We start from the raw sequence: 71,136 nt of genomic DNA, 5'->3' as shown, positions 1-71,136 counted from the left end.
AGCACAAAAGGATGACAGCTGTTTCATGTCTAGGCCATTCTCTTGAATAGAGGAGAGAATAAAGTTCATGATCTGTGCCGAGGTCTCGCCTGGCATCAATCACAGGTCAAGAAGACGCACTCGCACTCCAACTTTGGTGTTGAAGAATCTGATGACTAGAGGAAACTAATTAGACTAATTTTAGAATATTATGCAACACCGGATACCAGAGGAAAACGATTGAAGTTCTGTAATTGTTGAAAATAAGACAAAATAAGGACGCAGGTCGAAAATAAGGACATTTCTTAGAAATAAGGACATTTAAGTTTTCTAAGACCTGGCCCTTCAAAATAAGGACAAATCTTAGAAATAAGGACGGTATGGCAACCCTGCCTATAGAAATATATTCATGTAGTAGAGCGTCTCATACGAACTCGCCACACGACTAATCCATCCCGAGTAGAAATAATTGCTCAGATAAAGTAAAGTTCCATCTGGCTGCAACCTGTGTTTAGGATGCATGGCAAATGTCCTGTGGAGATGTGTTAATATCAAGAGTACCGTAGTAGAGCGCTGTCTCGCACCTCATCTCCACACACGCATTAACAAAACAACATATTTTTCTGTTCAATATAACATTTTGTGTGAAAAGCATTGCCTTACCTGCCAAGCTGATACAATCTGCAGACTTTACTAGGAATAGCACCTAAATGAACGGGCGCCACAGTGCTCCGCAGCTAAATATCTAGACGCCACAGTGAGCGCGCCTATCTGACCGGCGCCTAACTGTCTGCGCCTACAAGACGTGGACCCTCCCTGATCACCTACTGAAGTTTACATTACTGTTGACTGCTTTTGATTGTTTACGTTCTTGTTGAATGGTCGATAAATGTTTTATCCTTATTGACTTTTTATGATTGCTTTAGCGCTCGAATTTTTGCTATATGCTGAAAATGGCAAAATTTGGTTTATGTCGGTATCTCAGAAACGTGATGTGATAGAGAAAATCTGACTTCATATTTGAAATCAGCCCCCCAAATTCAGCTAAGAACACAGTTCTGTATCAAAAAAATTTTTTTTTTGTTGACCAGTGAATTATGCAACGTAAGTGTGAATCGCACAGAAAGGAAACATTTTAAATAGAATCACCGCAATGGTGATTTAACATCACCCGCAATTGCTCCAGTTCGGTCGAAATTACATGAAATCCAGATCGCTAAGAATTTTGTTTCGGTTATTGCGTGTGTACAGACTGCGTGCTTGGTGGACGAAAAAACATAAATTATCGTTTCGAACGCAATGAAACGCCAAGCGAATGTAAGGTCTGACATCATTTATACATTGTGGAGTGGTTCGAAGGACGCAGTCTGTATGACGTCATACCCAGTGTTGGGCGCGATAACTCATTTTTCAGCTAAGCGATAACGATAATCGATAAACGCAAAATGCCTAAAGCGATAACGATAAATCAAAAAAAAGTTAAGCGATAACGATAAATTATCGCCGATAATGTCCGATAACAATAAATTTTTTTTTTTCTTGATTAGCGCTGCCCCATCCCATGCAGCACAAACTGTTTTCATCAACATGCCGAAAAATCAAACATAATATACTGTAAAGGGACAAAACTTTTTGTAAGTTATGCATAAATAGAATCGCAATAGCGGCAGTGGGTATCGAATCTTCAACCTCTTGATCCAGAATCAAACCACTGAGGTAACCGCTGTGCTTATAATTATACTTTTAAATACCAGTTGGATGCTTTTATCAATTGAATTACACTGCCGCTTACGTGCAGTAGGCAAAATAATTAAATCAAATGAAAATACCATAAAAAATTCCAAACTTTGTATTTTGCTTTCTGCTTAAAGGGCTGTTTACAGCAATGTCAGCAATAATTGAAAAAATTCCCAAAAACGCAAAATGCTTGAAAATTTATCAGTAATCGCGTTATTGGTAGTAAAAATGTGCATACTGTGAAATCCATCAAGCTTGTCAAATTAGTCGTGTTTGTTTAAGAACAATAACATAATTATCGTAATTTACTGATAATTTTTTTTTGTTTTCTTTGTGAACACCATCATTAAAGCAATGGCAGAACGCTGAGTTGTTGAGATAAGAATTACAATGTAGGCACTGTAATAGTGGAAATAAAAATATTTGATTGAGGTAGACTATGTCGCATAGGTAGGCTACAGTAAATGAGAAAGGTTATACTGTATTTAGCATAATTTTACCACGCAACTCGATCCGCCTATTGTCATGCAAAAACTACTCATCATCATCATCGGCCATGCCTGAATAAGGCGTCGGCTACCGTGAGTCTCCACAACGATCGATTGTCCATACTTCTAATTAGGTTTTCAAAATTTTGGTTTGTCCATGTTGAAAGATTTTTGAAGATTTCTAAACGTGGACGTCCCCGGTGCCTCTGACCAGGAAATCGCCCCATCATTACCGAGTGTTCAATTCCGCGTTTGCGGTAGACATGCCCGATAAATGTCATTTGCCTTTTTTTGATAGTTGTGATGAGGACGCCAGGGGTGCACCCAGAGCGTCTCCACACTTCTTCGTTAGTGATTTTATCCATCCAGTTAATTCCCATCATTCTAAGAATTAACCAAATTTCAGCACTGCTGATCTTCTTCTCTATCTTCGGGCATACAGTCCAGGATTCACAGCCATATAGCAGAACTGACCAAATGTACACATGTAAAATTCTTATTCTAGTGTTTAGAGAGATTGAATTAGATTTCAGTATTTTGTCCATTTTGATGAAAGCTTGTTTGGATTGTGCAATTCTTGATTTTACGTCGCTCCAGCATCGACCATTCGAAGTGACCATAGAACCCAGATAGTTGAAACTATTTACTTGTGAGACTGTTGTATTTTGTATGCAAAAAATGCAAAAAGTAAAAAATGCAAAAAGTACTACAAGATGCAAAAAATGTGATGTCGGTCTGCATGTTAAATGCTTCAAGCAATATCATATTCCGCAATGACTTGTTTCAGTGATGTTGTGTTACTTTGCTAATTTTCATCTTCATATTTTTTGAACTTTCATTTCAATAAAATGCTCGATGACAATAATGACATGAACAAGACATTTCCCATTTATCACTTTGAGCGATAAGTAAAAAGTAATAATGCTTAAGCATTACGCACAAGAAACTTGTGAAATTTGATAACGGATTTGTCTAGCGTCTTATATATAGGACAACTTTTTTCTCAAAAAGTACAAACACAATTAGGAAAAAAATAATTGTGATATGTTTTTTAGGTCATAATTATGCAACATTTAAATTTTCCGAAAATTTTTTTTAAGTACTTTCACTTTCGGCACAAATATGGGTTAACTTTTTAAGTTAAATGGCACTTACGCATTCGGTTATTATTTTTGGATTAAAGTTATATCGCCAAGCTAGAAAAAAATCGATCTTACAGTCTATAACCGATCTTGTGTTGTTATTGTGTGTGAATTTTGTCTTTTAATCTGAGTTTGTGACGTAACCGCACGTCTCAAGGCAAGTTCTTGCAATTCTAGTTAATCTACTCATCTAAAGATTTAATGCGCTTAAAACAGTAAGTTTCATGTTTTGACGAGAGAGATATTTTTTGACAAAAGAGATTATTTTTTTTACGACAATTACTAAAAACTAACACTTCCAATGAAAAAAGAAAACACAAGAATAAAATAGTTGATCGTGAGATGGCGCGAAAGACCATGTTTTTGATGTAAAAGCGGCCTCGCATTGCGACACTTTCACAAACCACTTGCCAATTTCTTTCACTTCGCTTCAAAAGAAGTTGTTCCGCCTTGCCCTTTGCGCTTACATTTTAATTGTATAATTCACTCGCGACTGCCCATTGCAGCAAAACAACAAGAGACTTGTTGCATGCATTTCATTGCATTGCAATTTGTAACTGTAAAAATTATGGTGTTGTCAAGGCCGTTGCTGCAGGGGGGCATGCCCCATTGCCCCCTCCCCTGATAACGACCTGTGCACACACACTTCAGGCACTGAAGAAGAACTGATTTTAATTTTAGTTTCATTAACTATGTGGCTAGTAAAAATATTACTTTTCATGATCTTTCCACTTGTGTGTTGATCCAAAATAAAATTTATCGGCGATTAATTATCGGCGATAATCAAATATTGCCTTTGGCGATAACGATAAACGATAACTGAAAAAATAATTGAGCGAAAAGCGATAAAAATTTATCGCCGATGAATTATCGCCGATAATGCCCATCACTGGTCATACCCAAGTGACATAAGAAAGTAATGACTTCTTTCCCGATTGACATAAGTTTTGGTTACTTATTTTGTTTTATGATAAGTTAGCATGGTTAGCAGGCATCGCAAGTATCGTGAAACCGAATCTTTAACGCATGTTCCTATGGATCTTTTTGTTGAAATTTTAAGAAAAAATTGCACTTTTGTTTGACGGCCAAAAGAGTATGTGACTTCCCCCTGTGTTGCTCATAGATTAGATGTTTGTACGATTAATTGCGAAAAGTCAGACGTTCACTTTAAGTCTATTAGTACCCTGCCAAATTTTTAAAATTGTTTTCAAGATTTTATTTCGAATTTGCTCATGGAAGTGAGAAATTTATTAGGACCTGTTTAACTACTGTTACAAGATTTTGTTGTGTAACTGGTGACATTGGTTTTCTGATATATTTATAAGTTATTGATGAAAAAATCATCAATAACTATGAGCTTCAACAATAACTATAAGCATTAACAATATAACATAATGAGCAATAACAATAACTATGAGCTTCAGCAAAAATCAGGAATAACTATGAGCAATGCTAGAGCTTTGATAGGAGCTAGAGATTGAACTTTGTTTCAATAGAACTGCAAGTACTACACCTGAACAGCGCAGCTTTAACACTAGACATAAGAAATAACCACAACTGGCGCCATTTGAACCAGGTTATTGAAGATTTGAGCAACCTTACGGCATATCTTTGCTTCACAAAAATATCGACATGTTGGTAGCTGGGTTTTTTTTTTCGCTGAGACTTTTCAGTCATTTGTCCGAAATGACTTGAAAAAAATTCGATCATTTTTTCTGATGAAAATATTTCTTTTCTAGTAGATGATACAAACCAAAATTTGCAATTCCTGACTAACTACAACATTAATTTTCGCTGAGAAACGTTATTTTTTTCTGACAATTTGACCGAATTGACTACATATTTTTTCGGACATTTTGACCGAATTGACTATATTTTTTTCGGACATTTTGCTAAAACATCGGTCAATGACCGAAAAAAAAACCCAGGTTGGTAGAGATATGTTAGAGTGAAAGTTGAAAACGATTTGAACTACCTGAGCAACTCCTTCATCCCAACCTTTGATAACTTGACCAACGCCCAGCTTAAATCTGAATGGCTTTCCTCTATCACGTGACGAATCAAACTTTTTCCCATCAGTGAGGGTACCTAATTGAAGCAGAGAAACTATCTTGATGTACAGACTGAAATGCAGATACACGTACAATCGTACATAAACAATTGCGTTGCAGGCTTCTAAGCCCTTTAGCTTTCAGCGACCAACCATGACCTATCAGAGTTTTTTGGTGGCCAAATTCACGTGCCTGTCAGTCAAAATAACTAATCGGTTAAAATTGGTGTTTTTAAAAATCCATTAATTAATGCCATGTTTTTACGGTTCACCAAGGTAAGAAAAAAGCAAACAGGCCCTGAAAGATACTGTATTTGCAGTTGTATTTAAATATTCTGCTTCGCAAATAGGTGCAGAACTAGCCTTCGAGTTTTTTTTATAGATCGATGGTCAGCATTTTTGCGAAACTTTTTTTAGCAATATTTCTAGTCGGCATGTGAAAAGCTTTGAAAAAAAGTTGCAAATTCGTGTCAAAAGATATGAGTTTCAAATTCAAACGGGAGCGGTGAAAAAGCTCCAAATACCAACTGTTGAAGCCGGCGACCAAACATGGCCTACTGGGCGGTAGTTTCGAAGGTCATTTGACGACATCTCGGCAGCCATGGCCATCGGGAGCTGGGTGCACTACTATTTAGAACCGGATTTATAGCATCCGTAAAAAATGCGACATATACCACTAACTTTCATCCAAGCTACAACAAACTATACATTGCCGGAAAGATCATGGGATCAAGCTGTCCAAAAGCATTACTATTTTTTAACTTGGTCAAAGTATTAAATAGTTGCAGCCTTTTAAATTTGATTAAAAATGTACTGACTATCTACACAAAAATCCTTAAAACTAACCAAGAGATGGAGAGAATGGTATCAACTTCATTGAGGTTAATTAACCTTCTTTAAGAGATCCCATGGAAAAACTATATCATACATAAATTATCATATATATACCTCATTAAGAAAAAGCATAGAGCGTAGGCTACTACATCTAGCTTTGTAATAACATTCATACCAGGCATACCTGTATAATGAACAGTAACAGTTTGTCCTCTCTTTGGGCTTTCACCTAAATTAAAAAGAACTTGAAATTAAAACTAATGACACAATTTGGATACCGGCAAAATGATTACACAATCGGAATGAACATTAATTTAGCACTTCAAGTTTCTCAGTTTTTATAAAGAATCAGTTTTTGTTTTTTAGGCCATTTCATAAGTGTTACTTTGATAATTATGGTACTGTTTCAAATTTTTCTCTGTGAGCTTATTCCTTTTAGGGCAGCTGCAGTAATTGTCAAAGTACAAACTCTCTAGGGTACATGCCAGGCTGTTTGGTGGGCACGCCCAAGATCACCATGTCGCCATCATTTTTTTAAAAAGTTGCCCAAATAATTAACACCTGCTCTGGACATCATCACTGTTCAGCTCTACTACTTCAATTTGTTCTCATTTTTATCGAAAGTCATAACTTTAGTCATCCATCGCAACGTTGTCAACCATTAACTTTCAGCTTGTGTCTTGCCCATGTTTCCAATCCTGTCTCACACAAATAAAGAAGACTGATAGTTAAACCACTAATTGCCAATAAATTTTGCTTTTTCTCGTGTTGTACTTGTCAAGTCTATCGTTGGATTATGCTGTCGACACAAGATACCTGCCGGTAGAAGGAACTACAGACCCGGACTACAGAGCACAAAAAATGTTAGTTGACCCAAGTACATCCATTAGAGTGAAGGACAAGAAAGGGCTTAAAGTAGAACCTTGATGACCTACGTACTCAAACATGTAAGTGTCTCTGATGGTTAACAAATGCTGCGACAGCTGTTTTTATGTCTTTGAGATGGTAACAACATACTTTTCTGGAAAGTTCTAAACTACTAGGAATAACCTATTAAAACTTTGTCAGTCCAAGGATGCAGATTCAAAACCAACCAACCGACCAAGGATAGAGCTTTCAAATCATTTTATCCCCAAGTTACTTGTCGCACAAATTCACTTACCATTTGAATCAGTTATAATTTCTATATCCACACCCATTTTTCAAATTGGCTTCTTGAAATTTGTAGTTAAACTAAAAACAGAGCTTTTGCGTTATTAAGACAAAAAAGCAGTTTTGTTATAACTATGGGCCATATTACCAAAAAAGCTATTTAGGCTACTCCTTTCCATGAAGATGAATCAGGACAAGTTATAATCATTTTGACAATAACTCTGACATTGCTTATTGTAATTATTTACCAGTAATTTATTACTATATACAGTTAATTATTTAGAGATGTAGTATTAGGTTATTTTCTGATGAGGACATAGGAGTTTGCTTCAAACATGACCTTTGTCGAATTTAACGTATTAGCCTACTGTATTACAGTAGGCCTATAGTAAAAATTGAATGTGACTGTTCACCAGGTATTTAGTTAAATAACATGCTATACGGTACGTTCTTCTGGTGCAAACCAAGCTAAAGTATCACAAGATGTACATATTTCAGCTTAGTTTGTACCAGAAAGATGAATATCATGTTATTTAACTGTGCTATTGTGTTGTGAATTACGGTATGCTATTCAATACTGTACAAAATTATTCTTTTTAATCCAACTAAGTTGTTGTCTGTCAATAGTATTCCAAAATTACTTCTCTACCAAAGCTATACGTTTCTAGTTGTGGTACCAAAAATCAGGTTCTCACTGTCTGTCGAAAGTTGTGGCAGCACAAACCCCACCCAACTAAACTAACTCTGCAAGTTTGATAATTATGGTAAACCATCACACATGACCATAGAGATAGAATTAAGAAGAAATTATAATTTCTCGTTTCTGAAACGCACACTTTTTTTTCCTTCAAGCCATGCTTCTCTTCCTTTTTATTTTATGGTCACGATTTATCGTTTGCTTTGCTGATCGGAGCGGGTCCCACGAATTACCCATAAGCCCCATAAGTACCCATAAGTACCCATAAGCACCATAAGTCGCGTCGAATTACCCATAAGTCGCGTCGAATTACCCATAAGCCCCATAAGTCGCGTCGAATTACCCATAAGCCCCATAAGTAGCGTCGAATTACCCATAAGCCCCATAAGTCGCGTCGAATTACCCATAAGCCCCATAAGTCGCGTCGAATTACCCATAAGCCCCATAAGTCGCGTCGAATTGCCCATAAGCCCCGTAAGTCGCGTCGAATTACCCATAAGCCCCATAAGTCGCGTCGAATTACCCATAGGCACCATAAGTAGCATTGAATTACATAGAAGTAACGTCGAATTACCCATAAGCCTGTATAGTGTAGTCTATAGCCGTCTAGAAGCCTAGTAGTCGGCTGCATAGCCGAGTGGTGAGGAGCACTGGCTGGACGTTCCAAAATATAGTTCGACACCGCTCAGAGCAGGACACTTGAAGGCATGCCTAAAGGTGGACACGAAGATTGGCTTCGTTGCCTTCCCGTCCGCTTATGTGTAATCTGCAGTTTGCTGCAGCAGATGGAGTGTTTTGTCCGATAAAACACCTTAACATTGGACAATTTTCCCTATGAACCAGGTGACTGCAGCATAGCAATCGTTCTCGCACTCAGCTGGAGACTTAATTCTTGCTTTGAACTTGATAATAAAGAAAAAAAAGAATAATGGCAAGGGTGGGAATCAAACCCGTGTCACCAAATTCAATAGCCTTTGCCTTAACCACTCAGCCACGCAAGAGCTCGTGAAATCTTCGCTTAATTTGTTTATATGGGTAATGTTTCGAGAACGCTCACAATATTATCAGTTTAATTTGTTTTTATTTCTGACCATCACAACGAAAAAACAATACACGACAAACTTAGCACAGATCTATAAAAGGTAGAAGCGACAAAACGCGGACGTTATAACGTGCACAATACCAAAGCCTGCAGACTACATATACGCTGACATGAGGCGTAAGTAATTCCACGTTGCTTATGGGTAATTCGACGCGACTTATGGGTAGGGTTGCCAGATGCTCACTATTTTAGTGAACAAATCACTATTTTAAGAAAATGTTCACTGTAAACTATTTTGCTAATAGTGATAGTGAACATGTTCACTATTTTGACAATTAATTTTTGTCTACAATTCTGTCAATATATTTTAGCCAATAGCCATGGATTAACCAGTGACTGTACACTTCTGCTGCTTAGAAAGTAAAAGCACATGAGTCTGGTGCTTTGAGGAAAAACCCCTAATATGCTACCCCAGTGTAATTTCGCCAAAGCCAGGCTTGGCCAGCACGAAGTCCAACAGTGGAGTGTACACTGTACAGCCTAGGTAGCTGACAAACTGAAAGCCACTAGCCTGAGCAACTAACAGCCTAGAAGTTTGGCCGTTTAACTGTTTGTTTATAGAGTGTGTAGGCCAGCTACTCAATCATGTGTGATATGGCTAATAAGTTAAGAATTAAGATCATCGCTGGAAAAGTGGACTAACTTCTTTCAGAAAGAAACTGTACCTAAATTGTTAAAATTTGTCCAGTAAACAATGTCTATCCCTGTATTTAATGCCAATGTTGAGAGAATTTTCAGTGTTATGGGTAACATATGGACAGATGAGCGCAGTGGCGTAGCCAAGGGGGAGTGTTTTGGGGGTTACTACCCCCCCCCTTTGTCACGCGTGTGACATATTGAGAATGATGCTTTCAGTCTCTATGCCTCAAAACAAAGTTTGCCTAATTTTAAACAAAACTGCATTAAAAGAGCGAGTTTTGCCAATACCAAACATTTAAATATCTCAGCTGGGAATTAGCAACAAGAAAACATAGAGACATAGCTCTATTACCGAAAAATGCCCAAGAAATAATGATCTTATCCTTTTGCTATGCCACCAGACAGCACCATTTTACAGGAATATTTATACCCACAATTTGGTTGAAAATGCTCTCAGAATGCACCAAATTCAAAGTCATTTTTCAAAATTTTCTGGGGGAGGCCCCCCAGACCCCTCGCCATTGGGTGTCGCCTTTGGCGAAGACGCCGTCGGGCCTCGCCCGCCGGCCGTCAACCCCTCCCTCTTTCACAATTCCTGGCTACGCCACTGCTTTGAGAACATTGAGGATGCGGTCACGCGCTTTCAAAATGTTCACTATTTTGAGGAAAAATATCTGGCAACCCTACTTATGGGGCATTTGGGTAATTCGACGCGACTTATGGAGCTTATGGGTAATTCGACTCGGGTCGAATTACCCATAAGTCGCGTCGAATTACCCATAAGCAACGTGGAATTACTTACGCTTTCATGTCAGCGTATATGTAATCTGCAAGTCGCTGTTGCGACTTGCGATCGTGTAACTTGTTTGTTTGTTTGTCTTAAACTGATTGTCCTGCTTTGGTATTATGCACGTTATAACGTCCGCGTTTTGTCGCTTCTACCATTTATAGACCTATGAACCAGGTGACTGCAGCATAGCAATCGTTCTCGCACTCAGCTAGAGACTTAATTCTTGCTTTGAACTTGATAATTAAAGAAAAAAAAGAATAATGGCAAGGGTGGGAATCAAACCCGTGTCACCAAATTCAATAGCCTTTGCCTTAACCACTCAGCCACGCAAGAGCTCATGAAACCTTCGCTTAATTTGTTTATATGTGTAATGTTTCGAGAACGTTCACAATATTATCAGTTTAGTTTGTTTTTATTTCTGACCATCACAACGAAAAAACTATATACGACAAACTTAGCAGAGGTCTATAAAAGGTAGAAGCGACAAAACGCGGACGTTATAACGTGCATGATACCAAAGCAGGACAATCAGTTTAAGTGACACGATCGCAAGTCGCAACAGCGACTTGCAGATTGCATATACGCTGACATGAAGGCGTAAGTAATTCCACGTTGCTTATGGGTAATTCGACGCGACTTATGGGTAATTCGACGCGAGTCGAATTACCCATAAGCCCCATAAGTCGTGTCGAATTACCCATAAGCAACGTGGAATTACTTACGCCTCATGTCAGCGTATATGTAATCTGCAGGCTTTGGTATTGTGCACGTTATAACGTCCGCGTTTTGTCGCTTCTACCTTTTATAGATCTGTGCTAAGTTTGTCGTGTATTGTTTTTCGTTGTGATGGTCAGAAATAAAAACAAATTAAACTGATAATATTGTGAGCGTTCTCGAAACATTACACATATAAACAAATTAAGCGAAGATTTCACGAGCTCTTGCGTGGCTGAGTGGTTAAGGCAAAGGCTATTGAATTTGGTGACACGGGTTTGATTCCCACCCTTGCCATTATTCTTTTTTTTCTTTAATTATCAAGTTTAAAGCAAGAATTAAGTCTTTGGCTGAGTGCGAGAACGATTGCTATGCTGCAGTCACCTGGTTCATAGGGAAAATTGTCCAATGTTAAGGTATTTTATCGGACAAAACACTCCATCTGCTGCAGCAAACTGCAGATTACACATAAGCGGACGGGAAGGCAACGAAGCCAATCTTTGTGTCCACCTTTAGGCATGCCTTCAAGTGTCCTGCTCTTGAGCGGTGTAGAACTATATTTTGGAACGCCCAGCCAGTGCTCCTCACCACTCGGCTATGCAACCGACTACTAGGCTTCTAGACGGCTATAGACTACACTCTACACTATAGGCTACAGGCTTATGGGTAATTTGACGTTACTTCTAGGTAATTCAATGCTACTTATGGTGCCTATGGGTAATTCGACGCGACTTATGGGGCTTATGGGTAATTCGACACGACTTACGGGGCTTATGGGTAATTCGACGCGACTTATGGGGCTTATGGGTAATTCGACGCGACTTATGGGGCGTATGGGTAATTCGACGCGACTTATGGGTACTTATGGGTAATTCGACGCGACTTATGGGTACTTATGGGTAATTCGACGCGACTTATGGGGCTTATGGGTACTTATGGTGCTTATGGGTACTTATGGGTAATTCGTGGGACCGATCGGAGCTGCCAGATGATCAATATAATTTGTCAAACAATATTTCAGTTCAGTTGTTTTTATTTCTGACCATCACAGCAAAAACAATACACGTCAACACAGCCAAATATGACATTCACTCAAGTTTACCGTATTTTGGCATAGGTTTTAATTTTTTCAATACGAAAGCCGTAACTTATATCAAAATCTATGGCAAATTAAGATTTATTTAAAAAATATTTTTGAATTAAAAAAACTGCTTCAAAAGAGTTGAGTTAGTTGTCACGAAGCGTAAATCTTATAGCGCATATATATTAAGCGTATATATTATTATCACACCGGCATGGCAAGCTGTTTGTGTAAATAGAGCGTCTTTAAATGTCGCAAAGCTTGAAAAGGGTTTCTGCAATTGATAATTAATTAATAAGGTTCTCAAAGTCTGCATAAAATAGATAGGTTAAAAAACCGTCTCTGCTTAAACAGAGTAGCTATTTATGTGTTTAATAAATGTTGACCTACCTAATTTTTAGTGCTGTTTGTTTAAATAAGTCTAGGCTATCTATTTTATTCAGATAATGAAAACCTCATGGGCTATCACTCGCAGTAACTTTTCTCAAGCATTGCGGAGTCTGCAGACGTTGAATCAATGCAAAAAGCGATTGATTTGCTGCCTAGGTTATTAGATTCTAATGTTGTGCATGCATGTGTCTGTTGTGGTATCTAGATTGCTATTTTATTCGTATTCTTTGTGGGTTTTTTTGCCTGCCTTGCTATGAGCTAAACCCATGAAGATGTGTTCCCCTTACGACCATCAGCACTGTTGATAACAAACCATAGCCGATCTTCATAGCAAATGTTTATTTATACTGTACAATTCTTGAAAATATCAGCCAAAGCTATTTATTATGGGCTGTTGTTTTTTGTTTGTAACATTTTCTTTTATTTTCCTTTCTATCTTAAATTTTTCTGAAGTTGTTGCGACCGTGCCAAATTCTTCAACTAATAACTTACTTCGGTCACAAGCACGTTTTGTCACTTCTACCCTTTTCTCGACCTTTGCTATGTTGACGTGTACCGGTATTGTTTTTGTTGTGATGGTCACAAATAAAAACAACTCAACTGTTATGTCAAACTGAATAAAAAGTCAAAACAACTTTCTCTCTCATGTAGCCTAATTCACTGCTTTAATTTCAAAAACACCAACTTAGTTCAAAACATTGGTGTTTTGCAATGCTAGTCGCTGTTGCCCCAAAAGGGACTCATTAACGTGTTTCGGGGGTGGCTGAGATGGTGCTCACACGGCACTGCCTGTCGTAATTTCTGCAAAATCAAACGTCTGAAAGTAGTCTACCCAACTGCTTCACTAAAAAGTGCAAACAAGCGATTTTCTGAGGTAAATTTACTTGTACAAACAAACCATAAACTGGGCAGCTTGCTGGAAACACACGCAAAATACATCACTTTGCAATCGCTGAAATTGGCGTGGTCTACCTGTTCGAAGTCGAGATAGCCTACTGCAGAGTCGCACTTGGGTATTTTTGGTTCGATGGTAAGCTGACGTCATAATTAAAAAAAAAAAAAAACGTTAAAATTGAACTTATTTTACATTCAACAGCTTTTGATTTGCCTATTCTTAGAGGCATAGCCGCACGAGACCAAACCATTTTGGGGGGGCAGAACGTAAATTTGCCCAAATGTGCACGCTTTTACAGAAATTGCCCAAATATAATGTATGCGGTGCATGATAACAGTGAAAAACTGACATAACAAGATCACCAGCAGTGGCGTAGCCAGGAATTTTGAAAGGGGGGGGGGGTTTGATGACGTGTTTCGCTTATGGCGACATCCATTGGCGGGGGGTCTCCCCCATAAAATTTTGAAAAATTACTTTGAATTTGGTGCATTCTGAGAATATTTTCAACAAAAATGTGGGTATGAATATTCCTGTAAAATGGTGCTGTCCGGTGGCATAGCAAAAGGATAAGATCATGTTTTCTTCGGCATTTTTCGGAAATAAAGCTACAAGTCTCTATGTTTTCTTGTTGCTAATTCCTGGCTGAGATATTTGAATGTTTGGGGGAAGGTGGGGTTAGTTGAGTCAGTGGGTTGGTTGAGTCACCATTGTTTTCTGACTAACCAAGCATGACTTCGTGAAGATTAATTGCTTGAAATAATAAGCATTATGGGTAACTGCGTCCATCTTGTTTTAGCAGCTGTGTAAGTTATACAGGTTATACAGTCATCAAAATGCCATTTTTTGGACTAAAAAGTAAATATTTTCAGCTCAAAGTTGATTAGGATGCTGAAGCTATGATAGGCGTAAGCGAAGATAGCGTCGAAGTTTCATATAGTTTATAGCTATCTTATGCACAGTGCATTTATGTAAAACTGATAAAGTTTTACGTATAGATAATACTTTCAATAATTGTCACGAGGAAGGATTGGGGTTGGTTGAGTCAATAGCTGCGGGACTAGTTGAGGCAGTGACTCAACTAACCCTACCTCAAGTTGCAGGCTGCTGAAATCTTACTTCTGAATTTTATTGCTAAACGCGCATTATTAATTCAGTTACTTGGACAAAATGAGCTATTATTTGATTATTACTTTTCTGTTTAGCTTTAAAATATTTTCAAATTAAGTCTTAAAAATTATAAAAAAAACTGGTCGTGGACAATGGCTTATGGAGACTTTTGAAGCTGGTTTGAAGTTAGTGCAAGATGGTATGTCGTTAAGAAAGGCAGCAGAAAGAGTTGGTGTGGACAAAGAAACGTTTCGTAGATGTTTGAAGAAGATAAATGAAACTGGAGCTGATGCTTCTAAAGTAAAGATGGGATGCTCAAACCACAAACAAGGCATGAAACAAGTTGGGTCTATTGTTTTTAGGGATAGAGGAGATTTGGTGACTGTGATCGGCACCATCAATACTCTTGGAATTGCTCGATTCGTTATTGTTGCACTTGATGCAACTCGTGCTGTCCTATGGTGGAAGTAGTAGTTCTACATGTTGCTAATGCAACAGTTGGGCACATTTGGCGTGCACCGACACCAGTGCTGTTTTTACATGTCCACTTGTGATTAATTTAGGGGTAGGGAACTTACGGCCGGCGGGCCAAATGTGGTTCGCAAAGCAATATAATGTGGCCTGTGGGAGCATAAAAAGTATTAGATTTCATGTCACTTTCGATAATACGTGTGAAATTTGGGTCTGGGCGATATGAAGACCTTTTTTTTAGAGAAATGGCATGAAGTCGGGCGAAATCGAGAGAAATTTGGGCCTGGTTGCGGTGAAGACCTTTTTTAAAATTTTTTTTAGAGAAATGGCATGAAGTCGGGCAAATTCGAAGAAAATTTGTGACTGGTTGCTGTGAAAACTATTTTTTTTATGAAAAGTTTGTGGAAACGGGCGAATTTGGAGGAGCCATGTGGCCCGCCTGGTATTTTTAATATTTCTTGTGGCCCATAGTACAAAGTATAGGTTATTCCCCACTTCTGGATACAATAAACGTTCATTGATGGCATAGATCAGAGGTGCCAGTCTGCCAGATGGGGACGGTGCCCAATAGCCCCAAAAAATTATGCATCTCATGAATGCCATTGCGCCTCAACTAACCCCACCCACTGACTCAACTAACCCTGCATGCGGGGTTGGTTCAGTCAAACGGTGCTCTGTGTTCAAGGTAATAAAAATGGCAATTAAACATGAGATAGCATTTTAATAAATGGGTAGTAGCAAGCATACTTCATTACCTTTGTTTCACTTAGACTTTGATAGGTGTATCTACAATAGGTAAAAAATTATAAGGAAAAATCTGAAACATGACTCAACTAACCCCACCTTCCCCCTAATGGCAAAACTCGCTCTTTGCATATTTCATTTAAAATTAGGCAAACTTTGTTTTAGAGGCATAGACTGAAAGCATCATTCTCAATATCGTGACGTCACACACGTGCCAAAGCTACACCTTAACATTACTTTTAACAGGTAGGCTATAACATTTTTTTGTTAAATGTTGTGGTGTTGCTTAGCTAATAGCTACGGTATGTCTGTTTATGGTTGAAAAAGTACTGTAACCTTTCCACCCGAATTGTTTTATAAAAGTGTTCACCAGATTTATATAAATTCATATTTTGTAGTCGCCCAAATCAAGATGATGCATTTATGGATATTATGAAAAAAATTAAAGACTTTGTCAATTTTGATGCGAGGCAACTGTATCATGCCAATTGGGCAGTTTTATAAATAGACTATGATCAGATAATTTCATATTTTTTTGTTGCCCAAATCTAAACGATACAGTTATGTAAAAGGGAAAAATTAAGGCAGTGGCTATTTGACCGGCGCCGGCCTTTTAATCTGAAACACTATTTAACCGGCTTCGGTCTTTTAATCTAAAACACTATTTAACCAGCTCTGGTCTTTTAATCTGAAACACTATTTAACCGGCTCCAGTCTTTCAATCTGAAACACTATATGACCGATATCATATATAACCTACATTACTGTGGTTGTTCACGAAAAAGCCACTGCCTTAAATTAATGACTTTGTTCATTTTGGGGAAACTGCCTCACGCTAATTTGGGCAGTTGCATAAACAGACTAATCAGTTTCATCAAATAATTTTATGTTTTGAGCTGCCCAAATCAACACGATGCATTTGTGAAAATTAATAAAATTAGCTTATATACTATAGCAAATTTTGCGTTTTGATTTGAGCAGTTTCACAAAAGTATTAGAGACATATTTTGGTGGCTGCCCAAATTGGCATGATGCTGTTGGTTAAATGCGTTTCGTACTACAGTTTGATCACCATGCAATACAATACATCAATATTGTGTGGCCAAATGAAGATTTTGCGGCACATTTCTTGTGCAAATAAGAGGCTGTACTTAGTTTGATAGGTAAAAGATATTAATTTATAGTTTTTCTTAATTCATGCAATTTTGTAGCTTTTCATATAGCAATTTTTGCCCTAATAATTGCAAGATTTTGCCCGAATTCGCGACGTTTTGAAACAACAGGGGAGCGGCTGCCCCCCCTGGCTCGTACGGCTATGCTTAGAGGCAAAACTAGTCTAGGCCTATCTATCATAATGGCAATGCAGTCAGACTTAGGCTAGAGAACGTTCAAATATTATGTAACGCTTTTTTCCCGAATTCTTGACCCCCCCCCCCTCCCCCATGTAACGCTTTTTCACTACAAATTCAGCACAAAAAACTACCATTCCGTACTCGAAAGCGTTACGTAACGTTTTGCTTGAATCCCCCCAGATGTGACAATAACGTAACGCTTTGAATAACCCCCCCTCCCCCTCGAAGGAGTTACGTAATATTTGAACGTTCCTCTACTGAATCCATAAATAGGCTAGACGTTTCATGGTACAAAGATTGTAAATATCACACCATAGGCTAGCTTATAATTTGTTAAAAATCTTGTTTAACGAGAATAGGCAAGTCTGGTTAAACGGCAATTGGAACAAGAGATTAGCGTGGTGCATCTGTAAGCTACTTCACAATATTGGTGTCATTTATGGGCAAATGCACTTTGTGAGTGTGAAAATATCCTAGCTTGTAGCAATGAACTCCCGTGCCACGCAAAAAAGGGTAGAGACTAAGTTACAGCGTGCATGGCAGAATAACTTTTTGTCGAGCGGAAAACATTCCCAAAAGAATTCTTTGCAGTTAGCCCTGACCTTCGATTTTGTTCATTTCGTTCATCAGGGCGGTGGAATCTAAAATGTAAATATCGCATCAAAGAACTTTGTAGGGGCCCAAGAAAGAGTTTACCGTTACCGGCGGGTAGCCTAACATCATTTTTCTGTCGCATCAGCGCTTATGCCTGATGGTTGAAAATTAAAATCAAGCTGATGAGAAGGCAAGAAAACTATGTTAAGAAAATGTTGTTGTGACCATATAAAACTTTTTACAGGTGCAATAAACGGAAATAAACTGCATAAAATGCACAGCCTTTCATAAACTGATCCATCAGCTCAATAAGGGGATAATAGAACACTAACGCGTCTACTAAAAATCAGTAAATAGTTTTTACAGTTATTACTTACACCGGAAGCCATACAATTCGGCGAAATCGACAGGGTTCTCATCGGACGACTTGAGCCGATAGTTTGCAGCTCCAGCCAAGAGTCGTTCGGGCATCGAACCACGACGATCTGCCTCCTCGGTCAGTACAATCTGAAGGTTTCAGTAAAAGTTAGCAAAGAGAGTTTGGTATATCAAACTAACGTTTTATCATTTAAATATGTTTTAAAGACTTTAAGCATTTAAAAAGCAAACGTATATATTTGATACTTCAACGTAGAATTACCGTACAAGCTGCGATGGGTAACGTACTAGAAAGAATATTTCAATGCGTGACAATGATTAATCGTAGGCAAAACTACAATTTGCGAACATCAGTTCAAACGCAAACATAATAAGCCATAAGCATTAGGGTGTCCCACTTTTAGGCGACTTTTCAGGAAAATTAGGTTCGAGTCAAATTCTGACTGGATTTTCGTCACTGATTTCAAAAATGACGTTATTTTTTTATTATGACGTCATCTTGATGTGCCAGCTAGCGGATTTTTGCTATTTTGGCCTTATTACGAATATGGCAAGAGCTAGAGCGTTGGAACTTACGCCAAAATGACCAAAAGGGACGATTTCCTATTTGTTGTCAACACAATATGAAACGCTAACTGCAACAGAAAAGGAGTTTTTTGAAAAAAACATGTTTTTGCTCATTTTGGACAAAAAAATGAAAACACGGCAATTTTGCTACAGTGATGCTTTTATTTCGGTTGTTAAGTTGCTGTGCTGCGCCACATTGTTTAACAATTAAGTACAGTGGTAGGCCTAGTAGTCTAGCATATTGTAGTTACAATTAATTACCTCAGCATTGATTTTTACATGCATGTTGCAATTACTAATACTAGCTAACTTTAAACCCTTGATCATTTCGTTCAAAGATCTACCAAATAAAACCACCATTCAACAACACAACACAGTTCAATGGGATTATTTATCACACTGTGCAAAGCAGCACAAATGAGCAAGTCTGTTTTAGCCAAATCATCTTGGTCATCACGAATCAAGCCGTTCACAACGGGTTTCAGTCTACCAATGAAGCGCTCGACTGTTGTTGTTGATCATACGCCAAAACACTGATGGAGATGAAAAACATGCAATGCATGGAGCCATCTTACTTTCTTCAGAGAAGAAATCACGTAAGTCGCCACGCTTCAAAAGCGTCTGCTCGATATCAACGTTTCTTGGAAAACTTTTCTATCTTGCCGCATCAGCAGCAAAAGGCGGAGCTTCAGCGTGAGAACTTAAAGCAACGTTTTTAGGGCTGAACCATTGGGATGCATGCTTAACGAAATGTTCAGAACAGGGTTGAATACTGGTTCATCAACAAATTTATATGCAAGTAATAAATCTCTTGTAAACAGTGCAATTGAGGGGCCTTCAGCAGCGGAAGGTTTAAGATGGATGACTAAAAATGCTGGCAAATAAACACAAACAATGAAAGAAACCATACGTTGAAGTTTGGGGATATCCTGAAGCTCAACACATTACCCAAAAATCAGCATTCTTAAGTGACCACTCGCTGTTGTTATCCAACGCGCATGGGACACGCTTTCTTGACGATAAAAAAGTAGGGGTTTCAAATTTCCTGGAACATCCATCACTAAATGAGCTGCCAGAGCAAGAAGACACATATATGGTCGTTCTGAAAAGATGAATCTTTAGCTTCTTTCTTGTGCTCAGAAAACCATAAGATCTTGGCTTTCAAATGATTTGCAGCTATAGCTGTGATGGAAACTTTACAATCTTGTCGGATTTTCAGATGTTGGGGCTTAAGTTTTGGTATTTTCTTAATTATGTTGACCAAACCACCATCTTCGTATGCATTAGGGCCTTTCACTTTGCCTTCCAAAAAGCTTTTTGCGTGTGTAAAATAAATCTCATTAACATGGAAGAGACATTCAAGAGTGTGTACCACTACTACACTAGCTACTACCACTGTACTTAATTGTCAAACAAGGTGGCTCAGCTTAACAATCGAAATAAAAGCATCACTGTAGCAAAACCCAAGCAAAATTGTTTCTCATTTTTCTCATTTTTTTGTCCAAAAATGAGCAAAAACATGTTTTTTTCAAAATAACCCCTTTTCTGTTGCAGTTAGCGTTTCATATTGTATTGACAACAAATAGGAAATCGTCCCTTTTGGTCACTTTGGCGCAAGTTCCAACTCTCTAGCTCTTACCATATTCGTGATAAGGCCAAAATAGCAAAAATCCGCTAGCTAGCACATCAAGATGACGTCATAATAAAAAAGTAACGTCGTTTTTGAAGTCAGTGACGAAAATCCAGTCAGAATTTGACCCGAACCTAATTTTCTTGAAAAGTCGCCTAAAAGTGGGACACCCTAATACGCATAGTTAATTAGTTATACTTCTGTGGGGGGAAATCTTGAAATGGACGCTCAGTAGCCTATCCAGTATCCAGTTATCATTAGCTTTAAAAGATGCAGTGTACCTTTATTTGATATTATTATCTATTTTGTTAAAATATCATTGCGAGTAAAATGTTGCTCATGGTAGCTCGAAGCTGCCATTCACAAGTTTGAAGTTCTGCACCACCAATCAACTGTTTAAAGTATGATTCTTTTGCGTGCTTTGTCACTTTACTGTTATGTTGTTGCAATGTTGCGGTATTGCACAACAAAATACACCAATCAAAGCTCACTCGGGCGTTGGTGGTAAGATCTCCCATAAAGCAAATCCGCAATCCGATCCCATTGATGCTCCAGCGCGTGTCCACAATCTCCGGGATGAGGATCTCATCAATTTTTAGACCGATCTCGGCAGCCGAATCTCCCCACTGAAAGATTAATTCGAAATGTAACACTGACTTGATGATTTATCCAAAAACTGAAGGACTCGTCTTCGTTTGTGCTGAGGGTCTATCCTTTTACCACCTTAGATTCACGATATTTCCGGACTAAGCTCGAAGGCTACTAGAGAGCAGCCAGTGTTTTGTTTCATCATCCAAGACACGCAGACCTTAAACTCCATTGAAGATGGTGCAATCGTTAATGATGTGGTCTGCCTTCTGTTCCTCAGCACCACGTTCACAAGCAAAGAAGCCATTCCCCAGTGGTGCATGGTTGAGCGGAAAAGACCAGCACCCTTAGGGAGACGGTTGAGACGCACCCATGCCTGTCTTTGTAGTGCCCGGTTGGTGGGCGAGTGTCAGCATCGGAGATGAACGAATGAAGTCTGGTGGTGTTTCACTTGCATTGAGAATTCCATTTATGGTCCGCCCAATTAGGCGCAGAGATGTTTTGTCCATCAGCTTTGTTGATCAGAAACTGATCGGCTGGCACGAATGGATTCAGGCGATAGGGGTGCTCTCTTGCGGTAGCAGTGAAATTGGAATGGAAAAGATGGTTGGGCTCCAATGCCGGTCGACCGAGAGACAGAACGGCTGTAACACTGATACTGTGATAATGATGTAACAATTTGATAATAACGGTACAAGATGATGTTACTTAGCGCAGCAATCATTGCAAACATGAGGTGCTTTCAGCACGCTGCAAGAATCGAAGTAGGACAGAGGTGCAGGCGAGTAGGGTGCATTGCTTACCTGAACCCATTCCATTATTGCTGAGCACTTATGAGATTCAGCACCATTTCTATACGGGCTTTAGTATACAACAGGATGTCGAAACCACGTCAGAGATGGGCATTCTATTCACTAACTCATGAAGCTGGTGGTATTTTAAACATCAAGATAATTAAGACACAAACTTTAGAGTTAGACACAATAAAAGAAACTTGAAGTCAATGAAGAAAGTTGCGACAAACTGGCCTGAGCTCACATCGGGCTGTGTCAGCAGGTAGACAATAAATTAATTTTGTAGTCTAGTGAAACAATCTGCTTTCTTCATATAAAAGTCTCCAAACGTAAAGCGCTGATATACGTTTCCTATGCTTTTATAGAAGATCTTTACAAAAGTATGCATTTGTTTCAATGGACACAAATGTACACACAATATGCTGGACACAAATGTAGAATATTGCCAGTCCTTACCCTCTGAGCAACGAGACCAGTAAATTCGATATATTTTGGATGAGCCTGATCTCTCAGCCAAGACCTGTATAATATTTTCTTATTAATAAGATACAAATTAAGCAATAAATAAACAAAAATGTTAAATATTCTAACTGCTTATAATTGTAGATAAAACTTGTTAAAAGGACGTACGAAGAAAACATACGTCACGACGTACAGAATGAAGTTTTTCATTAGCTTCCACATGATACACTTGAAATTGCATTTACAAAAAGTCAAAAGCAATCGTTTATTTTTAAAGTGCAAAAGAATAGATATATGGACAGTAAAAATGTAAAGGCCAGTATCAAAAAAGAAATGAAATTATGAAAAAAATGGTAATAAGTCTAGCATGGCGAGTACTTACGTCCACGTAGCAAACCAGTAGTTGAAATTTCTATAGCGCACAATGACAGTGAACAAGCACTTCTCAGGGGTGTCGTATTTGGTGGTGGGATGAGGATACAATGCAGGAGGAGGAGGAGCAGTGGTTGTTCGTCTGTTCCTAGGAGGATTTGTAAGATCAGGCGAAAGACCACCACCTGGCCTATCACTCGGAAGTCCTCCTGAGGATCCACGAGAAGTCGGTTGCCCAGGTGGCGCGGAGGTTGTTGTGGGGAGGAAGGGATGGGATCTTGATGTCAGAAGGAACTCGTCAGTTCTTTCAGTGGGTTTGGACACAAATGGGCCGACGGTGGCAGCAGTAGAAACTGGATCGAGAGAAACTGGAGTCCCAAATGGCTGGGTGGGCTGCAAGCCAACGGGACCTCCTCCTGGACCCTGAGTCGCAGGAAGAGTTCTTATCGGAGTTCGGGTGGCAGACGGGGGAGTTGACGAACGACTTTGAGCTATTGGAGTCGCTGACTCTAGAGAAGCAGCAGTGGGTGTCGTCGGAGCGATGATCGTCCGAGCAACTGAATGAAACAAATGATGAGTTTGATAAAAATTTATCACAAACTATTGCATGAAATGATATCTTAACTGTAACTCTGAGAAAACCCTAAAAATTAATAATTTTATATAGCAACAAATCGCTTAAGTTTCTGCGTCATATGTAAACAGCCAGAAAGACGTAAAGAAGCAACATTGACTGTGTAATCGTGTTGTGTGGAGGTAGGAGTCATTGTAACCTGCTGGCGAGCATTCAGTCTTTTGCAAAACAGCTCCATCTTAATACGCTGACAGTCAAACTAATTGCTTCGTGAACCTTACTCGGTACTGCCAATCTTTTCTATTGCTGATTTTTTTTACTTGTATTTGTGAAAGATTAATATAATCTCTCTCTCTTATTAGGCCTTGTGCGTTTACCTTCCAAATCAGTGAAATCATTCTGATTCTTTCTCCTAAACCCAAACAAGTTTCTCTGTCTAAAGGCGCACTCACAACAACAAAAAGTAGACTCAAACGTAAGTGCCTGATACCTTTGAGTTTCACGGCATTGTCCCTCCATACAACAGCGTCAGGCACAATCTTCTTTTTTTCGGGACCTGCCTCAACTTCATCGACCTCGCCGATGTTTATGATGGTGACGTCACCGCCTTGTCGCTGCGATTCAATCAAAGATACATTTCATACAAACTGGAACAACAAAGTGATCGGGACTTCCACATAAACCCTTCTGGTGAAAGCTACCCACCCCTGTCTCATTCTTGCTGGGAAACATAAACTGAGTCAAAGTATGAAAACTAAAGCATATCACGATATATTTAACTGCACTCAATAATGCAGTGAAATGAATGTTACAAGCAGCTAACTTCGTAAAAAGTGTCGTATAAAACTTAGACGCTGGTCTCTACTACTTGACTGAAGTTTTTGAGTGATAGAAACTGTCTTAAAACTTATCAAATCTGTTATGAAACTTGGTGGAATGATGAAAATAAACCCTTGCGGATTTCACACTCAGCAAATACAAGCCACCACATGAATCTATTCCAACATATATTTTATTTTGGATATTGTGAAAGTCTTACATTGAACCAGTAAAAGCAACTCACAGGGATAATGCTTTGGTAGTAAGCGGTTTTGCAGATATGAGTGAATGAGCTGAAGATCCCATTGTGACCACCCAAAACATTCAAAGCTTCCACCTCGTGGCAGCTTTCTGGGCATCTACAAACTATTGAACCGACAGGGTACGTGCTGGCAACAGCTTGGCAATCACAGTCCACTGCGTAAATGAAATAAAGGTTATGTTTCTTGTCACAATCAAGGTGCAATGCCTCGCGATGGCTTGCTTGGTATCTTCAACAAGCGTGTTGTTTTCATTATGGAATTCTGGTGCGTTGTGTTATTATCGGTTATGACCTGAAGTAACCTCTGATGACGAAATCTGTATTATGTAACGTGTTTTCTGGAATCATTTTCCCTACGTGACCTTCTAGGGACTTCTGTTGTTTACATTTAAATGCTACGTGACCGAACGATGGTTCTTTATGATGTAACCTTCTCGAAGTTACTGGACTGAACAGCCAACTATAAATAGTGGTGTAGTTTGTGTAATTATTATTCTGAGATTTTGAGATTATTATTATGGTGATTATTATGATGATTATTATTGAGTTGGTTATGAGAGTTGTGCTATGAGTTGTAGATTGGTAGTTGATGCAGAAATTAGAGTTATTTGAGAAGCCGTTCGTTAAAGTTCTTCAAGAAGTCAGATTATCATTTCGCTAGTAGAATTATTCGACATTTAATTGACTTCTTTTCGGTTGACCCATTAAACTACGTCATTGAACCTTTCCAAGTCTTTTTCCTGGTAAGAGATAGAAAGAAATCGTGACATTTCTGCTTTACTGAAGATGTGTGATACTATCCAAGATAACCAGGTGTTGGGTTGTTTTTCAGTTTAGATATACAAAAAAGCTTTAAATGCAAAATCAAACTGTTACAAATAGTTAAAATTATATATACATCGAAAGTTTTCGGTGCAGTGCTTTTTCTCTCACTCTCTCGTTAGAAGGACTCTGCACTTGTGCAGTGCCCTCGTTAAGCTAATATTCACGATCGCTCCTGATAACAAAACTGTTGTTTTTACATTGATTAGACGTATGAAGTTGGTAACATTAGAAGTATGAAGAGGTTGAATTAACTCTTTCGCGCCCAGCATCATTTTAAAATGATTTGCGGTTTAATGCGAAACGTCCAGCATCATTTTAAAATGATGCTGTTTGATGCGTGATATAAAACTTTGTCTTCATAGTAGAATATCTATAAATTTACTGGTCCCTTGTAAAACGCTTATTTTATTGATATTCTCGTGTTTTTCAAAAAAAAAATTGCTCAAATTTGACAAAGTGTGGTTACTTTATCCAACAGTTAAAAGAAAAAGAAAAGGAACAAGGCATGTTTGATTTTTCCTTGACACTTCATATCATTAGGAAGTCCACTGAAGAAAAAAAATCTGTTTAGGTTCTACAGAAAAGGTGGGAGTATTTTTTTTTGTAAGATGCTTCATTTTCACAAAATTTTTAACAAAAAAAAAGTTAAAAAAGTACACATTTTAAAAATACTGGATCTTCAAATATGTTGTATTAGGAAAGTAGGTTTTAACATTTATAGTCAGAACTTGAAATTATCTTTCTAATGAGATATTCCATGTCAAAATACACAATCGGTGTCACGCGTGTCAACTCGTTAAAATTAGAGAAAAAATAGCAAAAATGCCTGGGTTTTGCAGTCAAACCGTGCAAAATCGCTGGGCACGAAAGAGTTAATATGAGAATGACTAATCTTGCTAGATGGGAACACATCACACCTGGAACTTTCTTTCGCGGTCTTCTTGCAACGACGGCATTAGGGGCTGTCTTTATTTGATTTTGCACCGCTGTCAAAAAGCTTGTGGAAGCTGCAATAACAGTAAACGGAACACTCACAAAAATGTAAAAGAGTCGATAGTTGTAAAGTGTGATAATTTCGTGTGATTATGAAATATTACTTGAACATGTCTCGACATGGATTTGTTGGAAAAATGTGACTTCAAGTGGTCGCTAATCACTGAATCACTGCACAGTGCACAACTCTTGGTTTCATTTTCCAAATGATAAAGCGTTTTTTTGTTATGGTATCGGATCTAGAAAATACCAAAATTGGGTTCAATAAATCTGGTTTTTGGAACAACAAAAACCAGACGAATATTCAGAAAGGTCATGTGGTTAGCTGAAGACTCACGGTCCATGGAATTGATACGTGACTTGACGCCTTGAGATGCCAGACTGGATTCGACATAATCCGCCAACGGGGGCCAATGTCTTTGGGCGGCACTTCCGATAACAGCAGAGTTGGCTGAAGGTTTCGCTATAACTTCGTATCGTGCGTTGATGAACCTAACGTCTCTGTACTGTAAAATAACGTAAAATCAAAAGCAAAGGTCGATCGAATGAACTTAACCGCCTGGTAGCAAAATACCCCCAAATTTAAAGAAAGCAATTTCCCATTGGAGAAGAAATATTTCTCGAAGCCAAACAAAGTTCTAAAATAAGGCACATTACTTTTTGCATGCTGATTGAGCTTGTATTTTCATTGACAAATAAAAAATTGAACAAATGGTTTAACTTAAATTCGCATCCAAATGCCAATCACTTATCACCAGGGAGTTTAGATGGGGCTTGTTGCACATACGTACCTGCTTTTCAGTATACTTAAACGATGTCTTATCAAAAGCCCTGCCTTTGATCAGTCCTGGCACGTCCACAGAACGGGGAGAGACCAACTCGTTTCGACGTGTAGTGAATGGAGGAGTTGGAAAAAGTGCGGTGAAAACAACATCCTCTACTTCTATACCTTCATCGGCATACGCTTGAATCATCTGGAAAATAAAACTATGGTTACACCTAACAACTGTACAATGCAAAGAAATCTTCTTCAATATTACGAAGAAGGTCTATGACGCGGTTCGAATGACACGATCTGTGTGCTACCGTACCCGAATGCCACGGTGGCTGAATGATGTCAAACTAAATGACGCGAGACGTCCTGGTTGTTTCTTGAGCCTGTTGTTGAAATTGCACTGTTCAGGAATATCGCTTACATTATCAGGGACATCGCTAGTGTAGCGAAACTAAATCTCTAACTTTTACCAACACAAAGTTAAATAGGCGCCAATAGTTCATTTTTTATTTCTCACATCTGTAAACACATTTCTGAAATAAAACCTATGTCACAGTTTGTCATAAGAAATGAGAAACTATGCACCTTCGGTTTCACATTATTAACGATGTCCTGTCCTCCAGGAGAATCTACACTGGTGACCCCAGCGGCATTAGAAATATACGCGTTGTTAAGTTCTTCAAACTGAAGTTGTCCACTGAACAAAACTTGTGACACATCGTAATCTTGTGAGCTGCCTCCAAAAGCAACTTTGAAAACAAGATACATTGATGTTGTAACTTTGTAAATTATCTAATCTAGGCTACTGGTAATGTTAATAGTAGACTATTACGGTATTAGGTTAATAAAAAAATACGGATTTATACAGAACTATCTTTAAAAAGTTTGTTTAAGCAAAGCTATACGAGCTTGCATTTTTCAACAAATTGATTGATTTAAAATCTTTTTTTGATAAAGACATTGCAAATCACAGGGTTGATCGGTTACCGCCCGGTTAAAACCTGGTATAAACCGGGCAGTTTTGACCACCTATTACTGGTCAAAACCCCTTTAGTGTATAAATCAAGTTGCTTTTCAATTGAATTACAAATATTACCCTCCATGCAGGGCCGGATTTATCTGATGGGGGGCCCGGGGCACTTTTAGATCGGGGGGTCCCCATGCAAAAAAATTTTTCGCGCCTACGGCGCGAAAAACCATCTCTACGTCTACAGTAGCATCAGTCCAGTATTGCACAGCATTTTTCAGAAACTTTAAAGGCCAAAAGGAAAACAATAACACAAAATCACATTTTTTTTTCACATAGGGAGGCCCTTCAAGAGTCGGGGGGCCCGGGGCAACTGCCCCCTCTGCCCCCCCCTAAATCCGGGCCTGCCTCCATGTTTAGTAATGATGTTCAACTATATTTTGTTTTTATCAACAATAACCAAAATGCTGGATTTGGAACAAAAAATATCAATTTCTCTGCTTATTTTTGATATTTCAATCAGTTGGTTACCGTATTTTACGACCATAAAGCGCATCCGATTATAAGGCGCACTGTCAATAAATTGCTTTGATTAGTTTTTTGTTCAGACATAAGGTGCACTGGGCTATAGAACTTAACGTATTTTAAGGAGTATGGGTTATCGTATAAAGCTCATTAAACAAAAATGCGTAATAAATGTAAGCAAGTCACAATAGTACAAAAGAAAAAATGGGCCTAGTGAATATCACAGTTGCTAGTTGCTTTTACAGTAGTTTATTGTTTGTGTAAGACGGTGGTTTATTTATATAATAATAGTATCGGTACTGGTTTTGAGTGTAGGCAATAAAGCACTACTTGATCCATACATTAGGCGCACCGGCTTATAAGACGCACGATCAATTTATGAGGAAAAAAAAGATTTAAATTGCGCCTTATGGTCCGTAAAATACGGGTATTTAAATTATTGAGAAAATTCAAATTCTAAAAATAAGTTTCTGATGAACCAAAAAATGCTTGGTAGAACGATGAACAATTTGCACAGCCAACTGAAGTACAAGAATTTATTCCAACAAATTTTTTTTTATGAAAAACATTTGCCATCAAATTTTGCCTGACAGGTCGGTATTGGCGGCCATTAATGAAAGTTCAGGCGGCCATGGCCGCCAGCTATTTCGAGGCCTGCATATCAAAATGGTCACAACTCACAACTGCTTTTATATTTCCTAAATAGCCCATAGCCCAGGTAGCCGACCATGCACTACATAAAAATATTTTTCTGGGTTTTGACCGGTTTAAACCTAGTTTTCACTGGTTAAAACCAGGTTTAAACCGCTTAGTGGTCAAAACCAGTTTTGACCACTTAGAGATCAATCCTGGCAAATCAAGCTTTAAACTGATTCCATTGTTCTTCGAAACATACTTATCAGTAGACAATTAAAAGTGGGAAAAGCTAACTGGAAAAGGCGATCTGTTACTAAGACACTTCCTCAAATGGGTGATCTACCTAATACAGAAGGAATCAGAAAGAAAACAAATCAATATTTTTTTTAGCTAAAAGTCTAAACCTCAAAAATTTTAATGGACAAAAACCGAGGTTCTGCAATATAAAATTTTACTGAAATACTGTTGTTGAGTGATAGCTTGGCCAAACATTTTTCAGGTTTAGACTTTAGAAAAAAAATGATTTGTTTTCTTATCACTGTACATAATGTACAACAGCCAAAGTTCTGTCACTTGAAACATGATGTGAGCTGCAATATTTAAATTTTTACACCAAGCTTGTACAAATTTGCAACTGAAGTAGATCTACGTATGCTGTTGTTGAAATACATGACTACAACAGAAAAAATGGGCTGCAGATAAAAAAGGAGAGATAGAGAGATAATTTCCTACTCATAAATTCAGCTTTTGGTAATCAAAATAAATATTTCAAAAGAAAATAGCATTTACCAATAACAGCAATCATGCATGCTGTGACAATAAGAAATGCTATTCCACCAACAATATATTTTGATTTCGGAGGTGCTTTCTGTTCACCTTTTTTTGGTTTAGGTTTATTGTCACCTGAACCTGGAACACAAGAAGGTGACGAAATTAGCCAATCATGCATTAAGCAGCCTACTGAATGTCACAATTTCTTTTTTCATTGTCTCATTGCAAGAAAAGCAAATATATATAGATTATAGAAGATCATGAATTAGGCCTCTAAGCTCAGACTTTATTTTTCTGGTGATCAAGCATGGCCTACCAGAGCTTCTTTCTGGTGATCAGATCTCGCGCTCGGCAGCCAAAATAAAAAATTGGTTAAAAATTTGTATTTTCAAAAATTTGTAAATTAATATCGTGTTTATGCACTTATTCATGTAACAGCACAAACAAGCCTGAAACATATTTGCAGTTGTATTTAAAAGTTCTGCTTCCCAAGCAGGTTCAGTGCTAATCTACAAATTTTTCTAGGTTGATGCTCAGACTTATTGTGAAACTTTTATCAACAATATTTCTCATCGGCTTGTGAGAAGCTTTGCCTTGTTTGTGAAGAAAAGTTGCAAATTAGAGTGAAGAGAATAAAGTTTCACGCATAAATATGAACAGAGGTAAAAGTTTGAAATTCAAACGGATCAGAGAAATGTTGTCTCGTGGAAGCTGGCGACCAAACACGGCCTGTTGGCACAGTAGATTTGGAGGCCATTTAACGACTTTTCAGTAGCTATGGCCACGATGGTTTCTGGGAGCTTAGAGGCGTGCATGACATTAACATGGTATGAGGTTTACTACAAAAGAAAGCCATTTTGTATTTTTATACATTTAGGAACTTTTAAACAGGGCATTGGATTTTCTATTGATACCGTACCGCATCCAAAACAATGTATATACATACGGTACATAGTACATACCATACTATAAAAACACAAAACATTAATGTGAACATAAAGATTGCCTTAGCTATAATAGGCAACTTAGTGGTATGTACAATTGTACATTTGTAAGGCATGTCTTTCTTTTGCGAAAGATTTATCATACCTTGTGTCCTCTTGTCTGAAGGCCCACCAGAAGGATATGGCTTCATAAACTCCATGTTGTATTATAGGTCATGTTAGATTATTGACAAACAACTTAAGACTGAAAAAGCAGATTTTTGTGGTGTTTAGAAATGTGGTGAATTAGAATACAAATAGAATCTATTTGAATAAGAACGTTCTGATGATTTATTTAGGTGAAACAGGCTGTCAAGGGTTTAGATAGTATATAATAACTATATTTGATTTAATTTGCTCTGCTTTTTTGCTTAGCATTGAGCACTTTTGTACTATTAATAGCCTTCATTGTTTTAACAGCTTTACAAAATAGTCTCACTTATTGAAGTTTTAGGATTTTTATGCCTTGGCTCAACTATCAAGTTTAGGAATATTAAAACTATAATTTTTGGACCTTTTCTAATCTGGTACCGGTAGGCTAAATATGAATGTTTTCAAAAGCATTTCAACTACGGCGTACCTAGAATTTTTACTACAATCTGTTTATGACATCCCAATATCTTACTAACATTTTTAGGATTAGTTCACCAACTAACTCGATGACTTATATAGTCTTTCGCTGCTTCCTGTTTGTTGTGGTATCTAGATTGCTATTTTATTCGTAACTTATTCTTTAATTGTACCGTATTATTCTAGCAACAGAGTAAACTAATAAACTAGTAGACGAAATGAAAGCTTCTCTGGTGCTCTAGCTCTTTCTCTTTCTTGCCCAGCAGTAGCAGAACAGCACCAGATTGGTGTTGCCAGATGCAACAAAAAATTTCCCAACAACCGCCTTGCAAGTCTTCTAGGAAGTCAGTTCAGTTAGTTTTTATTTCTGCAATACCTAAAAATACTTTCACTTGTTTTGAAAGCATTTTTTTTTAATTTCAACATGAACTCAAAATTTTTTTGGAAAGGTCTTACCAGTAAGTTTCTTTAACTTCTAGTTTTGTCTTCAACGGTATCATAATTTTTCTGATTTGGGGACAAAATTCTGCATCAAGCAACACTGCAACAGACAACATAGATCGGTTAAAGCTAGGACATGGCCTTAGATTTAAGAAAGACAAGCATTACGTGGTGAGGAGAAGGCATGTGTGGTTTACGAAAACGATAAACAAAAGAACGCTGTCCTTACTGTATAACGTTTCGCTTCTAGATAGCGTTAAACTTGAAAGCAGGCAACAAACAGCCATTGGTGAGAAGGTAAAGGTTAGTACATGAGCAAAGATTTAATAACAAAGAAGTCATCATTTTGAAATCATTTGAAATCAATTTGAAATCATCATTTGAAATGAGAGCATAAACTGTCAGGGAAGAAGAGTAGGCTATGCTTTTTTCCTTGCTGCTTTTTCCTCTTTTTCACAAATGTTAGTCTCTGATTTTGTTTTCTCGTTTTGGTAACCACACTCGTTTTGAAACTGTGGGATGGATGTAAATATACAGTAGCCTATACGGTAGGCCTATCACAATTCACAATATAATATTTTGCAGAATACAATAAGTAAATAGAATTAGTCGGGTTCAGAAACTTTTATAATTTATTGATAAAGCTTTCGCCACCGTAAAACTTAGAATAATTGACATAGGCTGCATCAGCGTTCATTTCATTACCGGTACTTTCAAAGAATATCTGAATATTTCAAAGAATAGCCTAGGCTATAGCCTATGTTTAGCGACATGCATAGCGACATCCGCCCCGATAGCTCAGTTGGTTAGCGCGTCACTTCTGGAACGAAGAAGCTTAAAGATCAAGCGGCGCTGGTTCGACTCTCTGGGTGTGCGCTTGAGCAACGCACGTTAAGGACTGCTCTCCATTCAGCGCCATCTAATGGATGGAATAGTTCCCCGGCAACAAGACTTCAACAATCGGAAACTTCACTCTCTCAATCTCGGTGACCGGGCCTGCGTCAGTGATTCAAAGCCTCTACAAGTATGCGAAACTGCCAGGATTAAGCTCTGCAAGAAGCTTTCCCAGTCCAAGGATAAAGATTCAATCACTCAATCAATATGGACGGAACATATCTAATGAATGGAATAATTCCCCAGCAACAAGACTTCAACAATCGGTAACTTCACTCTGTCAATCTCGGTAACCGAGCCTGCGTCAGTGATTCTGATTCAAAGCCTCTACGGGTCTACACAAGCATGCGAAACTGCCAAACTGCAAGAAGCTTTTGCAGTCCGAGGATAAAGATTCAATCAATCCCGTGTTTTCTTCGGTTTAACCACTTCGGCAGCAGTGGCCGAGTGGTTAGCGCGTTGGGCTCGCATCAGTCGAGAACCTGCATGTTCGACTCCAGCCACCCGCACTTGCTGTTGTTTCTCTGGGCAAGAAACTTTACGATAATTGCCTTTACCCAGTGATCGATTTCGAGTAATGGGTAGTACCAAATTTAAGTCATATACTCATAAGTAGAGTAGACAACCGGAAACAGACCTTGCAGTCGGCTGCAGCGTGGGTCAGGTGTACGTCGGAAGGCGTACACCGATGTATAGCGCTCAAGTCCGCTTTCCCGCAATGCAGGATAAAGATAATAAAACAAACAAAATTTTAGGGCTTAATGCTGTCCATTTATCGAAAAATTCCAACCCTGAAACCATCCCGCTGTGACGTGTTAGAAAGAAAATTTTAGAGGGCAAAAACAACTGTTGAAAGGCAAATATTGTGAAATATAAAGTTTGTGTAAAAATATAACTTAGCCTACAGCTACTGAATGCAGTCAAACATTTACTATGTAATAAAATGTCATTGAGGCATTCTTATCTTCAAAACACATTTTGAGGGAGGAAAAAAAAAAATTTTTAGAGGGAGGGTCATTCCAATAGCAATTGGGCGATTGAAACACTCGGTTCTGTGAACCGCCGAAAACCTATGTCACCTCTAGCCTACCTAAAAAACATTTTGATTTTTCATGAGTTTTTCACAGTTACTTTACGAAAGAGATTATGGCAAGTGCAGCAACCTCAACCTTTTTACTAATTAAACTATGACATAACTTATATTTGCAAATGCAACCATTCCGAGTAGGTTGAACTAAGTTTTCGCTCATCTTAATTAATGAGAAACTTTTTTTTTAACTTCATGAGAAACTTTTAATAAGAATAACTTCAAAATGATAGCAAATATACCAAATAAGTTTTTACGCTTTTCTAAGTGGGACTAAAACAGTGAACCAAGGATTTTTGGAAGCAGCTTTCCGACGCGAAACTACTACCTCTGTGCGTTAAATAATAGAGGTGCCAGGCGATTATGGCAAGCTAAAATGCTAATCAATGAAAGTTTTGCACAGGCCTTCTAGTAGACCATAAGTTTTGAATCACCGACGCCAAGCGCAAGCCAACCAACCCAGGTTGATAGTTTGAAGTTTTCGTATGTTTTAAAGGCTTTCTGGCCTGGTTGTTTTAACCGCAAAATAGGCCTGCTTCATTAGAAACAAAACTTAACTAATTTTGATCATATTTCTGAATAAATTATATACTTATCCAACTTTTCCTTTCTATAACATTGATCTTATTCATAATGTGTACCATTGGAATTCAAGCAAGAGTATTTAGTTACAGAATTGGCAGCGGGCCATTGGCAATTAACGTATTTACGTAAGCACCGTAAAGACTACACGCTGAAGTCCTTTTGTTCAACCCTTTCATCAAAATTCCAGTATTGAGTTATTCATTTATTTCTATTGAACGTGGAAAGTTTTGTTTACTGGTCAGATTTAAACTATTTATAAGGCAACGGAAAGCAGAAGAGTAAAAAAAAGAATTGATTCATAATCGTAAAGTTTGTTGTTCAATCTCTGAAACTGTTCAAGATCAAAGATCAAGCAAAACATTTCAAAAACTCATATCTTCAACATTATTCAGCAAAACAATACTAATGATGGATTCTTGTCGTTCTTATACTGAGGTAAGTTTCGGAAATGTTGTCGGCATGCGATTAATATTACAATATCAATGCTAAAACATAAAGTACCGTATTGGTTTACCGCAGGTAGGCTGTCTTAATGGCAAAAAGTAGTACAGTAATGGCGCAGGTCAACCTATAAAATATACATTTTTGCCCGTTAACTTACACAATCTGAAATCAAAGTTAGCAGCACAATCTGAAATGTGCTCAAATTGCTCAAAAGTAAAGATCGTGCTCAAAGTTAGAGATTTTTGTCATTAAACCGACTGTAGGCTACTTAGGCCTATTTAAAGTTGGTAAAAAATAAGGCTGATAAAGCTATGGATAGCCTATTAACTTATTCTTTCATGAGTCCATGCAGCAGCGTTGATAGGGTCCAGAAAGTAATTTTGGACCCGGGCCCGAAATGGCTTTTGAGAAGCCGTAACCTTTCTAAGGCCCAGGAAACTTGAAGCAGCCTTCGGGTATTTTTTGGGTAAAAAGCATTTTTCTTATTAGAGTCTTAATTTGAGGCCCAGTCATCTCATCGGTAGCCTGGTAGGCTACAGGGCCCAAATTATCTTTTTCACAGTTCTGAGTCCATGCATGCACGACACAGTAGCTGCAGAGTGGAATTGAGTTATGAGCGTTTGTAGTTTGATTACTTTTGTACCAACTTGTTTCAAAGACTCATGTTGATTGCTAGCTGGATTTAAATTATCCGTCAGTTGTGTAATCCCTAAAGGTCGTACAGTAAACTTTAAAACCAAGGTCTTTGCTTCCAAGATAAACCAATTCCAGCTCAATCCATGATTCCTTGTTATTTCAATTGTTTTTTGATTCAATTCCACGTCAAAAAATAACTTTAAAATGATAGCAAATGTACCAAATAAGTTTTTACGCTTTTCTAAGTGGGATTAAAACAGTGAACCAAGGATTTCTGGAAGCAGCTTTCCGATGCGAAACCACTTGCTCTGTGCATTAAATAATAGTGGTGCTAGGTGATTTTGGCAAGCTAAAATGCTAATCTTGACTAGTTCAGAAGTACAGTACGAAACCCGACAAGTTTGATTTATCAACTTATCTATGAAATTGTGTTTTGTAAATTAAACTATTCAAAACAATAATTAAGGTACAGCCTATAACACATATGAATTTAACAAATAAGAAGTTGCACAAAATGAGGCTGGTTATGTTTTACTACATAGTTTCCATTTTGAATTACATTTATAGCACGCCTTGTAAGCTGTGAAAATGTGTTATGCACATGGCTGTGGAATCGAAGTCGTGGACATGGAGGGATTTTGATGTGTCCGGAGTTAGAGTCGGCCATAAACCGAGGAGTCGTGTATTTTGTTGCCAGGCTCCACAGCCCTGATTGTGCTTATGTAGATTTACATTCTGCATGTTCATTTGTTCATATTACATTTTTTCAACTTAGTGTCGAAATTCAAGTCTAGAAGATTTCTCTAATATTCAATGGAAGGACTTTTTTGATGACATTCGAAAACCTAAAGCGGTAAGCTGTGGATGATGCACGTAGATAACAAAGAAGAGAAGATTGTATGACTTTACGTCTAAAGATGTTGACATTACGTTAAAAGAGTAAGCCGTTTGTATATGGTTTCTACGTCTAAAGACGTTGACATTAGGCTACGGAAAAACAGCTTTTTTACTGTAATGAAACAGAAGTTGTGATTGGTGAAAGATGAAGGAAAGTTGACACTTTAAATGTTATTTGCTTGTGAGCCGTATTTGTACAATTATTTTTACGCCAAAATTCCAAAGCTAGTCAGTTTTACATTATATTTTGCTTTTTTAAACGTTGACGATAACTTTAAAAAATGTTTGGCGTTAACGGTAATACAAAAATCCAACGTGACTACTTAGCCTATCTGAAGCTTTTTTCAACGTATTGCAGGTTTATGAATCAAAAATTTCTGAAAGAGATATTTGTATTGATTTTATTAGAAATACCGATTATGATCATGTTTATTGGTTTTTCATTACAAATATTTATTTTAATGCGCTAGGGTAGATAGCTGTAGGCTGGGTGGTCGAAGCAATAAAGCACTTGTACGACGTTGATTTTACAGCCATAGAAAGCATGTGACTGTGTCTTGGCAATGCACTTAATGACATAACTGTCGCCGTATCCTGTTTTACGCTCAGTGTTCCGAGATTTAGATTTAGTAAACAACGGAAAGGCTAAGAAACCAGTCTTCATGCCCACTTTCAGGCATGTCTAAGTGCCCTACCAAATACATGGTTGAACCATGGGTTGGACACAATACGCTTGAAGATGAACACGAAAGTTGATTTCCTTTACTTTTAGTCTACGTAATTTAATTTTTTACTCACTATAGCCTGGTTATGATAAAAGAGCAAATTGCCATTGTTGAAATTTTATGTAGTTAAATAGCCCACATATAAGCTGATAAGTTACCCACGCAGATCTTTGTGCAGAATTTTTTGAATCATTTACACATGCAATGTATATAACTATATGGTATTATTATTTTATTTTAGGATCCAACTATTGCAGTTTCGCATTCGAATGCAAGGTAATAACAGTATTTTAAGAATATAACTCGATTGACTATTGCATCAGTTGCCTATGTTTTGCTGTTTTTGTTGGATTTGTACATTTTGGTGCAAAATTTCCTTGTAGCCTATTGGTGTTACTTCGAAGTCATAACGCAACAAGAAACTGGCTTGTAAACTTCAAATATTTTCCTACCTCCCCTGGAGACGTGTGTAGCGTCACGAAAATTAGACCAATGATAACAATAGAAAAATCATCATTATTTTTAATCCAGCTTGTGTGACATTAGCCTACACAAGCTTTAAAGAGGTGGAGATTGAGCTTGGAAGTTGGCAATTATGCTACTGGCGACGCTATTGTTTCGAAATACATTTTTAGTAAGCTTTTATTAATTTCGGTAAATTGAAATTGTTTTCAAGCATGTCCACCATTGTCCAGTGCTCACATGCCAATAATAAAATTTCTATTTTTTAAGTCATAAACCAACAGCATTGACCAGGACCAGAACTAGCTGTAGCTCGGATCAAAATACAAACGATGCAGTTTTCAAATCAAGTAAGATATTTACCGTTATTTGAACTATTTCACGTTCGACTTTATGTGACATTTGAAACTATGTGGTTATCGCTGATTGGTTTGGTTTTGAATCTATATCCTTGGACTGAAAAAGATTATTCCTGGCAGCTTCGCATACTTGTAGAGGCTTTAACTATTGACGCAGGCCTGGTCACCGCGCTTGACAGAGTGAGGATTCCGATTGTTGAAGTGTTGTTGTCTGTGAATTTTGTAACCCATTATGTGCAGCTGATTGAAAAGCAGTCCTTAAAACGCGCTGCTCAAGCGCACAAACCGAGACTCGAACCAGCGGTGCTTGATCTTGCAGTTCTTTCGTTCACAAAGTTGACGCTTAAACCAAATGAGCTATCGGGGCAGACAACTTTAATCAAAATACTGCATCTCCAGCACTCAAAAAATATATCAGCACGGTAATGGCTCATTTTTGCAGTACTTTTTTTTTTGATAAAATAAAAGCTTGTTGTGTGAATTAGATCACGCATTATGATTTTTCATGAACTGAATTATGACGTAAGCAATACATTTCTTTCTGAACTTTTATTCATTTTTTATTTTATTTTATTTATCTTGCTAAAATCGCTTTTGAATAAATAAAATTTCAGAATCCAAAGTAGCAACCAGTTTTAAACCAGAGTCAACGTCAAAGAAACAACCATTGCAGGTAGGCAGATTGTTGGACGTGACAAAACGAGTAACATTTGTTATGTGATATTGACTGGATATTTTAGCAACTCAAAGTTCAGTTATAAACCGTTGCTACCTGAAAACAATAAATTTAAAGTATAGTAAGAAAAATTACTTATTTAATTTAACTTAGTTCAATTTTGAATCTTTCTCTCGCAATCATAAAAAATAGAAAAATAGGAAGATATTTTTTTGCTTATTTTTAACTCCCATTTGATTGATTTAGGTATTCTTTACTCGAGAACTGCAAAAGCTTTTTCGGAGCTAAATACTGGCATTTTCACATAACCTATTAAAAAAGATTTGAACTTTTGATGCAGGTTCATTTATCAAAGTTGATAAAGTAAAGTATCAGGTTATTACAGTGTTGTCGCTTGTTGAACATCCACTAAGTGCCGCTAATAGTCATGGAGAGAGCAAAGTTGTCTTTAAAGTGGTTGCTCAAACACACGGTCCGAGAGCCAAACCAGCATTGTTTATCTTGTTGTTTCTTCTTGTGCATTCAACTTGGCTATCCCAGAGAGGAAATTAACTTGAACTTCTGAAAGTTATATAATGTTACAAAATTAAAATATTTTTAATTAAGTTTTAGACCAGAGTCTTTTCATCTTATTTTATATTCGTTTCTCGTTTGGAAGCATTTAAAAAAAATTAAACCTGACCGGAATTAAAACGAACAGGATCTTTCTTAATTCTGCACTTCTCAGGAGGAAGATCTTCATCTCAAGGCTCGTGCTAAATTTGATTTTGTTGCCCAAACGACGAAAGAATGCAACCTCATAAAAGGCCAAACTGTAACCATAACTAAGCAAGTGGATAACAATTGGTACATGGTGCAATCTAGTAATGGGGGAAAAAGTGGAATAGTGCCTGTCACTTATCTAGAGGTAAAAATACTTTTTTTTATAAAATCATGATGAGTTTAACACAAAATTCCAGAAATGTCTCTTGTTATTATCAAAAACGAGCATGTGAACAGGCAAAATTGATTTTTACATATTTATATTAGTCACGCATCATCGCCTCAGTGAAAAGCGTACCCATTAGTTCGTCAAGACCGAAATGTAGCAATTATGCAGATAATATTATTATGTCTTTGATACGTATTTTCGATAGTTGCATCTAAATTTTCCAATGCTCTATGCACAATCTACATTATAGATCACGATCATGTTAAACCTCAGAACGATTGTTACCGATTCCTCTATAACTGAGCGATGTTCATCTTTAGAAGTAGGAAAAAATCCGTTTCACCCAGCATGTTCTTTATTTCAGATCTTACCAAAAGTATCTCCAGAAAATCATTGTGAAAACGGCTATGGCCGCGCTAAGTTCGATCTGACAGCAATCGGAAAACACGAACTTTCTTTAAAAAAAGATGATGAAATTGTATTGCTTAAAAAAGTAGATGATAACTGGTATGTTAATCAGCTGTCAAAGTTTAAACGTTGACTCCATCTGATAGTTACTGTATGATATCCAATGCAGGAAATGAACTATTTTTTTTACATTGATTCAACGTTTGCAGACGTTGAATCAATGTAAAAACGGTTGATGTGCTGTCTGGGATGTAGCTTGTTATTGTTTTGACAAAATACGTTGCTGTTGGTCAAAAGATTTTATTTTGGCATTATCATGATCATGTTTGATGGAACACAAAATTAGGCTGCTATCATTGTAAACTGAAGCTCTCAAAACAACAAATAGAGAGTGCAAGGTTTAGCTCAGATTGATTATGTCTGATCGTGAAAGCAAAAATATTGGTTCAGTTCAGTTCAGTTGTTTTTATTTCTGACCATCATATCAAAAACAATACACGTCAACATAGCAAAGGTCGAGAAAAAGGTAAAAGCGACAAAACGCGAACGTTAAACCGTGCTTGTGACCAAAGTAAGTTATGGAGTTGAAAAAAATTTGGCACGGTCGCAACACCTTCTTGTTGTTGCTTTTCTGTTTCATTTTTTTGTGAGTCGACTATGGTCATTCTTGTCTGATGCAAATAAATAATAGTCGTAACGTAATAAGAGTTTTAAAAGCTGCAGAAGTGACCAGAGGCCAAGTTTAAAGCGTGCTCGCTGCCGAAATAAAATATTGTGTAATGTGTAATAGGATTCAGCAAACATTAATTGGTTTAGACCAGGGGTGGGGAACCTTTTCAGTATTGCGGGCCACATAAAATGAGAAATAACACAAGCGGGCCACTAAAAATTTCGAAATTTTATTTACAGAAAAAACTGATTCGCAGCGGTAGGTGCTTCCAAACAGAGACACATATTTCAAAGCATGTTCCCGCATGACTGGAAAATCACCAGCATTTATGCAGCTTTGATAAAAGTTGAGCTGTGGAATGTTTTGGTACATCGCTTTCAACGTACCGTCATTCTGGAGATCTACTGGAGATGTAGTCTACCGTCATTCTGGAGATGTAGTTTAGCTTCAAATGATTTCACTTTTGCAAACAAGGAGTTCAAAAGCTGATTCGGTCCCTGCAACTTGACGTTGAGCTCGGAGAGGTGCTCGCTAATGCCAACCATAAACGCTAGGTCACACAACCATTGGCTATCAGTGAGTTCGACGACATGGTTTCCCTGATTATTCATGAACTGATCGACTTCGTTTCGTTTCATTTCTTCATCGACGGCCATTCGCAATATACCGAGAATGCAGAGCCTACTCTTTTTTGAGTTGTTGTTTCAATATATTTTGGGTAAAGAAATTTTGACGCGGGCCACATGGAACAGTCACGCGGGCCACATTCGGCCCGCGGGCCGCAGGTTCCCCACCCCTGGTTTAGACCGTCGTGAAAAAGGTAAGTTTTACCCTACTGATGAATTACTTGGTTAATTTGGCATATCACATGTAATTATTTCAGGTATCAGGGAAAGCTTCGTGGCAAAATTGGAATTGTGCCTGTTGTGTATCTTGACATAACCAGTGAACCTAAAAACAATGATGAAAAAGGAGCTTCTGTAACTTCATATGCTCACAAACAACGTTGCCTTGAAACCACTACGCCACTCCCTCATTCACGTCAGGTTTCTACAACTACTACTAGTCAGCCACGTTCGAATGAACTAGAAGGTTGGTGTTTTCTCAACCGGCGAATCAGTCTCTTTTTACATTGATTCAACGTCTGCAGACGTGGAATCAATGTAAAAAGAGACTGATTTGCCGGCTCGGTTTGTTTGGGATTTGATAACAACGTATCTGTGAGACATTTTGCCAATGTAGTTTAATGCTTATCTGACCAATGATTGAATTACAGTGAACTTTTATAATGGGCAATTGTTTATTGTTTTTCGCGCTCAACAGTTTCTGTTGAAATGGAGACGGGTGGGCCATTTTATGGATTTGTCAATTTCTTGATTCCTTGCTGTTCATTTAATGGGATAGTCGAAGAAATTAACTTGCGCAAATCACCATCGGTGAAAAAGTTGAAAATATTTCTCTGGAGTCAAAATATCTATCCCATCTGAGATGTTATTTAACGAAATGCGGATTAGGTTATTTCATTGGTTTTTGGACTGCATAATAAAAAAATCTTGTAAGCTTAATCCTGGCAGTTTCGCATACTTGTAGAAACTTGAACCACTGATACAGGCCCGGTCACCGAAATGAAACAGAGCGAAGTGTTTGTTTGTTGTTGCCGGAGAATTGTACAATGTACAGCCCGCTAGCTGTCGCTGAATGAAGAGCTGTTCCTTCGCTGTCCACGCGCTGCTCAAGCGCACACCTCGAGTGTTAAGCCTGCCTTCCTTGTACTTGCTGTTTCTACATTCACAAACCGGTCGCTTATCAAACTGAGTAATAAGGCGAGCGTTTAGGAATATTGTTCATCTTATGGCAATGAAACATTTTTGAAGTTGCGGTTTTACGTTTTAGCCAAATGTTTTAGACCAAACATTCTTCACCTGAGGTAGATTTTCCACTGACGTAAATTTGTGAATTGAGGTTCAGGATGGGTGTTGTTCCATTTTTTATATACATGTACCTTTTTATCACACAAGATTATTAGATTTATCACAAATATGTTCAAACATGTTAAGTGTATGAGTTTACGCTTCAGCAACGCCTATGACCAAGTTTCAAAGTGTTGTAAATGTACATCACAACTATCTTTATTGGTAATGTATGGACTGCTTGTTACAGCTTGTTGGTTGTATCATTAAATCACCATGGTTTATTGCACGTCATGGACTATCAGCAGTCCAGCATGCATACCAATGTGTTCATTGTTTTATAAGAATATATTTCAAAGAAACGTTGACAACTTCCAGTTTTGTGTTTCAGATAAACACAAAATACAAAAAGCTAATGAGAGTTTCCCTGTGTTCCCAACTGCAAAATCAAGATTTTCTCTTTCTTCAAACGAATCAACCAAGTATCTGGGTCGCAAAACTTCCGAAGATGATATCAGTTCTTGTGACATCGAAAAAATTGCAATTGAAGACAAGTCATCTGAAGAGTCTGATGTTAACGATCTCACAAACACTCTAAAGCAAAACGAGTTCAAAGGTCCCAAGGATAAGAATACTTCTCAACCATTTTTGAAAAAAAAAAGTTATCCAATCTACTCAGCTAGTGTAACCGCTCCTGTTGCTCCAGATACTTTCAATCTTTCAAGTTCCTCTTCAAGTACAAGTGTTCCTAGTCCTCAACCGTCAAACCAACCCAGTCCCGATTACGGTCAGGTTATTGGCCGTTACGTAGCCTTATACACGTATACAGCCTGCAATGACGATGAATTAGACTTGTTGCCAGGGGATATGGTGATGGTTGTTGAAGTTTGTGACGATGGCTGGTACGTTGGTACCAGTCAGCGCACGGAAGCTTTTGGTACTTTTCCGGGAAATTACGTTTCCTTAGCAAATACAACATAAAATAAATTATCAGTTTTTCATTTGCTTTTCCACCCTGAAAATCAATCTTTTTCTCAATGCTGCAACGTCTGCAGACGTTAAATTAATATAAAAAAAACTCTGGTTTATTGAACATACTTCACATATCTCAGGTTCATGTATGCTGCTTGCACCCAGAGATTTTCAGGACTACCTCATATTTATGCAACAGTGAAAATCTAAAAGGAATGTCTAGGTACGAGCCCAGAGTCTTTTATTGCATCTAAGCCCGCATCGGCTATGATGCACAACAAGGCGACGTGTTTAGAATACTTCTGTTTGTTCATTACGTTTTTTCTTCTTTATGACTTTGAAAACAGCGGTTGTTTCGTTTTTCTTTTCTATACAAACGCAAAAACGCGCTTTTGTATGGTAACAATCTGTTCATCTGCTATATGTACGTGTGCAAAGTATGTTTGCTCGAGTTTATGGCTGGTTTATTTTTGAAACGTAATTTACCTGATTGGAATTCACTGAAATAGTTTCACTTTCGCTTTGAAGTTTATCAGGGTACTGTTCCTCAACAGCTTAATGTTCCAATTCTTCAATTCCAAATTAAAGAAAGAAGTTTATTATACGTTGCTATGTAGGTCTACTGCTCATAAACCCTGCGCAACTGACGTCAGATATGACCTGTTAAATCATAATTTCTATTGACTCATCCTAAGAACAAGGAAACAGAAATTACAACATAAGATGAACGCATTTCTAGGTTGTAAAATTGTTTTCAATTGATACACAAAGCAACACTTGACTAGCTGGCAACATATTGCTCCAAGAACAAAGCTGATGTGCAGTGTGTACCCACGAACAAATTAAATTCATATATCTTCTTAGCGAATTGAAGTATTTGTGTTGTTATCATAAAAAATTGACGTCAACAATAATTAATTTGTGTTGAAACTGTTCTTCGTAGACAAAGTTTAGTTCTCTTTATTAATTAGCCTACTGGCTACCTGCAGTCTTACACCAACTCAAATATCAGCACAAAACAATAGATAAAATGGATTTTTGTTTTGTGTGTGTCAACTTTTTGAGTAATTAAATTAACAGAATGGTGCTTATTTTTCATTTTCAATCAGCGTCATAATCACATAAGCGCAACGAGCCTTTTCAGCAACACAATTGGCGTTTGGCATAATCAAGTTTTCGTGTCGTGCTTCCTTGAAATTACAAATATTCTTTGTTTGCTTTTTCTTGCAAAAGTAAACAGTCAGCTTTGCAAACCTCAATTCAGCCTTTTCAAACCGAAACTAAAATCGTGAACTAACGTCACTGCGTTGTTGTGACAATGCTGTCTTGGCGTCTATCCCAGCCACAGTAGATTGTCAGTCTTAAGCTTAGAAGTCAGAAGCTTCCGGGTCAGAACCATACAGTATGAAGCGTAAGCAGAAAAACACAGCCTTTGTTTTAGACCAGTTGTCTTGAGTGTATTTAGTGTTTTTACGTGCTGAAACCAGTAGCCTACCTCTTGCAGAATGATTTTCAGCACAGTTTAGTTTGGCGAGGTAAAATCATATTTTTACTGAAATCGCACTGCTTTAGCTTAGACCAGGGCTTCACAACTCGTTTTTCTCCGTGGACAACCATGCCTATTCAGATAACCTTTGAAATAGGAAGAAATAGGCTCACGGTTGCCACAGCAAAGATTAAAAAACAAGTGAAGACGCCAATAAATATAATTGTATAATCCACGACCTACTAGAACACGGCCAAATATGTTGCTATTTGAGGAAATTTCTAAGAGTCTGAATTGTTACAATCGTAGCTATGATAAACCTGTCATCTTCTTATTTCCAGAAGTAAGTAAAATAAGCAATATTTGCACTCAGACATATGTTTGGCTTGTTTAACCGGAGATTAGGTATGTACCTTGAGCACAATTTATACAATAATAATGTATAATATGTAAGACTTTCCAACTGTACCCTGGAGGTAGTATGGTTTGGTGTATCGCTTTTGGTGCAATTCTATGTTCCATTTAAAATATCAAGAATTTTTTGTGGATTCTATGTTGTAAACTGTTCATTTGATGTGCCAATTGAAATGTTAGTTTGTTTTGTTTTTCGCCAAGGTTAATTTTGCAAGTAAAATATGGCTATTTGCAAAAGATCCTGCTATACAAAAAACCTAAGGACTGTATGATGAGACTAACCCCAGTATGTGGTTAGAAAGTCTTACATGTTTTACATTATTATTGCATAAATTGTGCTTAACATACATATCTAATCTCCGTCAAAACAAGCCAAACATATGTCTGGGTGCAAATATTCCTTGTTTTACTTACTTCTGGAAATGGGAAAATGACAGGTTTGTCATAGCTATGATTGTAACAATTCAGACTCTTAGAAATTTTCTCAAATAGCAACATATTTGGCCGTGTTCTAGTAGGTCGTGGTATAATCATTATTGAAATGCAACGTAGGCGCAGTGAATATGATTCTAGGTAAAACACTGTGGTGTAAAATGTAGGTGATCATAGAAACTTACACGGCAGGCTAACAACGGCGTTGTCTCGAAATATACAAAATGTTATTCTTCACATATCCAGGCTATAGGGCCTGGCTACTATGAATATTCTGGATTTTTCTAAAACAGCAAATTCGAAAGAATTCTGACAGTGTTGTATCGGTGTGCCATAAAATTTAGCAATGTTTTCTGTCATTTTCTTTAGAAACCGTTTGTCTATCGTGCAATCATTCGGTTGTACGGCTACTACTCTAAGCATTGGAAAGACATTCATGAGCTTCAAAGTGTTTACCTACAGGGGGTCTTCTCCAGAAATTTTTGAAAAAATACCTACTGGCAGGTGCTTTCTGACAGTCAGTCTATACATCAATAGTAAAACTTTGTCAAATGATGGTGCTGTAACAGAGTGTGAACTTTTTATTTAAAATATTTCTGGGGGGGATTGTCCCTTTTGCTCCCCCCTTGACTACGCCCTTGGCAATGACAGAAACGTTGATAGCAGTCGGGTAATTTGTTATCAGTTATCATGTAGTGGTTAAATATCTCCTTTTATATTTAACTTCATTAGATAGTCGTCGTGTTATGTTGCGCTACTGGCAGTGACATACCCAGAAAGAAAATTTCAGGCCGGCAAACTCATTGTTGGGGGCAAATATGTTAATGCTTGAAATTAAAAGTTTATTTAAAAAGATAGCTACTAAATGCAGCCAAACATTTATGAAACGTCATTTAACATATAATAGGCTACAATGTCATCAAAACGTTGTAATAGTATTAAAACTATATCTTTTTGGAAGGCAAGATGAATTTCTTTGAGGGCGACTGCTCTCCCAAGCCCCCTCCACGTGGCTACGTCCCTGGCTATTAGTTGTTTGCTCTGTAGCTTTGGGGTCTGAATAGCTTGTGCATATGGTACATGGGGCAACATTCAATCATTTATTAGTGCTCATAAAAATTGACTCCTGATTGTTTAAGTATTGTCAATATTGACGTTGTGATATAATGAAAAAAAAAACCAAAATTTAGGTAACAAAATAGACTTATAAAAGGAACATGATATGAGTTCTTTTTGTGCAAACTAAGCTGAACTATCGCAAGATGTACAAGGTTGGGACATAAGGCTGTTTTGAGGGCGCGCAAATGGTTTATTTTCATACTTTTGTTGCATAGCCTGCCATATTTACATGTGATTGTCATCTTATGTTTCTGAGCAAAAGACAAAATAATTTGATGCATCATAGACCAGATTTTTACAACTCAAAATGTTTGCCTACAAGGACAACAACAACAAAAAATAAAATTCTACCGGCGGCATATACAAACGTTGTTCTAACGTTTCTATAAACTGCAAATATATTGTTCAGATAAAAAAAAATGTAAACAATCTTCCTAAAGGTAACAGCGGAAAGAGCAGACTACGCTATTCACTGTTGCATTTAAAAAAGTTAATCCGTAGGCTACTTATGCAAAATCGAATGAACAAGACAGTTAAAAACTGTTATTGCGAAATGTAATTGTAAAATGTATTTGAATCATCTCGAGGCCGCACGAAAAGATTCTAACATCGTTTCAGATTTTAGTTCTTTGCATGAAAATACCTTCATTTCCTTACCGTTATAAAAGCAGTTGCAAAACGTGCAAATAAATCAGCTGTAGGCTACTCACTGGTCATTCAGTTTCCAAGTTTACTTCCGCCATTGATTCTCATTGACCTGTACTTGATAGGTTCATATCAAAGTTGCGGCCGATAATTGTCTTTCAAAAGAGTAAAAATATTTCTTGTTTGAAACATCATAAACATAGAGGCAACATCACTTCAGCATGCCTAGCGGGTAATCTTACAACTAAGGTGCATGCTAACACGGAAATTTCTTGCGTAGAAAACAAGAAGTGATGATTTTTCAACGCACAATCCAATCAACTAAATTGGTCTTTTTTTACATTGATTCATTGTCTGCAGATGCTGAATGAATGAAACGAATAGTTAATAAAACAAATACTTTTGCCAGCTGGAAGGTAGTATAAACCGAATTCTCAATAGCAAAGCATGCATTTCGATTGAACGAAATTGATAGAGCAAGTGGAATTGATACGAAACAGATCACAATGAGATAGGGCCAGTGCAAAACTTTCTGAAAAAGTTTGGCTGATAGATAAATCAATTTTAAAAGCTGAATGAAAAATTGTTCAAAAGTTTATTTTTTGCAGTAACCTAGAAAACAAAAAGAAAATATTTTTTTCTGAAGTTTTCACTTGAGTTTAACATTCTATGCAAAGATGAACGTGGAAGATGCATTTAAGAAGTCTGTGGAATATTTGAAAGGTATGTTTCAGCACTACTTACAGAATTGTATCACAAAACAAATTGATATGTGATTCATTAAAGCATTCCGTGATAGGATTTGATGATTAAAGTATCTGCCTAACCTCAAACGAATATCAATGCATTTTTTTTTGTTCTCTAAGGTTTAAAAATAGTAGAAAAGGCAACCATATCAGGTTGTATGCTGTAACTTATTAACTGTTATTCATTTTCAGATGTACTTGAATTTTTGGACAAAGTTAAAGAGAAAAAACTCCGAAAAGACAAAGAGGATCTTATTGTAGCTCTGCGAGTGTTTCTTGAAAAGTAATAATGCAAATCACCTACGTAGTACTGCTTACTTGTTTCTTTGCGGTGATACTATATTCTACCTCCTGTATTTAAACTAGGCTACAGCAGACTACATTCAGGTTTCCGAGCCCCCTCCCTCTCAGTGCCCCGCCCCTCTCCCGGTAGGATTAGCTTACCTATACAATTATTAAGTTATCCATGAAAGGTTTTTAAACAATTCAAAACTAGAGCACTATCTTTCATTTTGCAGAGTCAATGATGAAATGAATTCAGTCTGAAATTAGAAAAATGAATGTGATTTTTTCGTTTTTGCTTGGTTTGCGTAATATCGCCAGCCATGGAAGACTACAACCTGCAAAAGTGCTTGTTTATAGTTTGTGTTGCTGACGTAGGCCGTAGGAAAATAAAAACAAAACTGTTTGTTTCATCTTTCTAGTCATAAATTCTTTGTTCTTCCCAAGGACACGCTCGCTTATTGTTCCTGACAGCTCTAACAATGATCGCCAAGAAGAATACGACGACGTTGAACCTGTCAATAAACCAACAGGTAATGGAAGTTTAAAGTTTCTGAGGTTTGCAAAAAAAAGAAACATGACACGTTGTATTGAGTTGAATATTTCGAAATGAAACAAAATGACACAAAAGTTTTTACCTTAATTTGCATTTGGGTTGCCAGCATCTAGCACAGCTAATGCTGCTTTGGTTTGCTCTTGTTATTTTTGATGCTAGTACTTTAAAGTGCCCCTGACAGGTGGGATCCAAGTATAGTAACTTTTTAAAGCATTTCCTAGCGCAGAATTACACTTAGCGAACTTTTTAATCTTAACCTCGTAGCTCGACTGGTTAGGGCGTAATTTAATCAAACGACTGCTCCGCAGCGTCACCACAGGCGAAACTCCATATTTCACTGCTCTGGGACGACTTTGGTGGTATTACGTCATCCTAAGTGGACGTCGTTAGCAACGGATGAAACAAACGCTTCCTAGATGTAATTGGTGGATCACAGTTTGGTCGGAGTTGGTACAAGCGGTTGCTTTTTTCGAAGATTTATTGTTTTTTGCAGTTTAATAAAACTGTACTGGATACGTTCCTACAAAACCTAAAATATCCTTTAAGTGAAAAATGAAGAAATCGTACGAATCATCATTCATATTTAATTCATCATCACTATTCAAAAATAAATAAAAGTTCTCTCTCTCATAATGTGCCTTCAGTTGGCCATTGAAATCCTGTGTAACGGCCATCTGGATCTGGAAAATTGTTTCGGATTTGCCAAACAATGCATGACGGCATCACAATCCGATTGTTGCTTCCGAGAGCATCACCTTGTAGTATACACTCCAACACATGCCTGTAGGCATTTTTACTTTAGTGGTATTAACAAAATCATCTTCAGTGAAGTGAACATATACGACTAGTTTTGTACGGCCCATCCCACTTTCGAACACTTGAAGAAAACTTTGATTATTTTCTTCTCAGTACCTTGTTTTGTGGGAAAGTGGGAAAAGAAAGCACACGGTCTTTGTCACTGACAATGTCACATAAACAGCAATTTGTAGGCATTGCCTCAACCATAAATCAAAGGTGCTGTTTGTGAAATAGGCTACTGTTGTTACACTGCAAATGGCTATAGCCAGATTAGGACAAATAAAAAAGTATGAAAATTGTAGCCCTATGAAACTGCAATTTCAATTGAATTGAGATGCTGTTTGATAAAAGTAATCTCAACCTATTTGATCGAAACCTGATAGTAATAATAAGTTCACTTTTTCATTTCGGTAATTCTTAATTTGCACATGCTTTAGATCAACAGAGCCCCACACATTCACGTTTTGCAGTAGCCGTACCATACTTTACCAAGTCATCACAGAGAAAGAATGTATTCTTCCCGCTTACTGTGACGTCACAGCGGTGTTGCCGTTTTTATTTTCGCAATTGAATGAGTGCCAGATTCGCCGATGTCAACGAAAGTTTGCAAGCGTGTAACTTAGTAGCCTGTTGATAATTTTTACGATTTGCTGGTCAGAAAAGTTTGTTAGTGTCATCTTTTTGGTATCTTAGGTAAATTTAGCGAATTTATTTTCCTGTCAGAGGCACTTTAAAAGCTGTTTTAAGACAGCATTCTCAAATTTTTCATTCTTTACATCGATTTAACGTTTGAAAGTCGATTTTGGAAGTTGAGTTTCGTCCATTTTTTTGCATCCTTTATCAACGAAACTAAACTCTGCGTTGACATTAATTGCTGGTTGTCTGTCACAGATGACGCTGGCGAGGTGTACGTCGACACTGCCACGAACCAAGACGATGATGGAGTGTATGAAGACAATGAACAAGGTGAGCTTCTACACACGCAACAACATTTTTCGTTCCAGTTTTTCCCACTCTACAACAACTCGGGAGTTGTTTTTGACTTGCTCAACTTCACGTCATATTTCTGATGTAAACTATAGTCACTACACGACTTATTGTCACTGCTTTGCACAAGAGAGAATGCAATCCGCAGGAATTTCACAGTTTTGATGTTGTCTGACTTGGAATCGAACCTAGGACTACCAAACGCAGAAGAAAGGATTAATTAATAATAATTGTTTTACAAAAATGAATCAAACACAAGCGGAATTCACTACAGCAGTTGATCATGTGATAACACTCAAGTCTACTTATGTTATGATTGCATCAAAATGTTAGATGTACCGGGCAGTAGACAATAACGTTGACATGGAAATTAGAACGTACTTTGGACCATTTTTTGTTTACTGTTGGCTTATTTGATGCACAGAAGGAATGGAACTTCGTCAAAAAAGCATGTTTAGTAACAGAAAAAACTTTTTATTTTAAGTTGCTATAGACTACGATGACGTTGTGGTCAACCCACAATCAGGCAACAAAAGTTCCCCGTCCAGGAACGCTACAATTATACGTAAGTCTTACTAAGTCTTACTTCAACCATGCTTATTGCTGCTTGAGTGTTTGAGGTTGTATATAATCGGGTGCTTCAACGTGATGAAAACAATTTCAACTGCAATTTTTGTTTGTACAATACTGTCCTACAGTATAATTGCATATGATCGTTTTAACACTTGACATTTTCTTCCAGCACCAACTCCTTGTGATCAACTAAAGAACGCTACGATTGCTGATTATTTGGATATTAAAAGAGAGAAAAGCTTGGTGAAGGGGGCTTGGGTTAAGCGGTGGTGCGTGATACACGGAAATGTATTTTACATGTACGAAACTTCGAAAGGTGCATTGAATATACATCTCCTTTTGTAAACATAGGCTATTTTTTACTGTATCTGTTTAATCATTCGATTGCATCCTAGCTGACATTCTTATGATTTTCGAAGACACATAAAAGCCGTGACAAAGGTTGCAAACCACTAGCAGCATTTACTTTGTTTCTCCCATTTACAGTATTTTGCTTGATATTACTCAACCTCCTGTAGCCTACGTGTACACCAACACCAGGTAATCTTTTATGTTTTGTTGAAAATGAAAAACTCACAATGCTAGAAAAGAAATATAGAAACGAACGTCACTGTGCCAGTATCTAATGAAAACCTTTTTCATTCGAATGAACAATCATCAGTGGCCATCTCCGCTTACAGCAGATTGCGCACCTAAAGAGCTAGTTATTTCCAAGAGTGGCGATTTTGAGTTAACTGGCCCACTGCCACCAAATTGAGTCTGGTCCAAATCTGAATATTGACTTCAAATAAACAATCGCAAAATCAATGAACCGACAGCAGTTGAATACATGATTATGTAAATAACCGTTTTTTTCATGTGTAATTTTGCAGTTTATTGCTTTTATAATCTTTCTGCTACTCAAGAAGTTTGCTATGTTTATTGTTTGGTCGTATGCTGTGACAAACATAATTATTTACCGAAAAGTAATGCGTAGCATTGCAAAATGTTGATCTGCTATCAGTCAGAGATTTTTACCTGAGTAGGACTATTAAACCCAAATAAAGTAGATTGTTCAGACCTACATGAAAACACTAAAGCACTGTTTCTGTTAGAACTTTTAAGTAATGTTTTTCGTGTTTTTATTTCAGATAAAAAACAAAAAGACGCTTTTGAACTTAACGGCTTCAACGTCATTGTAAGAGATGACATCACAAAAGAAACTAAACGCAAAGACCGTTGTTTTGAGCTGAAAAATATTCAGACAAACAAAGTTCATGACGTGGGTACCGAGTCTATTTCATAATTTTATGGATATATGAAGTCGGTATTTTATAGCTTACTCTGGTAGGCCTACCCTATAATAGGTCTAGACAGACTTGCACCCCTGACCATTGCTTATATCTGACTGAAAGCGCATGTTATTTCATAGTTGATTCATGGCAGACAGTTTGCTATGCTGCCGTGCATTCAACTTCTTATTCCCCCCAACAGCAGTTTACTTATTAAGTTGATGAATAGGCCTAATAAGGTATTCTGTTTGTCAAGAAAATACTTTTACAACTAATGGCGAGCACCCAATGTCTTTGTTTTTATAATGTAATGACCTGTTTTAATAGGCCTTTAGAAGATTAAATGTAGGGGCTTTTGCACTCCCTCTTGACACTTCCTGATTAACTAACAATGATTAAAGTCAAGGTAGATATCCAATAAAAAAAACTTCACTTCAGTTTTGCTATTTTAATATTTTGCAATTTTATTATTTTGCAATATTTAGTTTTGTGCCATGGAAAAGAACAGTGTAGAGTTATGGAAACAGTGCTTTGAAAAAGCAAGTCTCATAGGTAAGATGAGTGACATTTATCTTACAACTAAACCCTTTATTTCAGTTAGGCTACGCTTCAAAATAAACTTCAAAATTTTATATACAAGTCTACCAGCCCAAAATGTAGAAACTGAACTCATGTTAATGTTTTGCAAACGTTTCGAAAACTTTACTGTCTTCATCTTTAGTGCTTTAAATCTCATGAGTTTAGTATCTACATGTTGGGCTTTTTATTTTTTGATTAGATTAAGCAGGCGTTGCAACCATTTTGCTCCGAAGCCAGCTTTTGATTAAACTGCTTGAGCATTGTCATGGTATGATAACTGACAAGTTTATTTTTTAGGGTTGGGTCATAGTTTGCTTGATGTACCAACATCAGGCCTTTTAAGCGGCCGATTAAGCCAACCGCTTGTTTAGTTTATGGAAAATTAGTTTGCAGGAAGTTTATCTGTAAATCTGAAATTGAAGAGTCTAATTAGCAGATTAGAGCTAGATTATCAGAAAAAAAAGTACCGTGATATAAACGTGTTTAATCGGCTGATTTGCTTGGTCGACAAATGATCCACTGTTGGCTATTTAACCTTTGGTACTATAACTCTAACCTATAACAAATTGGATTCCACTTTGCTTAAATTTTTCCGAATGACAAGAGTTGCAAAAGTCTAAAAGGAGCAGAACGCTACTTTTTAAACGCAACTAGCCTACTTGAAAGAAAGAGTAACAACCTCGAATGTTTTAGCTTCTTCTGACCAGGGCAGGCGTAGCTTGCCAAAAGTGGCAACACTTCCTCCATCACCATCTCAAGGATCCAAATTGAAAAATCTTGCTGGTGGAATGAGTAAGTCTTGACGTTTTGCAAAATTTATACAATTGTGTTTTGTCAAAAAGCTATTTTTCTACATTGCTTTACTGGAACCATGCAAAGCAGTGAAAAGTAGAGAGTCCTTTGTTAGTGAAGCTTGCAAAGCCACTTTAGCGACTTATAAAAATTACACAAAACTTTGAAGAGCTCTTTACGTTTTTGAAATGCAAAAGTAGCTTAGAAAACAAGATACATTTTCTTGATTATGGTGCTCTTATAGTTCCTTAGAAATTAAAATTAAAATACTTTCTCTGTTGATATCATTGCAGGATAAATTTTTATTTTAGAAAACAATAACGCCAAGTAAGGCAGTGTGGCTATCTTAACTGCTTTTTAAATCCTGTATAAAGACCTAAACCTTTACAACGTTTGGCAGTGACGCCACTCAAGACCATGATGAGGAAGACAACAGAGCAAGATAGCCGAGCTGCTAACGCAGGCGTAGATGGCGAAGACGTGTATGTCGACACTGAAGGCGACGTCCCTGAGCAGCTTCCCATCTATGACGACACAGAGATGCTTGACAATGCAGATGAAGGAGAAGCCACCTATGACGACGTCGGAGATACAACAGCACCAGGCATGTTAACTGACTTAAAATTGTCGTTTTTTTAGCATGCAACACTTAAGTTTGAGGGGCTGGCATTCACAGACGATTTCATCAATAAATTGTACCATCTTCAACGTCTTCAACCCACTTAACGAAGCATAAAATCTAAGTGACTTGGATGATGAAACCAAAGACTGACTGCTATTTATTAGACTGGCAGCACTGTTTTCTTCGAAATATTATACCATTTTGTTAGTTTTTTTTTAGACACAAAATACTTTTCACTCCTTTAATCCGCTAAAATTATTTACAGAAATCAAAAAAAAATTACAAGATTACAAGCCGAAAAACGCTGCACGAATTAAATATGAGTCGGCCTCTAGTTAGAGGTAGGCCTCCATTCTGGGGTTTGGAAAGCAGTAAATAGGGCCTTGCGTGATTAAATTACCTATTGATTATCGTGCTTCTGTAGTATTATTATTTTTTTGAACAATCAAAAAACAATAAACAGACTAAAATGAGTGGACCCCTGATCAGCCGTGCCTCCCCCCTGGTCGGAATTACGAGGGACGGTTAACACGACCCTGGGTGTGAGACGCAAGCATCCGGTCACTGTGTGCAGGGCGCTGTTTATGCAACGGTTTATGGCTGTGTCGATGTTGTGGCAGTGACCACTGCGGCACCAAACAGCTGCGCAGTGCCTAATCTGCTGAAAAATATACAAGGACTAAGGATGCTATATGCAAATGTCAGCCCTCGCTTCTCTAGCACACGTCTGTCTGGAAAAGAGCTGTCGACACTCGCGAAGGTCAAGTCAGGGTTTGTCCCTGTTCCCTAACGACCGGATTGAAAACTGGCTGGTTCCTTTGGGTTGTATAGGAAGGCAAGATCATTTGTAGAGGCCCAGTCAGTCAGTAACTCTTCGTTGCTGCTTGTATTGTTATAGCCCCAGTAGGTGTGCTGACAGTTGAAATCGCCGGCGTAGCGACTGGGGGAAACGAACCTTGAAAAGGATGATGGCAACATTTGCGAGGTTGCTGGGGGCTTGTAGATATTGACGATGTTATAGTCTTGTTTAACTTGCAGCCTAATTTTTGTTTGAGATACATGTCCATGTCTATCTTCACCCTCTTACAGTAGTGTGAATAAAACTAAAAAATTTAAGGAAATTACATGTGTTTAGTAGATGTGTTTTAAATGGTTGTGTTCTTAAAGTTTATTTTATCTGCTTTGGTGTAGAAAAGTTCTGGGGCAGTCAGTTTTTTTCAAAACTGTCAAAATGTTTAAAAGTAACGTTTTTTTGCAATTTTAGATCGCAAGCTTCCTGTTACCCCAGATATGTCTAATCGAACCATGCCCCGGCCTCCAAAGGCGAGTCCTCTTCCTGAAACCCCAAGTTCCAATCAACGTCCTCTTCCATCGGAACGGAATAAATTTTCTTTTGAGGGAACACCACATGCTCCTCCAAGACCTAAAAAAGATAACCAGAATGCTACCTCCTTTCCTCCAACAAAGAATGTCGATAGAGAGTCGGGTAGTGGGACCTTCCGGAAGTCATCTCTTTTGCCACCCACTCCAGAGAAGGTAGTCTAACATTCACGCAGGTGGACTGTAGAATATCAAGCAATGATGCAACAACAGTATACAATTTGAAGATATTTGACGCATAAAAATACTCTTTTTTCCAGACAGCACTTTAAGGCTGTGCTTTTTATAACCGCAGACTATGGCTTTCAATTAAGCTAATTCATTTATGAAACTATTCCCCAACTCAAATATTATGTCTTTAAATTACCCCAAAGTTCGACAAATTGCGAGACTAATAGAAGAATCGTTCAGTGCGTAAATGAAACATTAAAATTCGTCTTTCTATCAGTCACCTTCTACCATCGATTAACTTTTCATAGGGTAGTTCACCTTCACTGCCGCCATCGCCAGGGAATCTTGGAAGGAAAAAAAGCGTTGAAACTCCTTTTGATCAAAAAGACGACGAAGCCAAATACAAAGACGGTGAAAAAAGCTAAAAAAAGATTTTGTTTTACTGCAATTAATGGAAAATCTAACAACAAACATTGCAGTTCCGCTTGATTCTTCTTGCAATGTGAATTGAAATTGTACCATTGATAAATACTCTTCTTACATATGACACCCATCGTTTAGATTTCAGGGCAGGTGATATCTTTGTGCAGTGCTGCTACGTCATGCATTTAATTTAGTGCTTTGTAGATGAGATATTTAAGAGTGACATGACCGTCACTTTGTTTCCTACTGATGTCTTAAGAATAACATTTAATTCTACTTTGAAATCTTTACTTTCAGTCAAAGCAACAGATTTGTATCAAGGGATGTGGGACTGCTATGCATCCGATAGAAACGAATTATCTTTTAAACGTGGTCAGCTAGTACACATTGTAAATAAGGTGAGTAACAATGCTCGTATTCACTCTTTGAAAGCAGGTTCAGAATGATGAACTACATTTTTATAGCTTTATTTTATATAAGATATATTGCATGCAGTTATCAATTGAGTTTGTCATTGCGTATATTCTATAATTTCTAAAAAAGCAAGTGAACTGATGATCAGTTTTGTCAGACAATCCTGAAAGATCTGGGACAATATTAGGCTACTCTTAAATTCGGCCTTTTTTAGACAGATAATAAAAAATGTTTTATTTGGGGTCCAGTGCTTCGCTGACGTCACAGGAAAATAAACATTCGTACCAATTAATGCCCGAATAATTGGCTAGCTGTTGGACACTCCACATGAAATTAGCCCAATTTTCGTTTTTTGTCCGCATTACAACTTGTCCAGCCGCTGCTTATGCAAAATTTCTAACTAATAAAAATCAATAATGCGCCAAAAGTTTATTTGGTTATCAACAAGGGAGTAGGCTACACGAGTGATAGACCTTTAAAAAACAGTGATGCTGTTCACTTTAACTCTATCGATCGGACTCGGGAGGTCACTGACCAGCAGTGGAGAATTTTCTGCCTCACAGCTTGTTTTCTACACCAGCAAGAAAACGAAGAATAAATAGAGTCAGGCTGAAAGAATTAACTTTTAGTAAGGAGGACTAAGTTATTGGGAAAGACTTTTACTTAAAACTTCAGCAATTTAGCAATTTCACCTAGTTTTGTCACTAAAAATTGCACTTTTTGACTTTACTGAGGCAAGGGATGCGACGTGCCTAAGTAGCCTAACCCCTCAAACTCTCCACTGTTTTGATATCATTTTTTGTCTTTATTTTAACTTTTGTTAGCATCGTAACAATTTCCATTACCTGTTGAGCGAGCATTTAAAAAAAAATTGTAGCATACGTTTCAGCATATCCGTCCGCCCCGTTAGCTCAGTGGTTACGCGCTCGGCCCAAAAACAAACGGAGCTGGTTCACCTCTCGGGGTGTGCGCTTAAGCAACGCATTATAAGGACTGCTCTCCATTCAGCGGCACCGAGTGAATGGAATAATTCCACGGCAACAACACTTTAGCAATCGGAAAACTTCACTCTGTCAATCTCGGTAACCATCCCTGCGTCAAAAGCTTCTACAAGTTGGCTATGCGAAACTCCCAGGAATAACCTATCAAGGCTTTGTCAATCCTAGGATAAAGATTCAAAACCAACCAACCAATTAGCATAGGCTATTAACCGCGTTCTAACAGAAAACTGAAAAGTTTAAGTGTTCATCAGGATAATTATTGTTTCTAGCACTAGTATTAGCAATTAACCATTATATTTTTTGCTAATTTATCCTTTCACAAAGTACGCCTGGTTCTCAATTAAATTTTTATCAAGTGTCTCCTCCTTAGGATTACGATAACCATGGATGGTGGGTCGCAAAGAGAGACGGTGATTTTGGACTTGTTCCTAAAGAATATCTGATGGAAGCTTATGAGAAGTAAATTGGTTCCTGAAAAAAAGAACTTCCAAGAAAATTAAACGTTCATTTCAAGCATCATTTTTAACAACTGTGAAGGAATGCGATGAAAAGTTTCAATGGCTTTAACGATTTGTTTTTATTTGCGTCCCGTAAGTGTTTAGTTTTGACTTCATGATAAGCAATCTCATCCACTGCTCTTCTGCTGTTACGTAACGTGTTGATATTCGAATAGGCGAATATCGAATATTTAATAAGCCTGTAGTATATATTTTAATCCAATGTTGTAACTGTGAATAAAAATGTACTGAAGCGTGCATTGTGTGTTAAAATCATTCTGTATAAGGGCTAACCATTGAAGCAAGAAATGTTAATTTCTAAGTTACACAATAAACGTTGTAAATAACGCAAAGCATCGTTATGTGTTGCGATATAGATTACTTGCACATTGACTAAATATCGTACTGTCCCAATAGGCTACACTTCAAGCCAAGTCTAAGCTTTTAATTTTTCCATTAGAAACTTCGTAAAACACGTCCACGTATGGTAATACATTTTTAAGCATTATCTGTTGGTAAATCAATAAAATTAAGCATGACAAAGCGTTCTGAGATGATAATTGTTTATTTCTTAACAGTTCTTTCTTTACATGTTCGTTTCTTTCCTCGTAACTTAGGTCACTGGGAAAACAAATAAAAAGTAAACTATCACAAACAATTGTAAAGTTACCGCTGAATATTTGTTAAATGAAACTGGTTTAGCATACAGCAGGGAAGGCCTACTTTTGTTGTTCAGAAAGACTACAACATTCATCAAAACCTGTAGCCTGATCAGTGGACTTCAAGAATTTGTGTAACAAGATGACAACCTCACAACTTTGTGGTGAAGAATATTTGATAGCCTACTTTAGTCTGCATCCACTGTTTATACATTTTCGTGCGATTGTCGCTTTTAATATTTTTATTTCAAGACTGCTCATCATTCAGCGGCACCTACAGTGAATGGAATAATTCCCGGCAACAACAATTCAACAGCAATCAAAAACTTCACTCTGCCAATCTCGGTAACCGGCCTTCCGTCAAGAGTCTCTACAAGCATAGGCGTAGCCAGGGGGGGCGAAAGGGGCCATGGCCCCTCCCAATTTTCAGTTTAGATTCCGAAGTTGAGCCCTTTGTTGAAAATATAATAAAATTTGTAAAAACTTATAACGTTTTCCAAGTCATCTGGCTATTAACACCCCCAAGGACTTGTTTTAGACACACAGAAAGACACCAATAAATTTTGTAAATTGTAAATCGGGCAAAATTTACGCGATTTACGTTTCTTTTAACTAATTTGTGGAAGCAATTTCAGAAGAGCTTACTCTGTTATGTTTTTGTGTAGTTGTTGAGTTTTTGTGTAGCTGAGTTTTTGGTGTTCTCCAATTTTAGCCGCAGGTTTTGCCCGTTCGTGTGTAAAAGCTACCTTAAGTTAATAGCTGTTTAATCTGCTAATAAATTTCATACAAATATTACCCTAAAAGTGTTTCCAGAAAGCGCTATAATCCATTATTTGAGTGTAAGTTTGCCAAAGTTTTCTGGGGGAGCATGCCCCGGACCCCCCTTAAATACGCGTGCCTTCGGCACGCTCTAACACCCCACCAGTTTTATTGCTTCCCTTGCTCAACCCACCAGGATACGCCACTGCACATCAGGTGGCAATGGCTTAAATCAAACACTTTGTCGTTCTCTTCAATTCATCAAATATTTGGCCCCCCCAAAATTTTTTTCTGGCTACGCCACTGCCTACAAGTAGGCAAAACTACCAGGAATAACCAATCAAGGCTTTGTCAGTCCGAGGATAAAAATTCAAAAGCAACCAACCAACCTAAAACACGTCAATAGCCTACTGGTGTGGTATAGTCTTTCAGCAGGTCAGAACTTCAAAAATTCATCTGAGGTATCCCCACTTTCACCTAGCCTATAGCCTAGTAGGCCTATAGGCTATTCACACCACACTTTACTTTATAGCCCTTCTCTACTTCGCTGAAATTTATCAATTTAATTGTAGTTATAGGCTATTTGAGTGAGCAGTGTTTATTTCTGAATATTAGCCTACATTGTTTTGTTAGGTTTTTGTATCACACAAAACAAAAACTTCCACTTATTCGGCTTCTGCAGCTATGCATGCTCAATATCGCTGGTTCAGTGAATAAAATGTGATTAAGCGAGCAAGAAAATTGTGGAAAAATAGAAAAAAATCAACATATTAAACATAAAATTACAAGACGAAAAACGCACAAACTAAATATGCGTGGGATCTTAGACGTAGATGGGTTCCCAACCGGGGTCTGAAAAGCAATAAATATGGCGTGGCATGATTTACGCTATTGATTATCGAGCTTCTGTAGCAGAGTTTTTATTTTTCAAATAACCAAAAAACATTAATCTCCTCTGGGCAATATCCATGGCTGGGATATCAGGTATGACCAGTTGACCACTTAGTCTGCCATCACTATTTCAAAGTTGTCGCGTATAGGCTAGTCTTTGGTGGTCTGCATTCCTGAGGCTGCATTTGAGGTCTTGATAAGAAAGACTGTCAACGTTGTTTCATTTTCAAGCCACCTAACGGAGTGGAAGGTCTGCGTGTCATAGATGATGAAACCAAAGACTGGCTGCTCTCTGGTAGCCTTCCAATGTAGTCCGTGAACATTGTGAATCTGGGGTAGTAAAAGGATAGACCCTTGGCCCCAGAGGCTTACACCACGACGACTGTCAACGTTTATCAAACGCTGCAAAATTTCAGCTAACAGTTTGGTCACTTTAATTTCGTCGCTCATGAAACAAACAAACAAAAAATGTATCTGGTAGCCTGTATTCTGCTGTTCTGAACGTATAACCCACGCTTAATGTATCTACTTGTTTATACTGGCATAGCATGTTGCATTTAATTATATTGTTGCATGCAAGTGAATTTGCTGAGTTGTTCACTTCGCTTCATATGGATCGCAAAATCTAAAACGTTTAATAATAAGCAAGAAAGTGGCCTGTAGCCTACAACCGGAACCATTTTAAACTTTTGTTGGTGCCGAATACCTGGTAAATTAGGCGACTCTGGAGTCTGGTGTAATATTTATCTGACATGAAAGTGAACCCGAGCTTAGCAGAACGAGAGGTCACAAATCGGTCGAGGCTATGGCTTTTTGCTGGATTAGAATTGAAGCGTAGGTAGGGTGTAGCCACAGGGTCTTCAACTATTTGCATTGTACTTACGTGAATTTACGTATGAGTGATCAGATTCTTCCTTTTACTCGCGTCATGTGTAGCTTTGTTTTTTCATCAACGCTGACTTAGGAATGTTGAATGCCCGATGGACAAATGATGTTTGTGCAGGCATTCCTGTAGGTGTGTTTCGATTTTTATTATTGTAGCAGTTATTTTAATTTGCAATGGATTAGCTTAAAGTTATTTGAAAATGTAATTCCGAATCACAATCATTTTCTGCACTTACAATGTGGTGACAGTCAAACAAAACTTATCTTTACTGTTTGTAACATTCTATGAATTATTGTTTTTGAAAGTGCATGTTTTGTAGGTAGGGCTGAGTTCACTAAAAGGAATAAAATTAAATCATTGCTTTAACTGTATTTTAAAGTGTAGATAAATACTGCTCTAATAAAGCTTTATCCTACGTTGCTGAAAAAACGAGTTTTCTATTGTTTTGCTTTGATGGTCAGAAATGATAATGACTTGCAGCTGGTTAACGAATTCGTAGGCCTATGTGCGGTGATATTTTGTCTTAAAAAAATAGGCCAATACTGCAGGTCAAGAAAAAGCATAGGACAGCTCTGCTATTGCTAGACCAGAGATTCCCGACGCTTGTGTTGAAATTAAACTTGTAATTCATGTGGGGAGACTTCTTTATCTGAAATAAGCTGTGTGGAAACTCTGGTAACTTGGACTAGTCCTTGCGGCGTTCAGTTCAGTGGTTTTAGGCATTTTGGCTTCTGCATTGTCAATCAATCAATCGTTTATTTATCAAAACACAAAAGTGACATAAAACAATAATACATACAATGTTTAGGTTTTGTTATTGATAGGGAGACAACGAAACGACCATACGGTCAACTAGTCAGTTGCCACCCTGGAAAGAATAATTTGAGTTATGAAACTAATTTTAATCAATAATTTAACCAAATCGGTTACAATCAATAAAGAAAACACAAACAAGACTAATACTTCGATTAGTAGCTTACAATTAATTGTCAGCTTCATAAAATTGTATGCAAGATTTTCCAACAAATAGTAATCACGAAAATCAGTGGACACTGGACACCATGACAATAGACATTGTTGAATGTAAGAGCTTAGGCCAATACAAATAAAGACCCACTTATCAAGTATTATAACTTTGCAAAGCTGATGCTTTGCTATGTTTTTTGAAATCATAAAAAAAAGAACTTTTTGAGATTGCTTGGAACCTCTGACCACACCACTGGTCCAAATACTTGGTATGGATTTTTTGCCAAATTCTGTATTAGTGCGATTAACAAAATAATTATTGTTTGATTGATATCTAGTGTTATGGTTGTGGATGAGTGAAGAACTTGTGAACAATGCACAGTAGGCAGAAGGGTACAGGTTCATGCAGACTCTGAACATGTGTTTATGTCTTTCAGCTTTAAGATATTCATTTAAAAAAATAATGGACTGGTATGGGCTCTATAATCGCTTTTTGTGATTATTCTTATTATTCTTTTTTGTATTTTTCTGAGAGGGTCTAGAACTTTGTTGCAAGCTTTACCCCAGCTAGTAATGCAATGTTGAAGGTGGGAGTAAATTAAAGTATAATAAACGGTTGTCAATGTGTCTGAATTCACATAATCTCTCAGTTTTAATAGTGCCCAAGAACCCTTTGCAACTTTCCCACAGACTTGTTCTATGTGGTGTTTCCACGTTAACTTATTATCAATATAGACACCAAGGTACTTGATTTGATCTTTTTGCTGAATTGGTTTACTCCCAATCTTAATGTTAACATCTCTTATTTGTTTTTTGTAATAAGCATGTATTCTGTTTTTGTAAAATTTATTGATAACCTGTTAAGTTTCATCCAAGTGAGAACCTTTTCAAGTTCTGTGTTCACATTTTGTTGTAAGTCATTCTCACATTTGTCTGCCATCATTAGGTTTGTATCTTCAGCAAATAATTTAACAATCATTTTTGTTGAGTTTGGCAGATCATTTACATACAAAAAAAAGAGAGGCAAATACAATGGCATACTGGCTACCTAAATGTAGATATGTGCAGAAAGTTTCAACCAAAAACTATGCCCAATTTTTAGACGAAGTGCATGGGGAGCGAGTACATGTTTACGCCAGCCATGAAAAATTGAGTTCTGAGTAGGGCAATTTTGTTGGCTAATACCTTATAATACAATTTGGATAGAGAGGTAAATTTAATACCTTATAGGCTACATACCAACGCTAAGCATGCTTATGTAGTGTTTAGCTATCATTGTTGTTGGTGGAGTTGTCTTAGTTTTATGGTTATCTAATCTTTTATCGTGCAACATTTCAGAGGTGTATTTTTCCAGGTATAATTTTATGTTTTCATAAACACAATGCTATATGTTATACACAAGGCATCTCAGGTGGTTCACAGAGTTCGGAGTTTAACATTTTGCCAGAGGAAAATTCATCATGATTCTTTACAAACAAAAAATGTAGAGCAACGCGTGATTCAAAAACTTTTAATCGCCAACAGAGGCGAAATAGCATGTAGAGTGATGCGAACTGCCAAGAGGTAAGTTGACTGACACTTTTCACATATCTGTTACTGTCCTTCTATTTTCTATGTAATGTTGATATTGTTTGTTGGTTTTAGTTTAGTGTGCTATGACCAAACTTAAGTATGTTCAACATAAGACGAATGCATGTATTAAATTAGGAAGTGGCTATTTTTCCACACTTAATGCCATGGTTACAATCAGGTGTTGCCAGAGTTAGGATGGGTTAAGGTAAGCAGGCCTCGAAATTCTGGCGGTCATGGCGGACATGACCTCCGGAATGACCTCGAATGTCTGCCGAAGCCGACTCATTGGTCGGTCATAAATGACCGCCGCAAAATTCTTGACAAAAATAGAGCTAATGCAGCCAATGTATATTTTAAATTTAAATTGTTACAATTGTTTGTTTAACGCGAACAAATATGGAGCTGAAGCAATAATAGTACAGGCAATTGCTTTAAAAATCACATTAGAGTGGCGTGGTTAACGAGCTGATGGCAAAAGTAGCCATTTTTACATCATTTCAACGCCTTGCAATGTTGCCTTAAAATAAAGTTGTCTGAACTTTTCGGCAGGATATGTATTCTAATTTCAACATTGAGGATTATTGCGTTACATTGATCGTTTGTTAAAAAGAAATGTCACAGAGAAGAAAATCTCAGCTGGGTTCCGCACGTGCTTAGGCGAATGTGGCGACCGTATTTACGCTGATACTGATAGAAATATAATTTCTGCACAGAAGGGAGAGTGTTAGACTAACACTATTGTATTAGTTAGTTAGTTAACACTAACACTATTTAGGGCTAACATTATTGAGTCACTAATGCGCATTTGTCTGGACGGTCCTGAGCTGGAGATTTACGACCCCGTGCCGGCAGTAATCGCTTGGCACAACGATTCTATATCACGAAAACCACGGAATAAGTGATTGTAGTTGCTTTTGTAATAAGGAAATTTGGATTGTTGTTTTCATTTGTGTTTATTGCGTCATTACATGACTGTCATTATTGCACTGATTTATTTGCAAGCAATCTGCTCCAGTACACTTCAGGGTCGGTTAATTAAGCCATCAACAATTGCAGAGTTATTCTGTTGTAGAAAATCTTCTTCTACAAACACGACTACACAATACTGTAGTGTGATTTCGTGCAAAATCTACATGCAAAAAATATGTCCGTTTGAGATATTAAATGTCCGCTGAAAGGGCCAGTCCGGTAGGACATGCTTGACCGCCGGAAAAAAGTACAAATTTCGAGGCCTGGCTAAGGGTTAGAGTTAGGAATAAGATTAGGGTTTTGATCTTTGCCCACCAGGACTAAAAATTTTCAAAATATTATACAAGTTTTGTTTTCAACAGCTTTAAACTTTTCTCAAATTAGGGCAGAATTCCTTATCTGGCAACACTATTGAGGCTATTATTACACTATATTGTGTAAATATAGTCGCAGCCATTAAATTAACACTACATATGTTCATGTGTAATGTGTTGTGTAGCTAATGTGTATAAGAATTACCGTATACATGTGCCTTGAGGTAACTTTCACCATTGCCATGCAAAATGGTAGAAGAATGTTAATAGTGGACACTGGACAGCACTTAGTGGCTTTCACGTGTAGTAGATATATCGTACAATGCTACTTGCAAATCCAATAACTTACATGCATATTTTACAAAGGTGTCACAAAAGCTACTTAAATGTGTTCAATGTTCATGAATGTAGTTCTTATCCACTTTTTTTTCTTAGAATGGGAATTGAAACAGTAGCTGTGTATAGTGAAGTGGACAGATATGGAATGCATGTCGGCATGGCTGATGAGGCCTACTGCATTGGACCTGCTGCCTCCCAACAAAGCTATTTAAAAATGGAAAATATTATGAGTGTAATATGTTGTAAATAATTTGTTTTCTTTGATATTGTGTTACCAATTCATTGCCACTCAATGAATTATGTGTGTATAAGGTTTTAAAAACTTAACGTAACTTTGAAAATAACTTAAATTTCTAAAAAAAAACTTTATATATGACAGGTTGCCAAAAGATCAGGAGCCCATGCGATTCATCCAGGCTATGGTTTCTTATCTGAAAATGTTGAGTTTGCCGAACTGTGTGCAAACGAGAATGTCATTTTTGTCGGTCCACCATCCTCTGCCATCCGTGATATGGGAATTAAGAGCACTTCAAAAAAGATTATGTCATCTGCAAACGTTCCAATCATTCAAGGTGGGTCACAGCTATATGTATTAAAAGCGAAGAAAGTTGTTGTCTTGCAATACTTCAGAATATTTCCACCTCCATCTCTAAATGGTGGAGGAGTGCTTTGTTTCATTGCTACCATTTGCGTGCTGAAATGACACAGCAAGGTGTCAGCCATTATGTGCCTTTGCCTTTTCTTCAGGTTACCATGGTGAAGAACAATCTGACAGCCATCTCTTAGAAGAGGCAGAGAAGATCGGTTTCCCCATCATGATAAAAGCTGTTCGTGGCGGAGGAGGAAAAGGGATGCGAATTGCAATGACAAAGGAAGCATTCCACGAACAACTTGCCGCCGCCCGAAGAGAGGCGATGTCGTCATTTAATGATGACGTCATGTTGATCGAGAAGTATATCGATCGACCTCGCCATGTTGAAGTTCAGGTGAAGTGGCTTAATAGTTTTTTTCTCGATTGTTGCTCGGGAGAGTTGTTTAAGTCTTGAACTGCAGCACGAACATTACTTTATAACTGAACGTGCAGCTTATGACATTGATGCTTTGCTCTGACAAGAAGTTGGGTCAATGTTTTTATCCTTGATAATTGTTGTGTGTTTAGCGCTACATTGCAATTATGTATGGCACTGATAAACCGAGGCCGGTGTGATTACATAAACATTACGCAATCAGGCATGGTGTAACTACAGTGGAAATTTCTTGTTTCATAAAGGTTTCTATAAAATTTGCTGCTAACTCACTTTTTTGAGGTTGCAAAAACGAACTCTAGACACTAGTTTGCAAGCAAGTAATAAGCATTGGTAATCAGGACTGGCACAAAATCTTCTGTGGCGAGAGTTTAAAAACGACCCATGCCGAATTGCCAATGTGCAATATACCAAGACAACAAATCAGTCGTTGTTTTACACTGATTCAACGTCTACGGGCGTTAAGTCACTGTAAAACAACGACTGATTTGTATGGGTTTAATGTATTGCAATATGATTGCTACAGATCTTCGGCGACCATCACGGCAACGCTGTGCACTTGTTTGAGCGGGACTGTAGCGTTCAGCGTCGTCATCAGAAGGTTATTGAAGAGTCTCCCGCGCCTGGCATCACTACCGACACCAGGCATCGGCTGGGGGAAGCCGCAGTGAGGGCGGCCAAGGCGGTCGGTTATGTCGGGGCTGGGACAGTTGAATTTGTCATGGATCCTCGACAAAATTTCTTTTTCATGGAAATGAATACTCGTCTGCAGGCAAGGCTTATTTCACTGTAGTCCCCATTAAGTGTTTGTAATTTCGAGTTATTTTCCGCAATCTTAACAATAACATGCAAAGCAGTCATGCTTATCATCGTCAACATTCCAGGTTGAGCACCCTGTTTCGGAGATGGTAACTGGGACTGATCTGGTCGAGTGGCAGCTCAGAGTGGCTCAAGGTGAAACTGTTCCCCTGGCGCAGGTTTGTTCAACATTAGACAACATTGAACTCGTATGGTTCAATTGCGGCTGGATTGAAATTATAGGCATAAGTGCAGAGTTTCCATTTTGTTCTGCAGAAATCAAATGTACGATTGTACGTTTGCATTAGCGCAGTACTACTGGCTCCCGACGTTTTTTGTATCCCCTGATTTTTTTTCCAGAGAACAGTTAAGTGTGTGTGTTAAAAGATTTTTGGTTTTCACTGCTTAAATTTTAGTGATTTTTGTAAATAATGCATTCAGACCCCTTGAAACTTCGACGGATCCTTTAAGGTTTAGGTCTTATGTGAGGTTAAGAGTCACTTGGTTGGTAGAAAAATTATTTAACGTGCTTTTTATTTCTTCGTCTTTCAGCCACATTAATTTAAACTTTTGAAGCCACATTGATACACGTTTTTAATTCCCGTTTAATTTTTGCGCTTAATGGATTTTTCGTTATTTGCAGAATCATATCCAGCTCAACGGCCATTCATTTGAGGCTCGTATTTACGCCGAGAACCCCGAAAACGATTTCATGCCCGGAGCAGGTCCCCTGTACCATTTGTCCTCCCCACCGCAAACCCCTAATGTAAGGGTTGAAACGGGGGTCGAGGAAGGGGACGAGGTGTCCCCTTATTACGACCCTATGATTGCAAAGCTGGTGGTTTGGGGACCTGATCGTACCACTGCCCTGAAAGAGTTGGGCCGCAACTTGGCACAATACTGCGTTGTGGGCCCTGATACCAACGTCAGCTTCCTACAGCGCTTGGCTTCAAATCCTCATTTCATCGAGGGAGACGTGCACACGGGTTTCATAGAGCAATATTTCGACGAACTTTTCCCAGCCAAGGAACCTACCATTTCCCCAGACTTGGCCTGCCAGGCTGCATTTGCGTTCTTAATGACAGAAGAACTCAACAACGGCGCGTTTGACACTTTGTACTCCACTTTAAAAGACTTTCAAGTCAATTTACCTGCTTCAAGAGACATTACCTTTAACATTCATGATCATGACGTCACAGTGAAGGTAACAAGGGTTCGAGGCTCATCTGACGTGGAGAGGCAATTCCGTATGATTGTCCGTGATTCCAACGGCGGTGAAACCGAGAAGGAAGTTACAGGACGTGTAGACGTTAACCCAGTCAACGCGACAGCATTCACGGAGACCATCATAAACGGAGTCACCCAGCGGAATAAAGTTGTTTTCGTTCCTGGCCACGACATGGAGCCAGATTCTTTCCACCTTTTCCCGACCACAAGCGATCCTTCGGTGAAAGTGACCATCCCAATGGCTTCGTTCTATGGAAAAGTTGATTCTGGTTCTTCCACGGCCGACCAACCGATTGCTCCAATGGCTGGTAAAGTTGAAAAGGTCATGATTGCATCCGGTGACACCGTCACGGAGGGCCAAGCTTTGGTCATGATGATCGCCATGAAAATGGAACACACAATTCGTGCGCCGCGAGATGGCGTAGTGGAGTCTGTCATGTTCAACGAAGGTGACCAGGCAGACAAAGGTGCTTTGCTTGTGAAGCTCCAAGATTTGGCTTCCGACTCGAACTAATCTTTTTTCCTATTTATTTAAATCATGTTTGTATTGTTGTTATGCCAATTGCATACACTGTTGTACTTGTGTTGAATGCCAACCCTTGCAAATCTTCTATTTCAAAGTCTAAGTTCAATATCGCATCTGACTTTAGAAGTTTAATCGTTATTTTTACGTATTGCGTGGACATGTGCACGGCACCATTATTGGTTCATGAAAGAGTTCTATAGCGACCATAGCGGTTTTGGTGCTGGCCTCCCGCTTAGCTTGGAATCTGCCAGTTTCTCGATTTCACTTGTGACGTCGAACCTATGCGTAAATAGTCAATTAAGCAAAAACCGTGAAGAAACTTTAGCATTCCCTGCAACAGCTGAAGTGAGAATTTGTTCGTTTTCTTATTATGATGCCTCAGCTTGAAATGCATCTAATAACGAAGCATGCTTTGGCCTCAAAGTCGATTTCGTCTATTTTTGTCCTGATGACCGCAGCTCATTTGTGCATACGAGCCATGGTACGATAAAGTTGTAGTGTGTGCTTTCAAAGTGGCAATTGGTTTGCAATTTATTCTTTCGCATTATTCACTATACGCGCCTTAGTGTTTTTTCGTGACCAATTCAAATAAATTTACACTTCAAGTTGTTGCGATTATAAACGAAGATTTAGTCAGATTTGTAATATCTTCTAGCTTTATTCTCATTTCAAGTGGAGCCGCCGGTGCGCAATCCTCCACATCACTCTGTCAGCACCATCTTCCTCCATTTCCACTATTTCCTTATCTTCTATCACACAATCTCCATCTTTCCGGCCTTCCTCACTTTTACCAACTTCTAATTTCCTCATTCTATTTCCGACATAATCTCCGTCTCAAACATGACCCAACCATTTGTAATTATGATATCATCAAACTCGTGTCCTGAGAAACCAAACAAAAATTGCCTCCTTTTAAGTCGCCTTTACGGCAGTCCGTGTGGACACTGGACAGCCTGGGATGAGAATGGTTCGTCTTTAGTGACAGAAACCAGACTGTCTGAGTTGAAAAGTAGCTTTACCAAAATAAATTTTCACCTGGTTGGCGTTTTTAAGGTACGGCTAAGCGTGGACGTCGCTGTGAGCATCTGGACTGGAAGCCAAACGCTAGGCATCATCTTGCACGGCAAACAGGGTTGCAATATTGGCGATTTTAATGCCTACTTTTAGAAATTTGCCGTTTTTTTTCTATAGATTCTCAGGTTAAAATATGGCATGGTCGCAACACCTTAGGCTACGATAGTAACCAGTAATCATGGTTGACAAAATGCAATACGAAAAACATCAAAATTTGTGGGGGAATGGCCCTTCTCGCCCCCCTCCTGGCTACGCCTATGTCATGCTTGCTGTCAAGATGTGGCCTAGCGTTTGGCTTCCTGTCCAAATGTTATTATAGCGACGTCCACCGGCTAAGCTATTGACACCAAAATTGCAAGAAATTTGATCAGGTAGACGTCCACCGGCTAAGCTATTG

The 71,136-nt window shown here is 37.9% G+C and overlaps 5 protein-coding genes across 5 annotated transcripts in view; 3 read left to right on the top strand and 2 right to left on the bottom strand.

Moving 5' to 3' along the window:
* The window catches only part of LOC145785120 (peptidyl-prolyl cis-trans isomerase FKBP1A-like), an 11,048-nt gene extending 3,064 nt beyond the window's left edge, over positions 1–7,984 (bottom strand). Inside the window, exons 1-4 of the mRNA XM_082596822.1 lie at positions 7,966–7,984; positions 7,393–7,463; positions 6,415–6,459; positions 5,322–5,434 (exon numbers count right to left, since the gene is read on the bottom strand). Of these exons, the coding sequence (XP_082452948.1) occupies positions 5,322–5,434; positions 6,415–6,459; positions 7,393–7,429 (195 nt within the window). The 5' untranslated portion in view covers positions 7,430–7,463; positions 7,966–7,984. The remainder of the gene's footprint in view (positions 1–5,321; positions 5,435–6,414; positions 6,460–7,392; positions 7,464–7,965) is intronic.
* A 9,654-nt stretch (positions 7,985–17,638) lies between these two features.
* Positions 17,639–31,086, bottom strand: LOC145785762 (uncharacterized). Its single transcript, XM_082597470.1, has 13 exons — positions 30,986–31,086; positions 29,915–30,034; positions 27,583–27,746; positions 27,014–27,196; positions 26,560–26,728; positions 26,147–26,236; positions 24,387–24,559; positions 23,814–23,937; positions 22,760–23,306; positions 22,372–22,435; positions 21,025–21,159; positions 18,336–18,465; positions 17,639–18,005 (listed from the first exon to the last, which is right to left on the bottom strand). The coding sequence occupies exons 1-13, from the start codon at positions 31,038–31,040 to the stop codon at positions 17,956–17,958; spliced, it is 2,004 nt and encodes a 667-aa protein (XP_082453596.1). The 5' UTR covers positions 31,041–31,086; the 3' UTR covers positions 17,639–17,955.
* A 5,292-nt stretch (positions 31,087–36,378) lies between these two features.
* LOC145785798 (E3 ubiquitin-protein ligase SH3RF1-like) lies at positions 36,379–44,719 on the top strand. Its single transcript, XM_082597509.1, has 8 exons — positions 36,379–36,389; positions 37,400–37,434; positions 37,891–37,970; positions 38,594–38,652; positions 39,383–39,562; positions 39,951–40,093; positions 41,548–41,756; positions 42,966–44,719. The coding sequence occupies exons 5-8, from the start codon at positions 39,506–39,508 to the stop codon at positions 43,553–43,555; spliced, it is 999 nt and encodes a 332-aa protein (XP_082453635.1). The 5' UTR covers positions 36,379–36,389; positions 37,400–37,434; positions 37,891–37,970; positions 38,594–38,652; positions 39,383–39,505; the 3' UTR covers positions 43,556–44,719.
* A 3,529-nt stretch (positions 44,720–48,248) lies between these two features.
* Positions 48,249–58,992, top strand: LOC145785621 (uncharacterized). Its single transcript, XM_082597297.1, has 14 exons — positions 48,249–48,365; positions 48,581–48,671; positions 49,118–49,203; positions 50,916–50,990; positions 51,496–51,576; positions 51,754–51,900; positions 52,715–52,845; positions 53,341–53,407; positions 54,128–54,226; positions 54,627–54,830; positions 56,113–56,384; positions 56,708–56,810; positions 57,120–57,220; positions 58,608–58,992. The coding sequence occupies exons 1-14, from the start codon at positions 48,320–48,322 to the stop codon at positions 58,698–58,700; spliced, it is 1,596 nt and encodes a 531-aa protein (XP_082453423.1). The 5' UTR covers positions 48,249–48,319; the 3' UTR covers positions 58,701–58,992.
* A 5,258-nt stretch (positions 58,993–64,250) lies between these two features.
* On the top strand, positions 64,251–70,270 carry LOC145785138 (methylcrotonoyl-CoA carboxylase subunit alpha, mitochondrial-like). The gene is made up of 7 exons (XM_082596840.1): positions 64,251–64,458; positions 66,186–66,321; positions 66,469–66,661; positions 66,837–67,075; positions 67,641–67,886; positions 67,999–68,091; positions 68,556–70,270. Exons 1-7 carry the CDS (start codon positions 64,277–64,279, stop codon positions 69,651–69,653), a joined length of 2,187 nt encoding a protein of 728 aa, XP_082452966.1. The 5' UTR covers positions 64,251–64,276; the 3' UTR covers positions 69,654–70,270.
* The last annotated feature ends 866 nt before the right edge of the window (positions 70,271–71,136 follow it).

This window comes from Aplidium turbinatum, chromosome 16 (genome assembly GCF_918807975.1).
Source record: "Aplidium turbinatum chromosome 16, kaAplTurb1.1, whole genome shotgun sequence".
Classification (NCBI taxonomy): Eukaryota; Metazoa; Chordata; class Ascidiacea; order Aplousobranchia; family Polyclinidae; genus Aplidium; species Aplidium turbinatum.
The sequence above is the reverse complement of the archived record's forward strand: the minus strand, read 5'-3'. Positions and strand labels throughout refer to the sequence as shown.

What these genes read in the sequence shown, in the direction of transcription:
- LOC145785762 (XM_082597470.1), bottom strand. Translation starts at nt 31,040, where the DNA reads ATGGAGTTTATGAAGCCATATCCTTCTGGTGGGCCTTCAGACAAGAGG. An exon ending in TTAATAATGTGAAACCGAAG is followed by an intron (nt 27,197 to 27,582) that starts GTGCATAGTTTC and finishes TTTATTTTCCAG; the next exon opens with ATGATTCAAGCGTATGCCGA. An exon ending in ACCGCGAAAGAAAGTTCCAG is followed by an intron (nt 24,560 to 26,146) that starts GTGTGATGTGTT and finishes TCATTTACGCAG; the next exon opens with TGGACTGTGATTGCCAAGCT.
- LOC145785798 (XM_082597509.1), top strand. Translation starts at nt 39,506, where the DNA reads ATGGTGCAATCTAGTAATGGGGGAAAAAGTGGAATAGTGCCTGTCACT. An exon ending in AAAAAAGTAGATGATAACTG is followed by an intron (nt 40,094 to 41,547) that starts GTATGTTAATCA and finishes TAATTATTTCAG; the next exon opens with GTATCAGGGAAAGCTTCGTG. An exon ending in ACGTTCGAATGAACTAGAAG is followed by an intron (nt 41,757 to 42,965) that starts GTTGGTGTTTTC and finishes TTTGTGTTTCAG; the next exon opens with ATAAACACAAAATACAAAAA.
- LOC145785621 (XM_082597297.1), top strand. Translation starts at nt 48,320, where the DNA reads ATGAACGTGGAAGATGCATTTAAGAAGTCTGTGGAATATTTGAAAG. An exon ending in CTGCGAGTGTTTCTTGAAAA is followed by an intron (nt 48,672 to 49,117) that starts GTAATAATGCAA and finishes GTTCTTCCCAAG; the next exon opens with GACACGCTCGCTTATTGTTC. An exon ending in CAGGAACGCTACAATTATAC is followed by an intron (nt 51,577 to 51,753) that starts GTAAGTCTTACT and finishes ATTTTCTTCCAG; the next exon opens with CACCAACTCCTTGTGATCAA.
- LOC145785138 (XM_082596840.1), top strand. Translation starts at nt 64,277, where the DNA reads ATGCTATATGTTATACACAAGGCATCTCAGGTGGTTCACAGAGTTCGG. An exon ending in AAACGTTCCAATCATTCAAG is followed by an intron (nt 66,662 to 66,836) that starts GTGGGTCACAGC and finishes CCTTTTCTTCAG; the next exon opens with GTTACCATGGTGAAGAACAA. An exon ending in AAATGAATACTCGTCTGCAG is followed by an intron (nt 67,887 to 67,998) that starts GCAAGGCTTATT and finishes TCAACATTCCAG; the next exon opens with GTTGAGCACCCTGTTTCGGA.